General features: G+C 41.0%; 1 protein-coding gene across 1 annotated transcript; it reads right to left on the bottom strand.

Annotated features, from left to right (window-relative positions):
* Positions 1-15,036: 15,036 nt before the first annotated feature.
* LOC101516927 (alcohol dehydrogenase class-2 isozyme 1) lies at positions 15,037-37,577 on the bottom strand. Its single transcript, XM_058667016.1, has 9 exons — positions 37,481-37,577; positions 34,250-34,351; positions 32,501-32,642; positions 31,355-31,442; positions 26,894-27,125; positions 21,082-21,342; positions 16,792-16,927; positions 16,202-16,337; positions 15,037-15,107 (listed from the first exon to the last, which is right to left on the bottom strand). The coding sequence occupies exons 1-9, from the start codon at positions 37,496-37,498 to the stop codon at positions 15,083-15,085; spliced, it is 1,140 nt and encodes a 379-aa protein (XP_058522999.1). The 5' UTR covers positions 37,499-37,577; the 3' UTR covers positions 15,037-15,082.
* Positions 37,578-70,224: the final 32,647 nt, after the last annotated feature.

The following is a 70,224-nucleotide window of genomic DNA, read 5'->3' as shown; positions in this document are numbered from 1 at the left end:
GTAGATGTACCATAACTTCTTTAATTGTTCTTCTTTGGATGCGCATCTGGATTGTTTCCATGTCTTCGATATTGTAGATTGTGCTGCTGCAAATATCAGTGGTCCCAGCTAAAGACCATTATGCTCAGTGAAATGAGTCAATCACAAAAGAACAAAAGAACAATTCCACATGTTCTCCCTTATATAAGGAAACCAGCATGGAAAGTGTAACTTCAGTAACTCGATCCATACTGTTTTTGTTTTCCTTTGGCTGCATCCCATGTGTTTTGATGTTTTTTATTTCAGTTTGGTTCAATCCAAATAATCTCTTTTTTCTTGTCGAATTCATTGCCGGCTCATGGATTGCACGGTGGCATCATTTTTCCCAAGAGACTTTTGTGTTTCCTTTTTGTCACACATTTGTTGGTTACTTAGTGGTGCATTTTTTCATGGTGCTATTATCTGTTGTTATTGATGTTGTTGTTGTGGCTGTTGTTCTAATTTACATCAGTTGTTGGCCTTATTTCATGGCTTATCAGTTATGGAAATATATAGTGATGGAGTACTGGGGTCTACCCTATCCAGATGTGAGTGTATAGTGCAACGTGCTTCCCTGCTTCCAGACGAAGAATGAATTCCCAATGAAACTGTTGGAAATGTGTAAACAGTGGGGTGCTGGACTGTCTGACATTGTCTGTACTAGCAATGTCGGGGTACACTTAACTAAGAGACTGATGGAAATATGATTCCTTATGAAGGACTATACCATTGTAGTAAAATGGAGAAAATCTGTCGGGGTGGGAATTTGAGGGGGGGAGGTGAATCCCAGTCCATATGGAAAAAGAAAAACTAAATAAATAACTTTTTTTAAAAAGATTTTATTATTATTATTGGAAAGCCGGACATACAGAGAGGAGGAGAGACAGAGAGGAAGATCCTCCATCCAATGTTTCACTCCCCAAGTGAGCCGCAACCGGCCGGTACGCGCCAATCCGATGCCGGGACCAGGAACCCCTTCCGGGTCTCCCATGTGGGTGCAGGGTCCCAAAGCTTTGGGCCGTCCTCGACTGCCTTCCCAGGCCACAAGCAGGGAGCTGGATGGGAAGTGGAGCTGCTGGGATTAGAACCGGCGCCTACATGGGATATTGGGGCCCTCAAGGCGAGGACTTTAGCTGCTAGGCCACAGCTCCGGGCCCAATAAATAACTTTACAAAAAAGAGAAGATTCCAGAGGTCCAGGGTACAATTAATCCTGTCATGTCAGGAAACTGAAGTATTGCCTGATTATAGAATAAAACATGAAGCTAGTTTAAAAAAATTGAATAAGTAAATTAAAAAGTTTTTTTCCTAGACTTTTCAAATATTCTGGTGAAATACATTGATAACCATTCCTGTTTCCTGGCCTAAAATTTTTTACATCTTTAAGTCATAGTTTAGCAATGTCGTGGGCCCCGTTGGCCCATTAATTTCTCAGTTATTTTGCTTGGATGAAGTTTGAGTTAAAGATTACCACCCATCCCTCCTGAATCTGAAATCCAGGAATAGGATGCTGTTTCAAATAGAGCCATGGACTCTGAGATAATGCTCTTAATAAGCATGTAGTTTGGAATCTGCTTTGTGATTTGTAACTATGGCATATAAATAGGGATCTAGAAATGAAGGCAGGGTAGAATTGGGTAAGGTAAAATCTGTAATGTAAAGAAGGAAAACTCTAGCCAAGCTCTTCATTTTACTATGATTTCCAAATCTTTTGTTCTTCAAAACAGCCAGCATAATAGAAGGTTGGGGGTGTTTAACAGAAACATTGTTAAATGCAGATAATTAAAAATGTACTTGAGGGCCCGGTGTGATAGCATAATGGTTAAGGTCCTCTCCTTGAAAGTGACGGGATCCCATATGGGCGCCAATTCTAATCCCGGCAGCTCCAGTTCCCATCCAGCTCACTGCTTGTGGCCTGGGAAAGCAGTCAAGGATGGCGCAAAGCATTGGGACCCTGCACCCGTGTGGGAGACCCGAAAGAGGTTCCTGGCTCCTGGCTTCAGACTGGTACAGCACTGGCTGTTGAAGCCACTTGGGGAGTGAACCATCAGACAGAAGAACTCTGTCTCTCCTCCTCTCTGTACATCTGCCTTTCCAATAAAATAAAATAAAATCTTAAAAAAAATGTACTTGAGTGTCATTTCCCAGCCTTTCCATGTCCACCTTCTACCAAGAGAATGGCAAGGTGTATTTTTCAAAAGTCTATATTATTCACACAAACCAGTGGGAGCTGCAGCCTAGTCGGGGCGACCCACAATAACCCCCACCAGGCCCGCCCCCTACCCTGGTTTGTCAGTATGTGTAGCAGAAGACCAGTCTGTCCCCCATCCCATTTGGCTCTGGCACTTGTCAATGGGTATTAAAGCTTAGTTCTATCTAACCAACTCAACCATCCAGCCCTCACGGATGTTGTTGCAACACCCATTGGTTCCAGTGCAACTCGGGACTGAAAACAGAACCAACCCAGCAATTGCAACCACCAGCTGATCGGGGTGATGGACTGTGCCGGGCCCTGTGCTTGCTAGAACATACAAGAAACTAGTCTGGGAATACCTCAAAGTTTCTTTGGAGATCTCCCCAATCGAACTGCTGGACTCAAACTCTAATCAAGAAAAGGCAGAAGACAGAGCAGATCAATCATTCATCTCAGCTATATGTTGGCAGCGAAATATGGGGCAAACGGAGACTTTATGATGGACCATATCAATCAGTGGACGACCTCATCGAGCGCAACTGGCAGCGATTCATAAGTGGAGAACTATTAACACCACTTGAGCACATATCTCAGAGCATGCCCCACATCCGGGACTTGGGGTGGGTGGGAAACTGGGTGGGGCTTCTCCCTCAATATCCCCCTTTACCTCAGCTACATGATGGAAACAGTATGGACATAGTAGTATTACCCACTTCCCTATCCCCCTGAACCTTTTTTTTTTTCTTTTTCTTTCTTTAACTGTAATTAACTATGTAAAGATTGTCAACAACAACACAATAAAATAGATTAAAAAAGTCTATATTATTCATAATAGCTCAGATATACAAACATGTGTTGATGTAGGAGTGGAACAGACAATAAGAATATGAAATCTAATTTCTTAGAATGAAGTAAATATTGAAGACTAGTCTTTGGAAATGATAGAGTGATTATCATAGAAGAATTTTAAACTGCGTAAGTTTTTAACGTCTGAAGAGGTAGATACTTGATTTTGAAAGAGCTGGAACATTTGGTTGAAGTGAGTGGCAAGCTCAAGTTTCAGATTCTTGAATCATATGTGTTCTAAAATTTAAGAATGTTTTATGATAATAATAGTATATGTGTTAATTACCTGAAGACTAGTGATTAATCATGTGTGAGCCAAATTGAGAATTTGACCTGTAGGTTTCTAGTGATAAAATGGACTAAATTCAAATGATCAGAAGAACTCTGATGAAAGTTAGGGTATCGATTAGAAGGTAATAGGATCCCAAATATTGGACTGAGGATGTATTGTAAAATTCCACTAATTCAGGTTGCCATAGATCTCTAACCTCAGCTGATATCTCCTTGCCAACCACACCAGTTATTTTGTTTGTCTGTTGAAGATGTCACTACTTCATTTGAAGTTTGTAAAAGAATCTTGACTGAGTATCATCCTTATAAAGGAAATGCCAGTTTCCTCATGTCCTATTTATTACAGTCATTGTCTTTAGATCTATAATTATAATCATACTGCACAGTGAGGAGCAATTACTGTATTAAACATAGAAGATAAAGGGTATATGTAAGGTGAAGTGTTAAATACCCCCCAAATTTAATATATTTTAGACAATGCATATTGATACTCCACTAACCCATCTTGTAAGAATGACTTCTGTGTGCTAGGGCAAGAAAGGAATAACTTAATTTTAGATCTGCCTGACCTTATCACTTGTACTAGATTTAATAGACAAGAATGGCTGGAAATTCTCTATTTATATATAGAAACCCAAATTCAAATTTACATAAAGGAAAGAACATAAATATACAAATGGAAGAAAATGAAAGAAAATGTTTCATATTTCTGCTTAACTAAGCCATTGACTACATTCCTTGAGAGGTCTTCCTCCCCATCCTAAATTTCGACGCTTCAATAAGGTGATTGAGAAATATAGTGTTACTTTCTCTGCTAGGTGTAATGAGGTGCTGTATTTGTGATGAGCTTTCCGATTTCTAATGGGCCACTATGCTGAGGTGAGAGAGATCAAATAGTATGGCAGGAAATGCAGCGTAGAGCATGGTCAGTAGTAGGCACAGAATCACTTTGCTAAACAATGTTGTGTGATCTTCTGATTTTTGGAAATGACAGTGTGTGTAACATGCTTCAATTGGTTTTTAATAGCAGCTAGGAATATTTGTAGGCTTTCAGTTGTTGAGGATAGCAGATTGATATTCATGGAAGCTTTCTTATTTAACATGTTATTAAATCATGCTCTCTACGATAGATCATGTTGTAGAATTGCATTTCTTTTTTCATACCTGCCAGAAAGGACACTTTTGCATCTCTTCCTCAGGCGTTTTTGGTTCAGTCAGAAAAGCTTTCATTTTTAAGGCTAGATTCTAAAATTGTATCAACTGCCTTAGTTTTTGATATAATTTTGACATATATGGAGAAAGGATTAAACGGCATTTAATAGCAATTAAATAATAGGTTATGGTTTTTGTTATGTTTTTCTTAAAGATTTATTTATTTTATTACAAAGTCAGATATACAGAGAGGAGGAGAGACAGAGAGGAAGATCTTCTGTCCGATGGTTCACTCCCCAAGTGAGCACAACGGCCAGTGCTGCGCCAGTCCGAAGCTGGGAACCAGGATTAGAACTGGCGCCCATATGGGATCCTGGGGTGTTCAAGGTGAGAACTTTAGCCGCTAGGCCACGCCGCTGGGCTCTCTTATGTTATATTAAATGCCTGCTTATATTCAATTTTCTTTCAAAAACATCTTGGAAGTTGGGGGAAGGTTATGGTCTATATTTGGACTTAAAGTTATAGAAAAACCACAGTAAGATTTAATAGCATTCAGAGAGTAAATATTTAATCACTTATGCGTCTCAATATTTGTTTGCAATAGGATATAGCTTCAGAATACTATAGAAACATGCTGTTACTCATGAAAAATAGTGGAGAATCAGAAGAAATAATACATATGGAAGTATATATTAAGTAGGGTAGTAATTTTTCTTCTTTCTTTTGCTTTATTTTCCTTTCCTTTTTTCCCCTTCCCTTCTTCTTCTCCCTCTCCTTCCCTTGCCCCTTACCTTCGCTTCCCTTCCCTTTTCTAGGCAGAAAGAGAGAGCAAGGGAACGAGCAAGCACTTTTTAAAAAAGCTTTCTTTTAAAAAGGTTTTATTAATTTTTATTGGAAAAGCAGATATACGGAGAGAAGGAGATATAGAGAAAGATCTTCCATTCACTGGCTCACTCTCCAAGTGGTTGCAGTGGCCAGGGTTAAGTCATTCTGAAGCCAGGAGCCTGGAGCTTGTTCCAGGTCTCCCAGAAGGGTGCCAGGTCCCAAGGCTTTGGGCCATCCTCGACTGTTTTCCCAGGACACAAGCAGACAGCAGGATGGGAAGCTGGGCATCTGGGATACAAACTGGCACCCATATGGGATTCTGGAGTGTGCAAAATAAGGGCTTTATCCACTAGGTTATTGTGCTGGACTTTTGTTTGTTCCTGTTCCAAGTACCTGTGATGACCAGGACTGGGCTTGGAGTGAAGTTGCATGTTGAGGCCAGAAACCAGTTCTCCTAGGTGAGTGGCAGGAATCCAGTTACTTAAGCTGCCATTGCTGCCTCCCATAGCCCATACTCACAAGAAACGAGTCTGGAGCCCAAGCTGGGAATTGATCCCAGATATCAAGATGTGAGATGTGGGAAACCTAATGACATTGCTAGGTTAAATACTTGCTATTGAAAGAATGCTTTAAAAATTCAACTGTGATATAAATGAAAGTAGCATTATTCTCTCTTACTGTCCCCCCCACACCCCAGCCCATGGAAAATAGGACCTAAGAACTGGAAAAATGCAAGAACACCAGAGGGCAGTGTAGTACCATTTTGAAAGCAATGACAGCCTAAGTTAGTTCAAAGTATAGTGACTTGTTTCTTGAAATTGCATTTTCCTTGTCTACAGAATATATGGTATTATTGTTGTACTGTATAAAGTCATATGTAGAGAAGCTTAATGACTCTTTAAAAAGTCACAATCCAGACATGGAAGTTAGAAGATTGATCGAGCCAGGGACACTTACTATAGGAATAATTGGAGAAAGCAAAAGAGAAATGGAGGGAGGCCACTGGTTTACAACTTGGTATAAAAATAATGCTTGTTCGATTGGGGAGATCTCCAAAGAAACCTTGAGGTATTCCCAGACCAGATTCTTGTATGTTCTAGCAAGCACAGGGCCCGGCACAGTCCCTCGCCACGATCAGCTGGTGGTTGCAATTGCTGGGTTGGTTCTGCTTTCAGTCCCGAGTTGCACTGGAACCAATGGGTGTTGCAGTCCAGTCTGGTTCTGCCCAGCACATACTTGGCCCTTACATCAACCAGTGGGAGCTGCAGTCTAGTCGGGGCGACTCACAATAACCCCCATCAGGCCCACCCCCTACCCTGGTTTGCTAGTATGTGTAGCAGTAGACCAGTCTGTCCCCCATCCCACTTGGCTCTTGTACTTGTCAATGGGTATTAAAGCTTAGTTCCATCTAACCAACTCAACCATCCAGCCCTCACGGATGTTGTTGAGTGCCTCTCTGTCTAGCCACCTGAGCCCCCGTCCTAGTTTTCATGCCATTCCGCGGGACTAGTGACCCAAGAAGGGGGAACCCACTTTTTCCCTCCCAGGTCTCTCTCAGTCCTGGTTTATGCACTCTTTATGTGGTTCTGTGATTTGACTTGACAGAATTAGGCCCCAGCGCCAGCTTCTGCCAGCTAATGCTGTGACCAAGCCCAAACATCCCTCACCCGCTCTAATTGATGCTTGCACCAGTAGGAATAATCAGCCCAGCCTGGCTTTTCCCTGATCTAGTCCACATGCAGCGCACAGGTGTTGCAGCCTTGCTTAGTCTGGTCTGTCCCCATCACAGCCCAGTGGGAGTAGCTGTCTGGCGAGGGAACCAGCCCCTTAATCTCCCTGCTGGTTCTGGCCCCTCCCTTACTGGTTCTCACGTGTGCTGGTTGGGTGCTGCAGTCACATCCAGTACAGGCTAGCTCACCCTGGTATTCCATAATGTATATGGTTTTGTCGCAACCAAACCCGGCTCAACCCACACTCTGTTCTGGTGTTCGGGTTTGCCAGTGGATGACATGAACTGATTCAGCCTGGTCTGCCCCCAACCCATGCCAAATGTATGCCAGTGGGAAACTTTCCATGGCCTATTCTGGGCTGTTTCCTAGCATGCTTCTTGTGCTTACCTGCAGGGACTGTGTCCTGCCAGAGGAGTTGCCCAGGCTCCTCCATGAGAACCCCTCCCAATGCCAGATTTTGCGCAAACCAGGGGGTCCATGAGCCAGCACTACTCAGTTCACCTCCTGTCCTAGCAGGAACAGTGGCTTTTCCTGGCTGGCTTTCAACCCATTCTGGTTCTTGTTGTTGGATGTTTCAGCCCAGCCATGGCTCGTCCATACCCACATACAACTCACACATGGCTAAGTAGGTGGTTGAGACCCAGCCTAGTCAGTTCTGCTGGACTCAGAACTCTAACCAAGAAAAGACAGAAGACAGAACAGGTCAATCATTCATCTCAGCTATATGTTGGCAGCGAAATATGGGGCAAACGGAGACTTTATGATGGACCATATCAATCAGTGGACGACCTCATCGAGCGCAACTGGCAGCGATTCATAAGTGGAGAACTATTAAAACCACTTGAGCACATATCTCAGAGCATGCCCCACATCCGGGACTTGGGGTGGGTGGGAAACCGGGTGGGGCTTCTCCCTCAATATCCCCCTTTACCTCAGATACATGATGGAAACAATATGGACATAATAGTATTACCCACTTCCCTATACCCCCTGAACCTTTTTTTTTTAGCCACAATTAACTATGTAAAGATTGTCAACAACAATACAATAAAAAAAATTTAAAAAAATGCTTGTAACAGATATTCTAGTTGTTAATATATGGATTTAGATTCAGTATTTAGAAAAATAAAGAACTATTAAAGTTTTAAAATCCATTGCAGTAAATGAATATGAACTGTTTGGATCCTCTTAAGTATATTAGACTTCATACACAAGGGTACTTAAAGAGTTCATGGCATGCACATGCAGTCAGCTGATTTTTTTATGTTGCAGAAAGGATAATTTATGTAATAAGTGGTGCCTACATAAGTGAATGTGTATATGTAGATAGATAAAATTATCTATTTTAATTATCATATTAACATTATCATATTAAAGTCAACCCATGATTAGACTGTGAAATTACTGGAAGAAAATGTAGGGAAAAGACTTCAGTATATGGGTGATGGTGGTGATTTCCTGAAAAGACCCCAAAAAGCACAGGAAACAAAAGGAAAACTAGATAAATGGAATTATATCAAATTCAGAAGCTTCTACATATGAAAAGAAGCAACAGAGTGAAGAGACAGCCAACAGAATAGGAGAAATATTTACAAGCCACTTATTCAGTAACAGATTAATATGCAGCATATATCAGCAACTGAAAAGAGCTGAGCAATAAAAACCCAATGCAGTGAAGAACTGGAGTGAGTATCTCAACAGAGATTACTCAAAAGAAGAAATATAAATAATCAACAAATATATGAAAAATGCTTGACATCAGTAGTAATCAGGCAAATGCAAATCATAACCATAGTGAGGTTTCATCTTACCTCTATCAGAAAAGCAATTATCCAAAAGACAGAAAGTAACAAATACTATGAGGATGTGCAGAAAACAGAAACTGTTCTACACTGTTGGTGGGAATGTAAATTAGTATAACCAATGTGGAAAACAATATGGATATTTCTTTAAAAAGTACAGATAAGATTGCCATATGATCTAGCAATCTAACTTCTTGGTATATAACTGTTTCACTCACACTGGACAAAATATGGGATCAACTAAGTTGTCCGTTTTCAGATGAATAGATAAAGAAAATGTGGTATATATATTCGTGGAATATTGTTCAGCTATAAAAAGAATGGAATTCTACCACTTTTGCCAAAATAGATGCAACCTGAAGACATCTTGTTGAGTGAAATAATCTGGAAAAAGAAATCAGATACTGCATGCCTTCCCTTATATGTGGGAACTAAAATTAAAAAAAGAAAAATTAAAAAAAATGAAAAAACAGTAATGTGTGCCTGTATCAGTATTGCCACAAATATAGTGTTGTAAGACTTTGTTTTGTATTTTTGTTCAATAATGGTTAAGAATAATATAGGAATTTGGAAAGATCTCTTAGAAAAGTCACCAAAAGCACAGTCAAAGCCAAAATAAACAAATGGAACTGTATCAAACTAAGAAACTTCTGCACTGAAAAGGAAATGATCAACAAAGTTAAGAAGCAACCAACAGAATGGGAGAAAATCTTTGCACACTACACAACCAACAGAGGAATAATATCCAGGATTTACAAAGAGCTTCAGAAACTCAACAACAGCAAAGCAAACAACCCTGTGAAGTAATGGGCAAAGGAAATGAACAGACAATTTTCTTTCTTTTTAAAATTTTATTTTTGATGATGTTTATATAGTTAAGGTGGGAAGGGTCAAGGATTAGGGGAAAGTGGATGAGATCTTTGTTTCCAAGTTTTCCTTTATTTTCTTCCTGTATCTGAGGAAGGAGGAGGAGGAGAGAAGGCATGAAACCACACCCAGCCTCCCAACAGCTGCAGTACCCACGTATGGGGAATGAATGGCCACCCAATGTTATCCCACGGTCCCCAATGTGGAGCATGATCCAGGGGTTCTGCTCAAGTGGTTTAGATAGTTTTTTAAAAAGATTTATTTATTTTTATTACAAAATCAGATATACAGAGAGGAGGAGAGATAGAGAGCAAGATCTTCTGTCCGATGATTCACTCCCCAAGTGAGCCGCAACGGCTGGTGCTGTGCTGATCCGAAGCCAGGAACCAGGAGCTTCCTCCGGGTCTCCCACACGGGTGCAGGGTCCCAATGCTTTGGGCCGTCCTGGACTGCTTTCCCAGGCCACAAGCAGAGAGCTGGATGGGAAGTGGAGCTGCTGGGATTAGAACCAGTGCTCGTATGGGATCCCGGGGCATTCACTAGGCCACGCCGCCGGGCCCGGTATAGATAGTTTTGAACTGCTATTGATCTCTCTGCTCCAAGGATGAGGAAATCCTTCCTAGGTTAATTGGCTGACATAGTCTACCTTAGAATCTCTGTTTGCCCATATATTTGCTGTCAATGCTTGACGGAATAATTGACGATTTGTTCTGCCCTCCATCCTCTCCTATGGTACTGGATGTCCTCTGCAAGCCCCAATGGACTGCCATGTCCTCTGTGTGTATCTGGGCATGTTGTCCATTGCTCCATCTAATTCACTGAGGTGCCCAGTCCTTACACATGCATGCCGTGGATAGACCACAGATTCTGTGATTCTCCCCATGGTTGGAACTGTTCAGGTTGGGGGATACCAAAAGAAACTTTGAAGTGATTCCAGACCTGACTCTTGTATGTGTTGCCAGTATAGGGTCCAGCTCTGTCGGTCACTCACATCAGCCAACACTGGTAGTTGCTATTGCTTGGGTGGTTATGTCTCCACCTCTGCCTCTTCCATAATCCAATGGATACTGCGACCCAGACCAACACTACCCACCATACACTTGGCCCTAATGTGCACCAGCAGCTCTCGGCCTAGTCTGAGCAATCCCCAGTAATCCCCACTAGGCCTGCCTTCAACCCTGGTTTCTGTGCTTGCCATATGTGCAGCAGACTGGGTTAGTCTGTCACACGACCCATCAGCTCTCATACACATTAGTGGGCATTGAAGCCTAGCTCAACCAAAACAAAACCACTGCCCAACCTACACTCATGCTGGTGGATACCAGTGCCTGTCTAGTCAGGCCTGCCTCCAGCTCTGATTCTCATGCTCATCAGTGGGAGTTAAGCCCATCAGAGAGGTGCCTACCTTGTCCCTTCAGGCCCCCTCCCAATCCTGGGTCTTGCATTCTCCAGGTAATTCTGCAAACTAGCTTGACAAGACTTGCCCCAGTTCCCAGCACTTGCCAACTGATGCTGTGGCAAAGGCCAGTGAGCCTGCATTTACTTGCCTGGCTTATACATGCATCAGTGGATACGGTAGGTTAGCCAAGACTGGCTCTCCGTATTGCCCAGTGTTGTAGCCCTTCTTGGCCTGGTCTGCCCCTGGTCCTAGGTCTCATGCTCAGCAGTGAGGGCAGTGTCCTGGCAGAGGAGCCCTCTGCAACCTCCGTAACTGGCTTACACAGCTCCCTAATCCTGCTTCTCCCCCTGGGTCTTATGTGCTGGTGGGTGCTACAGCTCAGCCTGGCATGGCTTGTCTCACCTTGGCATTTGCAGCAGGTGTTATAGCCTTGCTCGGCTTGGTCTGCCTCCCAGTTCCAGCTCACTCTGGTGGATGCTGCAGTCTAGCCCAGCCCAGGCAGCCCCCAGTTCTGGCCCTAATGGGAAGTGGCTGGTGTTGTGTTCTGACCTGGCCTGAGCTGCACCCTGTCCTGGTTCTCAGATCTGCCAGTGTTATGAACTGGTTCAGCTTGACCTGCCATCAAACCTGACCCCTATGTGTATTGGCAGGTACCATAACCTGGTTGTTCTTCGTTGCTTTCAGCCTTGGTTTTTTAACTCACCTGCAGGGACTGTAACCTGACAAAGAAGTTCACCAAGCTCCTCTAACAGGTCTCCTCCCAGTAGCATATCTCATGCCCACCAGTTGATCCTTGTGCCAGACTGACTTAGCTCATCTCCTGTCCTGACAGGAACGGTGGCCTTGCCTAACTGGCCCACACCCTTCTGGTTCTTTCTGGTGGGTGCTACAGCAAAGCCACACCTGGTCCACACCCAGACACAGCTCTCGCATGTTATTCAGTGGGTGCCAAGACGTAGTCTATCACCACACACACACACACACACACACACACACACACACACACACACACACATCAACCTTTATACAAAATGCAAGATCAGTAGATATATAGGTAAACATGCATGTACATATATAGTCATCTAGAGGAGCTGTGTAATAGAGACTATCATATCATGATGTGAAGACACAATGCAGTAAGCATCTCTACTCCCAAATAAAAGATGAACTAACAATGAAAGTGATAAATATATCTCGATAATAGTATGCTGGATATTCGCCAAACCTACAATGTCAGGATACACTTAAATAATAGAATGATGGACTTACGACTGTTTTTAAAGGACTATGCTGTTGTAATAAAATAGGGGAAATCAGTGGGGGGAGTGGATCAGGATGGGAAATGAAGAGTCTTGAGGAAGGGGAGGGGAAATCTCAGAGCCTTTGGAATTATATCATAAAGGAGAAGAGAAGAAAAGAAAGGGGAAAAGAAAGAAAGAATAAATAATACCCTGTTGGTTCCTTCCCTAAATGCTGAGAGAAGAGAAGAAAAGAAAAAAAAGAAGAGAAAAGAGAAGAAAAAGGAAGAATGGATACTCTACTGATCCCTTCCCGAAATGCCCATAATAGCCAGGGTTGGATCAGGCTGAATAGTGAAGCTGTATACTCCATCCAGTGTGAGTGGCAGGAATCAAAGTAGCCATCTTCTGCTACTTTCAAAGTGCATTAGCAGGGAGCCAGATTAAAAGTGGAGTGTCTGGGCCCGGAGCTGTGGCCTAGCAGCTAAAGTCCTCGCCTTGAATGCCCCGGGATCCCATATGGGTGCCAGTTCTAATCCCAGCAGCTCCACTTCCCATCCAGCTCCCTGCTTGTGGCCTGGGAAGCAGTTGAGGACGGCCCAATGCTTTGGGACCCTGCACCTGCGTGGGAGGCCTGGAAGAGGTTCCAGGTTCCTGGCTTTGGATCAGCGCAGCACTGGCCGTTGTGGCTCACTTGGGGAGTGAATCATCGGACAGAAGATCTTGCTCTCTATCTCTCCTCCTCTCTGTATATCCAACTTTGTAATAAAAATAAATAAATCTTAAAAAAAAAAAGAAAATCAAATGGGTCTCAGGTGAGCCTGGGAAGGATGTTGGGAAGCAAAGGAAAGGAGAGAAAAAGATAATTGTTACAGAGAAAATCATAAGGAAGCTGCCACACTGCTGACGAAGAAGTGTTTCCAGACAGATTGCTTCCTGATTTCTCCTGTAAGATTAAAATAAGTATGAGTGTAAGTTTCTACCCTAAGATACTACTGTCCTCGTCAACCAAAGCTTCAGAATGGATCATCTTCTCTTGAAGATTTTGTTTTAAAGATTTATTTATTTGCGGGCCTGGTGCCATACTGTAGCAGTTGAAGTCCTCGCTTTGAACATGCCAGGAAACCATATGGGCGCCGGTTCTAATCCCGGTTGCCCCATTTGCCATCCAGCTCCCTGCTTGTGACCTATGAAAGCAGTCGAGAACGGCCCAAAGCACTGGGACTCTGCACTTGCATGGGAGACCCGGAAGAAGCTCCTGGGACCTTGTTCCAGATTGACTCAGCTCAAGCCATTGTGGCCCCTTGGGGAGTGAATCATCGGACAGAAGGTCTTCCTGTCTCTCCTCCTCTCTGTATATCTGCCTTTGCAATAAAAAAAAAAAAATCTCTAAAAAAAGATTTATTTTCTATGAAACATATATCTTTCTGACAGATATATCTTTAAAAAAGATTTATTTATTTTTATTGGAAAGGCAGATTTACAGAGTAAAGGAGATAACAGAGAGAAAGATCTTCCATCTGCTGGTTCACTCTCAAGTAGCCACAGCAGCTGGTGCTGAGCCGATTGGAAGCCAGGAGCCTCCTCTGGGTCTCCCACTTGGGTGCAGGGTACCAAGGTTTTGTGCCATCTTTCACTGCCTTCCCTGGGTGCAAGTAGGGGAGCTGGATGGGAACTGTAACAGCCATAACATGAACCAGCTTCCACGTGGGATCCCGGGGTTTGCAAGGTGAGGATTCAGCCACAGAGCCACTGCACTGGGCCCTTGAAGAATTTTTAAAGAACACTGATAGGTTTTAGAATTTATACAAAGTTGAGGGTTATTCTTTATTGCTGCGACGTAAATTGTTATCTATCTTCTTACCCTTTTAAAACATTTATTGTTATATCTATTCTACAATAGTTTGAAAACTATCATTTTGTTCCTTTTGGTATAAATCTTATTAAGTCTTCTAACAACAAATATTTTTACTTATATTATTGTAAGTACATTATGTTCATTATTTTTGGTTGACAATTGCATTTTGGCCTCAAACTCAACTAAAGACATTAAGCTATAAAGCACTAAATACAATACTAAACCTACTGCATTGTAAATATTCTAAAAAATGAAAATGTGGCCGTAATATGGAGGTAGAAATTTGATAGGGTTTTTTCTTTTCACATCTTTATAGATTTTTGAGATCTGATTACTTCTCATGATAAAACACTGTTAAAGTGATGCTAAAAGAATAGCAATTAAAAGGAATTTTTAGCAGTAAAAGAATAGCTTACAGGAATATAGAAATTACATACCATTTGATGTACATATAAAATATTTTCCAGTAAATATCTTTATTGTGGAATGTTTCAACATAGATAAAAGTGGGTAAATAGTATAATCAAGCATCATATATGTATTACCCAACCTAAATTATTATAGAATATGGTCAGTCTGTTTTTATTATCTCTTCATTCCCTGCTGTCACCTCTCAGAGCTAATTTTAAGCAATCTATAAACATAACATTCCATTCATAAGAACTGCATTGTCTATAGTCATTTATCATGCAAACCATTAAGATCATACTTATAAGTGCTATGTTAATTATAACATTTTATGGTAAGATATTAGCTGTAAATATTTATTTAAGTTTATAGGTTTCCTCGGTTCATCATTTTAGGCAATCAATCCAGTGGCTTCATATTCAGTCATATGGTGTTCCAAATTGCTCTTGGCATCTTCAAAAGATCAGGACCGTTCGTATGCTGTTAATAAGAAATAAACTATAAGTGTAATTTTCATGATAAATTTAACTGAAACACGATTATTTTTGAGACCTGGTTTAAGCTTTATAGACATCAAGTTTGTTAGAGCTAATTTTTTTTATCTTATCCTCCTTCTCTACTCATGCAGTATGTGAAATTTTATATATGGAGTTAGTAGGTGAAGGCAGGAAACAGAATTTTAGACCCTCATTCAGCCCAAACAGATCCTTGTTTCCCAGTGGAATTATATGGAAGTAAATTATATCTAAGGAGACTTTAGTCTTAGAATAATCACTGTTCTTGGCTTTTCCAGAACCAAGCTGGGCATCAAAGGAGTAGGTGACTGGTAGATTGGGTGGTATTTTCTGTGAATCCAAATGTTCTCACTTCTGAATAACTCCAACATGTACAAGAAAATAGGGGGATAAGCTAGTAATTCCTAACTTCTCTGGAGTTGGCATGGTAGGAAGTTTTGTCCTTTCTTGAGCTGCCTGTGCCAACATAGTGAACACACCTGGAAAATCCCTTCCAATGTGTTTACTTTGTACCTGTTTAGGCATCCAGGTAGTCTCATTGAGTTAGAGGGAAAGAAGTGATCCTACTAGGTATCTACCTAAAAGCATCTGTCTTCTTTCTGTTTACCAGGGAAACCTTCTTGGAGAATATGGGGGATTTATCTAATGACTAGTAAAGAAATAAAGTTTCCCATTTGTATGTCACTTTGCATGTATTCTTGTGTTATATTCCTTAACTGAGAACTTTAGAAGAAAGGTGATGTGGTAAAGGAGTTATGAGCACTAGAATCCAAGGCCCAAAAAGCCTCAACCTACTCAGAATTTGAGAGTTAGTTCTTAGGGGCCTCTTATGGAAGCCACCCTTTGTAGGGAGCAGCCCAGTACCAGTTACCAAAGTTGGCAGTGAAAGTGTGCGTTATAGACTTCGAAACTTCTCCTACCTTACACTCCAATGGTCTTTCTTTAATCTTTTAAGTACATCTAATATCTCTGATGCAGAAGACCAGGAAAGACAAACCGGTTATATCTTAACATTAAACAAAAATATAACAATCTTCAAGGGTTTCTAAATCCCTTTACCTTTTCCCTTGCTTCAGTAAATCCAGTGCCTCATTGATTTTGTCAAATGGCAGAGTATGGGTCACCAGTGTATCTAGATTGAATTTCCCATTCTTGTAGTCAGATACCAGCTTTGGGACAGTTTGTGCATCCCAACCTATAATTGGGTCAAAATGCCAAAAAAATGAAAGACATGGTCTATGGCATTAAGCAATTTCATCAGCATTTATGGAATGTGAAATTAAGTCAAATTCGAGTGACTTTAAATAGGTTAATCTCCTTTCTTTTAAATTTTCAGTATGTATATCTAAAGAATTTCTAATAGGAAAAATCAAGATGATTTTCTACATTAGAGAAAAAATTTATCAATTAAAATTTCACCATTTGTGCTTTTTATTGGCTTTAATCACTGCAAATTGGTTTTAAATTTACAAGTTACAGTTATGCTTCTGCATGAACTCTGTTTAATTTTACATGATTGGTGTTTGTGTTGTCTTTATATGTGATAGATATTCAATATTTAAATTATTTTCTTTGCCTGTCAATAGTGTTTATTCTAAAAGTTTCAGTGTTATCAAGGAAATTAAAAGCTATGAATAATAGAAACCTACCACCAAAGTTTGTTCCTTTCAAAGTACGGCCCATTATTAGTTCCATTGGAGAAAGAGTCAATCCTTTGTCAGCTAAATCGACTCCAACAGAAGTGTAGCATCCCCAGCCTACTGTTGTGCTTTCCAGTGCTGCTTTCTGGAAGGTACAATAAAGATGACCACTTGAGTATGTAGAAACGTAGAATATGAGCTTCAGTGTAGCCAGGAATACTTTAGAGATCCAGTGTAGTACATTAGAGAAAATTCATCCAATTCTGCATATGAGATGATGAGATTCAAGCACATGAGGTTGTAGAATCATTGTGTAGAACTTCAGTGCAATTTGAGGTTCAGTAGAAAAGAATGTAAAATAAACATCATATTTTATCCTGTATTAATAACAAAGATAGCCTGAATCTATGATGTGTTTGCTATATATCAAAAGAACAACTTGGGGCTGATCCTGTGGCACAGCAAATAAAGCTGCCATCTGCAGTGCAGCATCCCATACGAGTGCTGGTTCAAGTCCCAGATGCTCCAGTTCCAATCCAGCTCCCTGCTAATATAGCTGGGGAGTCAGTGGAAGATGATCCAAGTTCTTGGGTCCCTGCAGTTATGTGAGAGATGCAGAAGACGCTCCTGTATCCTAATTTTGGTCTGGTCCAGTCCTGGCTGTTGTGGCCTTTTAGGTACTAAATCAATAGATGGAAAGTCTCTGTCTCTTTTTCTTTTCTCTTTCTCTTATAGTTCTTTGAAATTTAAGTTTTTGTTGTAAGACATGTGCATAGATGGTGTTAGGAAAATAATATAAGCTATTCTGAACTTTAATCAGTAAGGTTTTGGTGATCCACCACGGATATGCACTAAGATCTTTACAATTTAGAGGTTTAGGAGCAAAATCTGAAGTTGTGAAGAAAGGTTGAATAAGTAGCTATTCACTATAGTCTGAGAAATAAGGCTCACTCTGATCCGTGATATACTGCTCAGTGGATTCAATCAATCAGAGATACAAAATATTCTAGGGGTGGACCTTTGGACTTGCTTTTAAGATTCCTATGTCACACATGTCACTTCCTGGGCTTAATGCCTGGTTTTGGTTTCACAGACCATATTCTTGCAAGTGCAGACTCTGGGAGCTAGTGGTGAGATTTCAAGTAGTTGATTTCCTGCGACCCATGTGACAGAGAGAGCTGTATTGAATTCTTAACTCTAAGCTTTGGGTATCGCTAAGGGATATCCCTAGGGAGTAACCTAGCAGATGAAAACTCTTTGTTTCTCAAGAAATTTTTTGGAAATAAAAAAAATGTTATCACATAGAAAAATAAAATAAAATAAAAATGAGAAAATGGCCACATAGAAAAATTTTCCCTTGTTTTAGTCCCTAGATAAAACAGCATGACAAATATTTGCATCATAATTGCATAGACTATAGTAGGTGCTAACTGTATAACATTTTAAGTATTATTAATAAAGATTAGCCTACTATGTAAGTATAGCCTATATAGTTCTACAAATGTTAACTTACAAATAAATGTAACTATATACATGTATGAGTTTTGTTTAATACATTCTCATATATTATATCTAGATTGTTTTAAATATTAACTTAATACAATACAGTTAAATTGAATAAGTTTATTTCTGTTTATTGTGCATTACAAGGAATTATTTTGTATGTTTTACAAAAGAGTTTTGTAATTTAAATAATGTGATTGCCCTTTTATTTAACATAATAGTTGAAGTGAGCATTAATTAAGGTTGTTAAACAACAAAATCAAATCAATTAAAATAGATCAATTAAATTAAAATAAATTGCTTTGTTAAGTCAAATCAAATAAAAATAATTAAAATTAGATCGTTGAGTAGGATGTGGGGTGGGCTGAGTTGCACTTTGAAGGGGGAGGACTGGGCAGGACCAAGCAAACCTCAACTCAGAAGGAAGAACAGAAATCAGGATAGAGCACAGGTCATGCTGAACTGGACTCTTACACTGACCGGTCTGCCTGAGCCAGGGATACTAGGCCTGGGAATAGGCTCGGCTGGGGAGCTGTGAGAGTATACCCTTGCTGGGTTGGGGTTCCCATTGGAGAATGCGAGGGCCACTGTGGGGGCTGCGTTAGGTTCTGGACATGGCTGCAATCTCCCTAGGCACAAGTGTGGACTGATACCGGGCGCACTAAGCCAGGCTAGACGCCAGCACCATCTGGTGCTCTGGAGAACCTGGGTAGATGTAGGCTGAACTAGGATAGGTCTCTGTCCCTACTGAGCTATGTGTGAGCAGTGCCTCGGTATGGACAAACCTTGGCTGGGCTGAAACATCCAACAGTAAGAACTGGAATGGATTGAAGGCCAGCAAGAAGGGCTGGCCCATGGACCCGCCAGTATACACAAGATCAGGCATAGGGAGAGGTTCTGATGGAAGAGCTTGGGAAACTCCTCTGTCGAGACACAATCCCTACAGGTGAGTGCAAGAACCATGATATGGAGCAACCCAGACCAGGCCAGAGAAAGATACCCACCGGCATACATTTGGCATAGGTGGGGGGCAGACCAGGCTGAACCAGTTCACATCACCCCCTGGTGAATCCAAGCACCAGAATAGAGTGTGGGTTGGGCCAGGTTCAGTCATGACACAAACCAGTACATGTTATGGAATGCCAAGGTGAGGTGAGCTGTACCAGATGTGACCGTATTGCCCAAACAGCACACATGAGAACCAGGGATGGGGGGAGCAAAGCTGGCAGGGGGAATGTGCGCTCCCCTGCTGGACAACCACTCCCACTACAGAGCGTGAGTTGGGATGGGGGCAGACCAGACCAGGCAGGGCTACAACACCTGTGGGCCTCATGTGAACTGGATCAGGGAAAAGCCAGGTTGGGCTGACTGTTCCTACTGGTGCAAGCATAAATCAGAGTGAGGGTTGATTGGGCTTTGCTGAAGCATCAGCCGGCAGAGGCTGGCACTAGGGACTAAGTCTGTCAAGTTAAACTCCAGAACCACCTGAAGAGTGCATAAACTGAAGTGGGAGTAGCCTCGTAGGGAAATAGTGGGCACTTCCCTCTTGGGTCACCACTCCCACTGGAGGGCATGAAAACCAGGACTGGGGCAGGGGTGGCTAGACAGAAAGACACCCGCCAGTATGTGTGTGGGCTGGATATTAGGGTTGGTTCGGTTGCACTAGGCTTCAGTGCCCATTGACAAGTACGAGAGCTAAATGGGATGTGGGACAGACTCAACAAGTCTGCGGTACATACTGGTAAGCATGGGAACCAGGGTAAGGGGCAGGCCTGGTGGGATTTATGAGGAATCGCCCCAACTAGGCTGCATCTCCCACTGGTTTGCATGAGGGCCAAGTAAGAAATGGGCAGGATTGGGCTGGACTGCAACACCCATCAATTCGTGTGGAAGACAGGGCTGGAAACAGAACTGACCCAGCAATTCTAACCACCAGCACATGCATAAGCTGACTGAGGCGACGAACTGTGCAAGCACACACAAAAATCAGGTCTGGGATCAGCTCAGATGAAATTTCTTTGGGGATCCTTCCAACTGAACTGCTGATCTCAGAATCCCAACCATGAAGAGACTGTCAGCCAGTGGATTCTGCTTGAGCAGGACCCTTGGAGCATGCTTTACATCGGGTACCTGAGATGGGTGGCAGGCTGGGTGGGGCTTCTTCCTTTGTTTCTCCCCTGACCGCAGATACAGGGAAAAATATTATGATATTACTGTGGAAACAATGGTCTTACCCACTTTCTTGTAGACCTTTGTACCCTAATCAACTAAGTAAGATTATAAAAATAAATAAATAAATATAGTAATAAAAAAGTAAATCAGTAAATTAAGTAGTTAAATTCAGCAGAACACTTAAATCAACTAATCAATCAAGTTATTTAATTATACTAATTGGAAATGAATAAACTTCCCAGAATATTGTTTCAAAATAGGAAAATGGGATACAAAATCAGAAAAAAACATTCTAGTTTAATAAAGCTGAGATTCTCAAAGTGATCTCAGATTTTTTTTGAAAATTGATAGGTAATATTGATATGACTTCTTAAATGTTGATATGGCTTTTTAACGTAATGCTAATATTGGCATTTGAGGGACACATCAGTGGGCATCAAGAAATGTATAGTTGAAGGAATAGAACATGATTTGCAGCAGACAGTTCAACCTCCTTGTTAACATGTTGACAGTATTAGAAAAAAATAATTGTAATTGCTTTGATGAACATGATCTATCCCTGTACCATTATTGGATGACCATAGAACAAATTAAAACTAAGATCCAAGAGAAAGATATACATACCATGACTTCTGATCCACCCGCACAGTCAATAGCAAAATCCACACCTCCATTGGTCATTTCAACAATGACATCCTGGACAGGCTTATTCAGTTCTTTAGGATTGAGGCAGTCAGTGGCTCCCAGGGCTTTGGCTTTTGCAAATTTGTCACTGTTGATATCAATGGCTATGATTCTGGAAGCTCCTGCTGTTTTACAACCTATTATAGCAGAAAGACCCACACCTCCTAAGCCAAAGACAGCACAGGTAGACCCAGGGGTGACCTGCAGGCAGGAAAATTATAAAGTAACTATTAAAACAGCTGGTATTGCTTTTTAAGAGGGATGATGATATGGGGGCATGGATATATGAATAAAAGGCTGGTGGTTATAAAACTATATCACAAATGGAGGAAATCAACCAACCTGAAATGACTGTTCTTCAGTTTGGTAAATTATTTCAGAGCTATGCTTCGTGGACAACAGCTGATCTCATACTGAATGGGAAAAAACTGAAAGCATTCCCTTTCAGTTCTGGAATAAGACAAGAATGTCCACTTTCACCTCTCATAGTATAGTACTGTGATTACTTTGTAATTTGCTGTATTTAGGTAAAATGGTTATTTTGTATTCAATTCTTGCTAATTATCCATTGGTTCTAGAGTATATTATCTCAAAAGCTGAAACAAAGTAGAGGGAAAGGGAGGATTTTAAGTTTTAAAAAAGAGAAAGCTGTGGTCAAATCTCTGGTGTTGATTGTACTACCTAAGAAGCACTGTAGAAGCACAGGAAATAGATAGCAAGGAGTTCAGAAGAGGAGAGTGAAAGTTCTTTCTTGAGTCATCAATGCTGTAAAGGGAAGAATGGTCAAATGTCTTGACTGTTTTATCAGCTGCTAATTCTATCATACAGCTAGTGCATACCCCCAAACAGCCTTCAGATTGATTTGCTTTCCCATAAAATTTTCATTTTCTTACTAATGAGTGATTCGAGGAACGAATAAATCATTTGAGGGAGAAAATATGCTGATAGCAAAGTGAAATATTTCTGTCTGCCTCACAGATGAAATTTTCAATGAAAAGTCATACTTCGATACCTTGGCTGCAACCAATGAAAACTCTGACACAACATTCCAAAATTTGTGGGACACTGCCAAAGCAGTGCTACGGGGTAAACTCATCGCAATTGGAGCTCATGTCAAGGCCCAAGCGAGGCGCCAAATACAGGAACTAACCACACACCTCCAGGAATTGGAAAAACAATAGCAGAAGAGCCCTACACACAATAGGAAACAAGAAATCATCAAAACAAGGGAGGAAATTAATCAGATAGAAATAAAAAAAAGATACACAAAATCAATGAATCAAAAAGCTGGTTTTTTGAGAAGATAAACAAGATAGACACCCCACTGGCCCAACTGACAAAGAAAAAACAAGAGAAGGCAAGAATTAACAGCATCAAAGATGAAAAAGGCAACATAACAACAGACACTGCATCCATTAAGGACATAATTAGAAATTACTACAAAGCACTGTACTCCAACAAATCAGAAAATCACCAAGAAATGGAAAAGCTCTTAGACTTCTACCACCTGCCAAAACTTAGCCCAGAGGCAACAAACGACCTGAACAAACCCATAACTGAAGCAGAGATTGAATCAGTAATTAAAGACCTCCCAACAAAGAAAAGCCCAGGCCCAGACGGCTTCACTACAGAATTCTACAAAACATTCCGAACAGAACTGACCCCAATCCTCTACAAACTCTTCAAAACAATAGAAGAAGCAACCCTTCCAAACTCATTCTATGAAGCGAACATCACCTTAATCCCAAAACCAGACAGAGAACTAACAGAGAAGGAAAACTACAGACCTATCTCTTTGATGAACATTGATGCTAAGATTCTCAACAAAATCCTAGCCAACAGAATTCAAAAACACATCAGACAGATCATTCATCCAGATCAAGTAGGATTCATCCCTGGAATGCAGGGATGGTTCAACATTCGGAAATCCATAAATGTGATACACCACATCCAAAAACTGAAAAACAAGAACCACATGATAGTATCAATAGATGCAGAAAAAGCTTTCGACAAAATCCAACACCACTTCCTGCTAAAAACCCTAACCAAAGTAGGCATAGATGGAAAAATCCACAACATAATTAAAGCCATATATGAAAAGCCCAACGCCAGCATCATACTGAATGGAGAAAAACTGGAACCCTTCCCACTGAGATCTGGAACAAGACAGGGATGTCCACTTTCTCCACTGCTATTCAACATAGTCCTAGAGGTACTCGCTGAGGCCATAAGACAAGAAAAAGAAATCAGAGGAATCCAAATGGGAAACGAAGAAGTCAAACTCTCACTATACGCAGATGATAGGATTCTTTATGTAGAAGAGCCAAGAGACTCAATACAGAGACTGCTAGAACTTGTACGAGAGTTTGGTAGAGTGGCAGGGTACAAAATTAATGAACAGAAATCAACAGCCATAGTGTATGCGAACAGCCCCAAGATGGAAAAAGATTTAACCAGCAAGATACCATTCAAAATAACAGAGAAAAGTATGAAATATCTAGGAATAAATCTAACCAAAAATGTAGGAGACTTATTTGAAGAAAACTACAAACTACTTAAAAAAGAAATTGAAGAAGACCTCAAAAGATGGAGTAACATCCCATGCTCCTGGATAGGTAAAATCAATATCATTAAAATGTCTATACTGCCAAAAGCAATATATACATTCAATGCAATCCCAATCAAATTGCCAAAAACATTCTTCATGGAACTGGAAACAATGATCCAAAGGTTCATCTGGAAACACAAAAAACCACAGATAGCTAGAACCATCCTGAAGAACAGGAAGTTAGCAGGGGGAATCACAGTTCCGGACCTCTGGACATATTATAGGGCAGTGGTTATCAAAACAGCGTGGTACTGGCACAAAGATAGAGAGGAAGATCAATGGAGCAGAATAGAAACACCAGATGGGAACCCAAACAGGTACAGCCAAATAATCTTTGACAAAAAGACAAACAACAATCCAGGCAAATGGGAAGGTCTGTTCAATAAATGCTGTTGGGACAACTGGTTAATAGCCTGCAGAAACAAAAAGATAGATCCACATCTCTCACCATACACTAAGATCAAATCTAAATGGATAACAGATCTAAACCTACATCCAGAAACCTTTAAACTTTTGGAAGAAAATGTTGGAAACACACTGCAACACTTAAGGGTAGGCCCTCACTTCCTAAAAAAGACTCCAAAAGCAGTAGAAATCGAGACCAAAATAAACAACTGGGACCTCATCAAACTAAGAAGCTTCTGTACAGCTAGAGAAACAATCAACAAGGTAAAAAGGCAACCCACAGAATGGGAGAAGATCTTCGCACACGACATAGGTGATAGAGGGCTAATCTCCAGAATATACAAAGAGCTACAAAACAACCAAAATGTCAAAACAAACAAGCCACTCAAGAAATGGGCACGGGAAATGGGCAGACACTTTACAAAGGAACAAACCCAAATGGCAAATAAACATATGAAAAAGTGCTCAAGTTCCCTGGCAATAAGGGAAATCCAAATTAAAACATCAATGAGGTACCACCTAACGCCAGTAAGACTGGCCCACATGAATAAAAGCACCAACAACACTTGTTGGCGAGGTTGCGGGGAAAAGGGAACCCTACTCCACTGCTGGTGGGGCTGCAGGCTGGTACAGCCTCTATGGAAATCAGTATGGAGAATATTCGAACAACTCAAAATCAACATACCGTATGATCCAGCAATAGCACTCCTAGGAATATATCCAGAACACTTGCTTTATGAGAAACCAACATGCACTCCTATGTTCATAGCAGCACAATCACTAATTGCAAAAACATGGAAGCAACCAAAATGCCCATCAACAGAGGATTGGATAAGAAAGCTATGGTTCATCTACTCCATGGAATACTACTCAGCTATTAAAAAACACAAAATGCAGTTCTTTGTGGCCAAATGGGCCAAACTGGAAACCATAATGCTAAGGGAAATGAGCCAATCCCAAAAGGTTAAATACCACATGTTTGCCTTAATTTAAGATGATATGATGTTATGTATAACATGTTATGTTATGAATGTTATATGTTGTATATAAACTAAAATTGAAATGTAAGTGAGGTGGTCACAGAAGGTGGCTAGGAACTCGCATTTACTTTTAACATATTGGTTACTCATTACTATGTCAATTAATTCCATAATGATGTAAATTTTTGCTGATGGTATGTTGGAGCTTTCAATTGACTGGGATGATACTCTGCTGGCTCTGTCTTCAGACCAGAGAGGGTATACCTAAGAAGCCGTTGAACTTGACTGGACAATAAGATGCTGGACTGTATGTTTGGTATACGCTTGCAATGGGGGAATCTCAACTGAACTTGAGCTGTGGTTATGCAACAAGGTGGAGGAATCCACCATGGTGGGAGGGTTTGGGGAGGGGTGGGGAGAACCCAAGTACCTATGAAACTGTGTCACATAATACAATGTAATTAATGAATTAAAAATAATAAATAATAATAAAAAAAAAGAAACCAAGCATAGTGTTAAATAAAAAATTCTTAGATATAAAAAAAAAAAAAGAAATCCACTGGATTGTAAAGCTGAGGACAGATCCTCAAGAAGATGCTTTAAGAATGTCAGATGTTTCTGGCTTTACCCAATCATTTGTTGAAAAATTTTGATGTTCCTGTTAAGTGCCACACGTGGTGATGAGCTCTGGGGATATCATAATGGGCAATAGATGGAACGAAAAGTAGCATAGAATGGAAATTATGAAGAATTTATTCACAGTGTGATGAAAATGAATACAGGAATGAATGCAGGTACACTGGAGAAAATGGGATGATGATCATTTCCTGTCTTAGTGGCTGAATGAAGCAGGATCCATCAGAAAGCTATATCCAATTAAAATCTTCTCTGCATTTTTGATGGAAGGCAGGGATGAAGCACTCACAGTTCACAGTGACAAGCTCTGGAAACACGCAGTGTGATACTGAGTGGTCTACAGTTCAGGGAGAAGCAGGGAGCAATGCAGCCTGCTATGGAAATGTATCTAGCCCCAAGGGAAAGTGACATAACCCAAGACGAATGAAATGTTAAAAAAATTTTAAACACAGTGCCTCTGCACTTTGCAGTTTTGAGTCAGGGCATAAAATTTGATGTCAGAGAGGTTGAAATAAGGCTGTTTGCCCATTCGGGAAATTCTTTTACATATGACCTAAAGGCCTTGTTAGAACTTTTAAATTCTAACCTGGGATTCTAGGGATACATCATGCTACCATTAGGATCCCCAGCAAATATCCTCTGTTGAAGCCAAGGGCTGGGAAAAGAAGCAGAGATGAGCTCCTGCTGAGGAAGAGGAATCCTTAGCATCTGTGAGAAAGCCTGGATGACTGTATGGAGATGGTGAGGATCTCTGTAGCTTCTGATGTCCTTTGACCAAGGGGCTGATCCAGGAGGAATAACCATATCTAGGGCTCATCATATTTGAGTTTAAATATGTATTTAAATTAGGAACAGTAAACCATCTAATAGCAATTAAGATTGCTGGCTGTCAACTACCTGCTGCTGCCTGTTGGGCCAGGTGTTATAAACATATGATTCCCTTATCTCCATTAGTATTTGTACTAGTTGCTATTCCACAGAGGTAAAATAACTTGCTTCAACTGGTAGAGGTAAAAAATTACATAGTCAGAATTTGAGTGAACAGAACAATGAAGTCTCAGTTCCTTTACATCACATTACTTTCTCATAACTTCTGCATAACCCTGTGTGTTTAACCATTTACCTTGGCAGTGTTGATTGCAGCTCCGTAGCCAGTAGAAAAACCACATCCAATCAGACAAACTCTTTCTAGATTTGCATCATCATCTATTTTGGCAACATTAACATCTTTTACTACAGTGTACTGAGAGAAGGCACTGACTCCAAAGAAATGGTAAATTGATTTTCCTTTGCAGGTAAACCTGCTGGTTTTGTCTTCCATTAGTTCTTGTTCGATTAAAGGATTTTTACCTTTACTAGAAAATTAAAAAAAAAAAGGAGAAATGAGGAAGTTGGTAACCTTTTTCTGGAGTGACGTGCTACCTTTTTTTTTATGTTACTGGCCCGTTTTATTTTCCCATTCCTGATGTCCTAATTATCTCTCTAGCTTTCTCTCTCCAAAATTACAGTTTTATGCTACAGTTCCAAAGGCTCTGAGATTTCCCATCCCATTCCCCGAATCTGCTCCCTCCTACTGATTTTCCCTCTAGTATTATAAGTCCATTATTCCACTATTGAAGTGTTTCCTGACATTGTAAGCATGAACAATGGGACATACTATCGAATTCTCTCCCTTTTCATGATATTAGAAAGCATTATGGTCATTATCTAAATCAGTCATTTCACTAAAGGTTTACAAATAAATGTTTCTTAATTCATTGAATACCTGTGACAACCTAATGAAGCAAGCATGATTTTTTTAACCTCATGTTGGAAATGTGGAAATTAAGGCACAGTAATAGATTTGAGTATTGTAGGTTCAGCCTTTTAAATAGTTTCAGATAGCTTTATTGACAAATTGGATTATAGTCTCAGTAAAGTTAAAACAAAGAGATTAAGACTTAGATTTTGGTGCTGTACTCACTGATTTCAAAGCTGACTCCTAAGTGTTCTGTCTATGAAGGCTCTGGGGAAATGACTGTTATTTGTTGTCTCCTCCTTGTGGAAGTAACTACTGTGAGCTCCAGGATGGGACATCCTGCTCGGATACCGACTCCAGCCACCATCAGCACGTGGTGAGCTGTACCTGGGCGGCCAGTGCGCCATTTGGCACCAAGCTCTGCCTGCTGGCCGCCTGGCCGGGGAGCTCTGGGTTACTGAATGTCTGAATCATTGCTTAGGTAGCTCCAGGTTGATTCCACTGTGCTTCTGGAATCTGATTCAATCCTAAAGATTCCCAATGGCAGTAACTCTTCCTTTGAAACTGAACAATGCTGAGCAGTGAACACCAGTTCTTGCAAAAGCTAAGGCTCTGGGCTGGTCCAACAAGATATCCTTTTACCTGACATGATGATGGATCAGGAGACTGGTCACATTAGGCAGGGCCATAACATTAACAAGCATTCGAGAACCATATCTGGGAGTAGATTCTGTGCGGGATGTGTGGGCCACACCCTACGGAAATTCTAGCCCCACTGGTAAGCCTAAGAGTTTGGGTGGTTTTGTACTAAGCTAGGTGTGACCAAGGAGCCTTCCATCAATCACGGGTAAAGGAACCTGCAACAGTCTGGACTGGTCAAGGCAGCAGCACCCGGATTTGCATCCTGAACATGGTGTGTGTTGGGCTGGGCTGCAACATTCACCAGCTCATATACAGCCAAATGGAAGGCCAGACTGTGCCAGGCACTGGCCTAAAACCCACTGGCATGTATGAGAACTGAGTCTGGGAGGATATCAAGTGGAGGAACTTGGCAAACTCCCCTGGTGAGTCATAGCTCCCGCTGGTGAACATGTAGTCCAGACCTGCGGGTCGGACAAGCTGGGCAAAGTAGCTCCAACAGTTGGCTAATGTGTAAATTGGTAATGGAATGGGATATACTGGGCAGGACTGAGCAAACCTTAGCCTTCAAGCGAAACGAGAAGCCAGAATGGAGCACAGGTCATGCTGAGCTAGGCTCTGGCACTTACTGGTCTGCGTGAGACAAGGACGCTAAGCCATAGTGTCTAAGGCAGAGGCCAGGACAGATGAGAGACTGAGCTAAGCGGAGTCAGAGCAACCACTGGCAGGCACGTGATCTGTTTCTGGGAACAGGCCCAGCTGGGGAGCTAAGGGAACACCCTAACTGGGTTTAGGTTCCCACCAAGGGGCATGTGTGCTGGAATGGGGGCTGTGTTCTAACTAGGAAACAGTTGTAGTCTCCCGTGGCACTAGTGTGGCTGGGATTGGATGCGCCAGGCCAGCCCAGACCCCAACACCATCTGGTGTGCTGGAGGACCCGGGTAGATGTGGGACGGACAAGGCTAGGTCTCAACCCCTACTGAGCCATGTGTGAGCTGTACATGGGTATGGACGAGCCATGGCTGGGCTGAAACATCCAACAACAAGAACCAGAATGGGTTGAAAGCCAGCCAAGAAAAGTCACTGTTCCTGCTAGCACAGAAGGTGAACTGAGAAGGGCTGGCTCATGGACCCCCTGGTTTGCGCAAAATCTGGCATTGGGAGGGGTTCTCATGGAGGAGCCTGGGCAACTCCTCTGGCAGGACACAGTCACTGCAGGAAAGCGCAAGAAGCATGACAGGAAACAGCCCATAACAGGCCATGGAAAGTTCCCCATTGGCATACATTTGGCATGGGTCAGGGGTGGACCAAGCTGAATCAGTTCATGTCATCCACTGGCAAACCCGAACACCAGAACAGAGTGTGGGTCAGGCTGGGTTTGGTCGCGACAAAAACCATTGCACAATATGGAATACCAGGGTGAGCTAGCCTGTACTGGATGTGACTGCAGCACCCAACCAGCACACGTGAGAACCAGTAAGGGAGAGGGCAGAGCCAGCGGGGGGATTGAGGGGCTGGTTCCCTCGCCAGACAGCTACTCCCACTGGATAGCATGGGCTGTGATAGGGACAGACAAGACTAAGCAGGGCTGCAACACCTGAGCGCTGCATGTGGACTAGATCAGGGAATAGCCAGGCTGGGCTGATATTTCCTGTGGGTGCAAGCATAAATTAGAGTGGGTGAGGGTTGTTTGGGCTTAGCCATAGCATCAGCTGGCAGAAGCTGGCACTGGGGCCTAATTCTGTCAAGTCAAACCACAGAATCACCCAAAGAGTGCATAAACCGGGATTGAGAGAGACCCGGGAGGGAAATAGCGGGTTCCCCTCCTCTTGCGTCTCTACTCCCGCGGGACGGCATGAAAACTAGGACGGGGGCTGGGGTGGCTAGACAGAGTGGCACTCAGCAACATCCGTGAGGGCTGGATAGTTGAGCTGGTTAGATGGAACTAAGCTTTAATGCCCATTGACTACTACAAGAGCCAAGTGGGATGTGGGACAGACTGGACTAGTCTGCTATGCATACTAGCAGGCCAGGGTAGGGGGCGGGCCTGGTGGGGGTTATTGTGGGTCGCCCTGACTAGGCTGCAGCTCCCACTGGTTGATGAAAGGGTCGAGTACGTTCTGGGCAGAACCAGGCTGGACTGCAACACCTATTGGTTCCAGTGGAAGTCGGGACTGAAAGCAGAACCAACCCAGCAATTGCAACCACCAGCTGATCGTGGCGAGGGACTGTGCTGGGCCCTGTGCTTGCTAGAACATACAAGAATCTGATCTTGATCTGGGAATACCTCAAAGTTTCTTTGGAGATCTCCCCAATCGAACTGCTGGACTCAGAACCCTAGCCAAGAAAAGACAGAAGAAAGAACAAGTCAATCAACCACCTCAGCTATATGTTGGCAGTGAAATACTGGGCAAATGAAGACTCTATGATGGACTGTGACAATCAGTGGATTCTTCAACGACCTCATCGAGCTGGGAGTGGTGTGACTGGCAGCGATCCATAACTGGTGAACTATGAAAACCACTTGAGCAAGTATCTCAGAGCATGCCCCACATCCGGGACTTGGGGTGGGTGGGAAACTGGGTGGGGCTTCTCCCTCAGTATCCCCCTTTACCTCAGATACACGAAGGAAACAATATGAACATAATAGTCTTACCCACTTCCTTATAGCCCTTGAACCTTTTTACCCTAATTAACTATGTAAAGATTGTCAAAAATACAGTAAAAAATATATATATAAAAGAAGTAACTACTATTTCAGTGATCTATTTATACTTTCTCTTCATATGTGTGTGCCATAAGAAAATTGCTGTATTGTTCTTATATATAAAACCTTAGTGAAAATGTTTATCAGCCACTTTCTTCTTTCTTCTTAACATTTTTATGTGAATTATTATGTGTTTGTATTTGTAGTTCAAGTTCAGTGATATTTGCTGTTTTGTTATGTTACCATGGCAATTTCTTATTCCACTTTAAAAATTTATATTCTTGCTATTTTGAAATACTGGTTATTACTAGCAGTGTTGCCATGAAACATTCTAGCATATATCTTTTGTATACATTTGCAACACGGTCTTATATACACATTGCAGTAGAATTGGTGGCTGAAAGGTTAGCATCTGTTCAAGTCCATTTATGTATTTGAAATGTGCTATCCAACATTATTTATGAATATGTAGCCTATTACTAACAATGCAAAGGGCTTACCAGAATTTTTCACAGAAGTTTGTGAGTGGACTCAGGCAGAACTTGCATTTTCCACAGTAAGGTATATAAAGTGGAATCACTTTGTCTCCTAGAAAGAAGGACTATTTATTAGATGATACCTAAGATGTTGCTCATAGTTGAACAACAGTGAATGTATGAGTGAATTAATAGTGCCATTGTTTATCATATATGTTTTATGATGAGAAGAAAGGAAACATGACTGTAATATCAAGTTTCTTTACAAGATATCAGATTCTCTGCCTACACAATACTGCATATTTTTGCACACAGTCATACACACATACACACAAACACACATATACACAGTTATAATGTTCAGCATTCAAGCAACTGTTTATCATTCAAGCAACAAATTGCTGCTCATAGCATTAGGTGCAGAGTCCTGAGACTCTGTTGTCTTTGAACCTCTGTGTTATAATTTTATTTATTTTATTTATGAACACCCAGTACAGACCAGAACATCCTTAGGTAAGGGATGAAAATTAATTGGATATAGGAAGTAAACTTTACACATGATTGTCTCGTTTAACCATTAGATTGACTTCTACATCCCACATTTGCCGCTGGTTAAATTCAAGTCCAAGTTTATAATGGTTTCTGTCCTTTGAAAATGAAGGTGATGACAATTTGTGTTTAGTGTTAATTTAACATTTTTTATGTGGCAGGCACCATCTTAACTGCTTCCATGTATTAACTTACATGGTTCTCAGAATCACACTCCAAGATAAGTACCATTATTATTCTGCTGTAGGAAACAGGAACTGATAGAAGTCATAGAAAAGTGATGTAACTGGCCAAGAACTCTTAGCCAGTAAACAGCAGAGCTGTGACTACAGGGTTACATTGATTAGATTGCTTTATGGATACAAAATTTTTAGGATCATTATTTAAAAAAATTACTCTGTATTTGAATATAGATTTAAATTAAATCATGATTTGATTTATCCTGTTTTTCAAGGAGGGCTACATTAATCACTGTGATAGACTGTGTATATTAGGTATTTTTTTTGGAAAGATGGTGATGCTATGTGAATAGTAATCAAGTATAGCATGCAGAACCAAAAGGGATATTATCACTGAAATAACCTGGCATATCCATTGATTTGGAATCAGATATTAAAGTACCTGGTTTGACGTTGGTCACTCCTGGCCCAACACTTTCAACAATTCCTGCACCTTCATGGCCCAGGATAACTGGAAGAAAAGCCCCTTCAAATGTGGGACTAATCACATGGGTATCAGAACGACATAGGCCAGCAGCAATTATCTAGAAAGCAATCACAAACTTGATTATGTTTCTGTTGTTATATTTTTGGACTGGATGTTATAAATTATCTTGTGGTCTGATATCATCTTGAACCACTTTGATGCTCCTATAATTCCATAAGAATTACATTATGGAAAAAATAGAATAAAGATGTTTAGATTCTTTTCCACTTGCAGTATGTCATTGCCTTCTGTCTTTCATCGTTGTTAGAAAATCATGAAAAGTGAGAAGATTGGCAATTATTGTCTCCTGGATAGGAAAAAGAAAGGGCAATTGGAAATTGTTTAATATTAGAAGAAGATGGAAAGAAATGGGTTTCTGCAGAATGTTTGTTAACTTTTGTTGAGGCTTCATGAAATGAAGAGGCAATAAACCTTTTATTGATGGTAGATATCAACTAAAATTACCTAAATTAATTACTAATGTATTTCTGTATTATTTTTTCTTTAAGATCCTGTTCATGATGATGTATCATTCATTTTCCTATATCAATCAAACCCTTAAAGTGGTCTTGAGGAAAATTAAGGCTGAGCAGTAATGGAGAAAATGAGACAGTTGAAGTCACTCTGCTTATTGCAGTCCCTTCTCCCTGTGGTTGCAGTCTCGTGCCTTTTCTGGGCATTCTGGACACTGGTGTCATCCAGGACAGCCCTTTGGCTTTCCTCTCTCCCTTGTTTTGAACCTAATTCTCTGTCATTTTTTAAGTGGCAGTCGGAGAACATAAGAAAACCTGACATCCTAATCCAAAGGAATTGCCTTGTCTGATTCTTGTGTTAGTGATTTATGTTTAACTAGTTCAACTAAATTTTATTTTTATCAGACAACATTACAGAAACAATTAATGATTTATCATTCCTGGGGAGAGTACCTGTTCTTACCTGAATATGAAACTATAAGTGTCTCAGAATGGAAACTCCAAGCAAAACTAAACACCCCCCTCAATATAAGAGCAGAATCCTCATTCCTGACTGTCTTTTTGCACAAGGTGTCCTTGCCTGCCTTTTATCAAAAGGACTTCACTGACTTAAGTGAGTGATCATCTGGCATTACAGGCTTCTAATCACAAGATTCTAGGAGTCATTTGCTTCTCCAGTAGATAAGAACCTACATGGCCATTATTGACTGGGGGACTTCATTCGGGGAAAGTTCTGGTGAAGATGTAACTAGCTTCATGCAACTGCCAGATGGGCTGGAGCCAACCATAAATTCCCTAAAAATCATAGCATTGCTGACCAATGAAAAGAAAGGTCACAAACTTCACTGACCAACCAGGACCCTTGCACACATGAAACTCTCAATCCTGATTTCTGACTATATGAACCTTCACCCCTAACTCAGGGAGCCTGGGAATTAAGCAATAACTGCCTGCCTCATTGCTTTGCGCTTTGCAATAAATGCCTACTTTCTTCTGCCATCCAATGTCAGTGATTGGTTTTCTGTGTGTTGGGCAGGCAGATCCTGTTTGGGGATTCCACAGTTCCTCTCACCAGTGTTGGGTATTATTCAGCAACACAAGGCCTCCCAGTCATTCCATACAGGATTGAATTTCCAGAAACTAATTTTGTATTTATGGTTCAATCTGTCCTAGCCAGATAGTCGCTACTCACCTGAATTCGAACTTCATGAGCCCTAGGAGGAGCTACCTCAACCTCTTCAATGGAAAGGGGCTTTCCTGCTTCCCAGGCGATGGCTGCTTTGCATTTAATAACCTGAATAAAAAGTAGAGGGTTGGGGGTGGAGGAAAGAGAGAGAATTAGAGAGTAGGTAGAGGATTAGAGAGAGAGAGAGAGATCATAGGAAAAAATTTTAAAATCCTGTAATATCATAATTTCATCAAACATATTTTGCTCCTGAATGTTGTATATTATTTTGAAGACAAATTATTTTAAAAACATTTATATATATACATATATATATATATTTAATATTGTTTACATAGTTTACATAGTTGAGAAGGTTGAGGAATGGGGGAAGGTGGGTGGAACAAATGTTTCAGTTCTTTTTTTTTTCTTCTATGTCAGTGGGGGTTGGAGGGAAGGGGAAGAAACCACTTCCTGATGCCAGACTACATCAGCACTCGACAATGGAGGCAAGGCTGATCATTTGATGACATCTAAGAGACCCCAGTGCAGAGAAGAATGTAATTTTCAGACATCATTGGCTCTGTTGCACCAGAGTTGAGAAACTCTTTGTAAGGTGTATTGGCTGACCAAGTCTACCTTGTATCTATAGCTCCAGACATTTGCTACAAAGTTTGGCCAGCGGAGTTTAACCTGTTATGCTTTCCAGAAGTGAGTATTTTAAAGGAAAACAAAACTTAACTGAAAAGGTATGTAATTCTACATTATGTTTTTTTTTTTAAAGATGAAAGGTATACTAAAGTTTATCCCTGATTTTTTTCATAGCAAATTTATTTTATTGTAGAGTTCACAGGGTTTGATTGAGAACCAAGAGTAGTTTCTTGACTCCGTCATTTGTAATTAACTCTGAATTACTCAGGATCTTATTGCCAAACTGAAGATTTATTAGCCACTAGAAGTACAGATTTTAGTCTAGCAGTTATTTCACTTGTCTGGTTTAGAGATGAAAGTTTGCCCAAAAGCCACTGAATAAAAATGTGACTTTTATTAAGATTCCTAAACTCCCCTTCTAGGCTACAGTTCCTGCTGATGAGCCTAAGAGTAGAAAGACACAAAAATTTCATCCAAGCTGATAGAGGACTTGTAATACGTCACCAAAAGTTGAAAAGCAGAACAAGTTAAACAACTCTCAAGGCCAGGCCTTGCAACGCATGATTAAGTCTGTGGGTATATTGAAATAGATCTGGTCAGGCAATAGACTTTAGAAGGATTTTCTTAACCCTGGTGCAATGAAGTTGACTATATATTAGAACTATCCAGACTACTCAAGTAGCACCCTTAGAACATTCTTCCCCATATTAGGGTTTCAATGGATTGCTCCTAGTCCAAACCCACATGTTTGCCTGTAGGTGTGGCAGCGCAACCAGGTCTGGCCCTCCTTCTGCCCCAGCTCTTTCACTCAGTAGCAGGATCTGAGGCCCACAGGGGGATTTCCCATGTTCCCCTACCTGGCCCTCTCCAAGTAGGGGGTGTTGCTACCTAGATTGACATAGCTGGCCCTATTCCTAACACTCACCAACAGGTTCTGCAGCCTAGCCCAACTGGTCTGCACTCATTTTGGCTCTCAGTAATGGTTACTCAGCCTAGTGCTGCTTGGCACACCCCAAGAACTCACCTCACCACCTCCAGCTCTCTGAATAAACTGATATATGTTGCAATATCACAGAAGCAAGCCTATGTGTCCCCTACTGAAAATGCCCCCAGATACATTTCTGTCATGTTCTGGTGGGTGCTGTTGTCCTGCCTGCTGTGACCCACTTTCTGCTTTGATACTTGTGGGCAGGTACTATGGCCTAACCCAACTGGGTATGGCCCCCAGCCCCAGCTTTGCATGCACCAGGAGACCTTGAGCAAGGCTATTTAGCCCAGCCCAGGTTTTCATTTGGGCAGGTGCCTTGGCCTGACCCAAAAATATTCTCTAGTTTTCCCTTTCTAAACCACTATGTTTTAGCTCAGTCTGTGGAAGTTCCCAGAAGTCATTTCTCCTCTGTCAAACATGCCCCCCACCATTCTTACTCCAATACATCCTCAGACCTCTTTTCCTGGGTAATCCCATTCCTTGTCTGGGAGCCAGTATGGTATGTTCTAACCTAACATTCCCTGCCTCACCCACATATTATTATTTTTAAAAAGCCATATGCTGGTTTTCTGAGACATTTAACACAAATTTGACATTAATCAAGCTGCTTTTCTCCCAGCAATGGAACACTTGCCTACAGCTGATTAATTTTTTGCTTTGATAAGAAATTTAGCACCCAATGAAACTGTCAGTAGAATGCTGGATTTTATGCCATTCTGTATACTTTTACAATGTTAGGATACACTTAAATAGAAGAATAATGGACTTGTGTTGAAGGACTAAACTATAGTTATAATATCAGGGAAAGCAGTGTGGGAGAGTTGAAGGGGAGATTCCTTTTAGCCTAATCAACTCTATAATAAAAAATGAAGAATTAAAAAAAAAGAAATTTAGCAGAAGAACATGAAAATAAATGAAACATGTAGGACTCTGTAATTTTTATATAAATTTTTTTCCAGCCTCAAGTTGTATTTTGTGTTCCCAAAAGAAATTAAAAATAACAAACCTGTGATCCTTCATTTTATAATAATTATTTTTACTTCTGGTATGATTTGCTATGAATTCTTGACCATGTGAACATATATTTTTCAGTAATTGTTATGAAATTTTGAATTGTATTTTTGGTTATTAATATTGTTACAAATGAAATATATGTATCAATTAGAGGTAATTTCTGAATCCAGTTAAAATGAAACAATATTTACCTATAATTTTATCACTCATTTCATGTTTTTGATTTAAGTCCTTGTAAGTGTCTCAAACTATATCATGAAGTATGAAGTAATTAACTTTGTAGTCCACATTTATATACTGCTTATAACACATAAACATTTCTATATTCTTCTCCAGTATTATTTCCAACAAACATGTTTTATTCGATATATTTTGCATAATTTCTTAAGCCTTCTTTTTTTCTGCTCATTTAAATAATTTTAATTGAATACTCTTGTAGTAAGCATTTTACAGATTCACAGTTATTTATTTCCTTCGAGCAAATTTCTAGCATTTGGGCCACTCATATGCTTTTGATCAATTTTCCTCAAAGTAAGCAACTTTCAACAAACATACAAAGAGATTAAGTTATACAAATAGAATGAAGATAGAACTTATTTCCTTACTTTGTCCTTGGTTCCCATTTTTTTTCCCTTTGGAAAACTTAGTAGTTTCTGATTTGAAGAGCCTTTTTTTTCCCTGCAAGGTGCTCTGTGTCCTGTAATGAGCTATCTGAATAAATACCATTCCTGCTGTCTTATTCTCCAATCACATAGCTCTGTCTATTTCCTGCCACTGAATTTGCAGTATCGTATTTCAGCAGCAAGCTCTTTGACCCAAGCCAGCCTCAAGTTTTTTTTTTTTAAACTGTTTGCCTTTTTTTAAATTGTAGTACACTAAATAACAGAGAGCAGTATTTTAATCATGTAAGAATGAGTGTATGAATAATTAAGGATCACATTTGGGTGACCATTTGTAAAAAGTAGAGTGTGCTGTACTGATTGTTAAATATTTGAGAAGTGGGATTGCCAGGTCGTTTGCTGTTAATACAGATGAGATTCACAATGTGACTGCACCTACCAACAGTGTTTATCTGAGTCCTCATTTCTCTTCTTCCTTACATGTGCTACAGTTGCCTTCCTGTTTTAAAAGTTTTAGTTTTGTTTTTAATTTGTATTTATCTTATTTTTAACATTGCTAAGCACCAGAGTATATTGATAACAATTCATATTATGCTAGTTTTGTTAAATACTTGCAGATGATTAAATTATGCTTACATATTTGCTACATTTTTAATAATATGTTTCTTTTAAAGATTTATTTATTTCTATTGGAAAGGCACATCAGATCCTTGGAGAGAGAGACAAATATCCTCTCTCTGCTGGTTCACCCCTCAAATGGCTGCAACAGTCTGAGTCTAGTAAATCTGACCCTAAGTCCAGAGTCAGGAGCTTCCCCTCAGTTTCCCACACGGGCAGTGGATCCCAAGGTGTTGGGCCATCTTCCACTGCCCTCCCAGGCCACAAGCAGGGAGATAGATGAGGAGTGGAGCAGCCGGGACACAAACCAGGGTCAACATGGGATCTTGGTGCCTGCAATGTGACGATTCAGTTACTGAACTATGATGCTGGGACTAGTATGTTTCTTAATGTTTGCTTTATATATTTTGAAGATTGATATTAGGTACATGCAGATATTTTCTATGTGTTTTTGATAGTTTAACATGATTTTACCACCTTTTCCCATCAGTTATTTTCTTTACCTGTCTTTTTTTTAATGACCCCATGGTTTTCCACTACATCCTCCAGATGTTAATACTACATTAATGAAAACTTAAGTTGTTTCACTAAAATTTATGAGAATATAAATCATAATATTTACTTCCACTTTCTGATTGCTTACATTTTTCTTAACTGGAATAGCTCTATCTTTTTATCAAAAATATTTTGTAGAAAGTTGTTAGTGGAATCATTAATTTATGAGGAAAAAGAAAAAAACATGATGTTTTGGAAGATTGCTGCATAGCATTGTTTTCTAGTTTATAATGCCTTTTTCCATTATATTTTTATACTTTCTTTCCCTTGAGTTCAAATTTCAGATAAAAGTTTCTAATTGCTTCTAAACATCTCTGCTTTAACAGAATTCATGTCTACAAAGCAATCTCATAATTTTCCTTACACCTCCAAAATGACTCCTTTTTGTAGTTCCTGTCTTGACACTAGCATCAGTATTCTTTTTTTTTTTTAAAGATTTATTTATTTTATTACAGTCAGATATACAGAGAGGAGGAGAGACAGAGAGGAAGATCTTCCATCCGATGATTCACTCCCCAAGTGAGCCACAATGGCCGGTGCACGCCCATCCGAAGCCAGGAACCAGGAACCTCTTCCGGGTCTCCCACGTGGGTGCAGGGTCCCAATGCATTGGGCCGTCCTCGACTGCCTTCCCAGGCCACAAGCAGGGAGCTGGATGGGAAGTGGAGCTGCTGGGATTAGAACCGGCGCCCATATGGGATCCCGGGGCTTTCAAGGCGAGGACTTTAGCCACTAGGCCATGCCGCTGGGCCCGCATCAGTATTCTTTTTTTTACAATTCCAGAACCTTCCTGACTATCCTTCCTGCATCATGGAAAAGCTTTTCTACTTTCAATGCTTTTATTTAATAAAGGAAACTTTATTTGATTGACAGAGTTGAGTGGCTGGAGGTCAAACTCCTTTCTTAAAGTCCACTCTCCCCAGAGTTTGCTTGACTAATACTAGGTTCCTAGATTTCAATTCAGATCTCCTCCATGGGTGGCAGAAACCCAGGCAACTGAATCATCAATCCTGCTCTCCAGGTTTTTGCAGTAGCAGGGAAGTGAAGACTGAGCTGAATATTGAGCCTGTGTACGCAGAGTGTTATCTAACATCTTAACTGTTACGTTGAATGCCAGTTTGTTGATTGTATTTTATTACTACACCATGGGTAATTTTTTTTTGTTATTTCTTGCTTGTACTGTCATGATAGTCTTTCAACTAAATCTCCTATGTACAGTGCTCTCTCAGTCCCTGTTCCAGAGTAATACTAGATCAATATTCCTGACACGGTAGTGCATTTCATTTTATTCTCAAAATATAAGAATGATGTATTTACCCAGTGAGTCAGCTCAAATCTTGCAGTCTGGAATTTAGTCTTTACCACAAAGTGTATTTTAAACCTTTCCTTCTAGACTTTCCTACTTGTATTCCTGTCTCCACACAAGGTAGACTTTCCCCCAGTGCTCTATTTACCTTCCTACCACCCTGCCTTTATTGAAACAGTTTGCCCTGATTAGAGGACTTGCTGGGCTACCTCTGCCTACTCAACTAATGTATTCTGCAGGTTCATGTCTAGGTAGCTTGACTTTCCAATCCTTCTGTTTCTGTGTAATCCTTCTCCTCTTTTATTTACTAATAGTTACACCATTCTTTTTGTGTACACATAAATGTCCATATGAAGGAAAGTAAGTTCCGTCTCATGTTCTAATATTAGTATTTGGAAACCTTTTCATCTTCACTCTCCTGAATTGTAAAGATTGTATTATATTTATACTTTGCAACCTGCAAAGTGTACTTTAGAGTCTCCCAAAATACCAAGTGATTTTAGTAAAAGTTGACAATATAACACCACATCACCCCAAATTACTTAGTATGTGTTTGATGCAAAGATATTTTCATAGCACAAATGTAAATATCAAAAATTTACTATAGTTTACCACCATCTAATCCTTAGACCTTATTCAAGTTGTGTTAACTGTCTCAGTAACATCTACAAGCACAAGAGTCCAATGTAGAATCACAAACTGTGATAGTTTATCATGTCCCTATAGTCTTTTTGACCTGTGAAACTCTTCCATTATGACTGCACCATTTAGGGAGGGGTTGGGAAAATCCCAGAGCCTATGAAACTGTGTTATGCAATCAAATGTAATAAAAAAAAAAGTTCTCATTGGAAGTACATGGAGCTTCTGTATACACGATATTCTTACCAACAGTTACTTCTTATGCTTCTCATTCTATCCATCTAAAGCGTGGAATCTGATACTTTAATCTGTTTTTAATATTTATTTGCTTATTTGAAAGGCATGATAGAGACAGGGAGAGAGAGAGAGAAAATCTTCAATATGTTGTTCACTCACCAAATGGCCTAAATTGCCAAGGCTGGGCCAAGCCAAAGCCAGCAGTCAGGACCTGCCTCTGTTTATCCCATGTAGGTGCAGGAGTCCATTTTCTTGCCTAAGTTCTTGAACCATCTTATGCTGCTGTTTTCAGCTGATTTGGAATTGGGCAGCCAGGACACAAACTGGCATGCACACAGGAGACTGGTATCCCAGGTGCCACAAAACCAGTCCCATTTTGCGTTTTAAAGGAATCCAACACTTTTTTTTAATTTATTTTTTTTATTATATTGTTGACAGTCTATACATAATTACGATATAAAGGTTCAGGGCTATAGGGAAGAGGGTAAGACTATTATGTTCATATTGTTTCCTTCTTGTATCTGAGGTAAAGGGGGATACTGAGGGAGAAGCCCCACCCAGTTTCCCACCCACCCCAAGTCCCGGATGTGGGGCATGCTCTGAGATACTTGCTCAAGTGGTTTTCATAGTTCACCAGTTATGGATCGCTGCCAGTCACACCACTCCCAGCTCGATGAGGTCGTTGAAGAATCCACTGATTGTCACAGTCCATCATAGAGTCTTCATTTGCCCAGTATTTCACTGCCAACATATAGCTGAGGTGGTTGATTGACTTGTTCTTTCTTCTGTCTTTTCTTGGCTAGGGTTCTGAGTCCAGCAGTTCGATTGGGGAGATCTCCAAAGAAACTTTGAGGTATTCCCAGATCAAGATCAGATTCTTGTATGTTCTAGCAAGCACAGGGCCCAGCACAGTCCCTCGCCACGATCAGCTGGTGGTTGCAATTGCTGGGTTGGTTCTGCTTTCAGTCCCGACTTCCACTGGAACCAATAGGTGTTGCAGTCCAGCCTGGTTCTGCCCAGAACGTACTCGACCCTTTCATCAACCAGTGGGAGCTGCAGTCTAGTCGGGGCGACCCACAATAACCCCCACCAGGCCCGCCCCCTACCCTGGCCTGCTAGTATGCATAGCAGACTAGTCCAGTCTGTCCCACATCCCACTTGGCTCTTGTAGTAGTCAATGGGCATTAAAGCTTAGTTCCATCAAACCAGCTCAACTATCCAGCCCTCACGGATGTTGCTGAGTGCCACTCTGTCTAGCCACCCCAGCCCCCGTCCTAGTTTTCATGCCGTCCCGCGGGAGTAGAGACGCAAGAGGAGGGGAACCCGCTATTTCCCTCCCGGGTCTCTCTCAATCCCGGTTTATGCACTCTTTGGGTGATTCTGTGGTTTGACTTGACAGAATTAGGCCCCAGTGCCAGCTTCTGCCAGCTGATGCTATTGCTAAGCCCAAACATCCCTCACCCACTCTAATTTATGCTTGTAAGGGCAGGAATAATCCTCCCAGCCTGGTTTTTCCCTTATCTAGTCCACATGCAGCGCTCAGGTGTTGCAGCCCTGCTTAGTCTGATCTGTCCCCATCACAGCCCATGCTATCCAGTGGGAGTAGCTGTCTGGCGAGGGAACCAGCCCCTCAATCCCCCCGCTGGCTCTGCCCTCTCCCTTACTGGTTCTCACGTGTGCTGGTTGGGTGCTGCAGTCACATCCAGTACAGGCTAGCTCACCCTGGTATTCCATATTGTGCAATGGTTTTTGTCGCAACCAAACCCAGCCTGACCCACACTCTGTTCTGGTGTTCGGGTTTGCCAGTGGATGACATGAACTGATTCAGCTTGGTCCACCCCTGACCCATGCCAAATGTATGCCAATGGGGAAACTTTCCATGGCCTATTCTGGGCTGTTTCCTATCGTACTTCTTGCGCTTATTTTGTGCAAGCCAGGGGGTCCATGAGCCAGCCCTTCTCAGTTCACCTTCTGTGCTAGCAGGAACAGTGGCTTTTCTTGGCTGGCTTTCAACCCATTCTGGTTCTTGTTGTTAGATGTTTCAGCCCAGCCATGGCTCGTCCATACCCATGTACAGCTCACACATGGCTCAGTAGGGGATTGAGACCTAGCCTTGTCCGTCCCACATCTACCCTGGTCCTCCAGCACACCAGATGGTGTTGGGGTCTGGGCTGGCCTGGCGCATCCAATCCCAGCCACACTAGTGCCATGGGAGACTACAACTGTTTCCTAGTTAGAACACAGCCCCCATTCCAGCACACATGCCCCTTGGTGGGAACCTAAACCCAGTTAGGGTGTTCCCTTAGCTCCCCAGCTGGGCCTGTTCCCAGAAACAGATCACGTGCCTGCCAGTGGTTGCTCTGACTCAGCTTGTCTCAGTCTCTCATCTGTCCTGGCCTCTGCCTTAGACACCGTGGCCCAGCATCCCTGACTAAAATAGCCCATTAGTTTTCAAGGGCAAAGTTACATGTCCCTATCACTGGCAATCACCAGGAATTCATCTTTCACCTATGCTAAAGTTGGCTTAATTCATTAGTGTCCCTCAACAGCTATTACAAATCATAAAAACCCCAGAGCTTGCCGCTGGGCAGCCAGCAGGTAGAGCCTGGCATCAATTGTTGCACTGGCCGCCTGAAGCCAAGGGCTCAGCCACCGCCTTGCGGGGTGTTTTTGGCTTGAGCCCCTAGCCGGATCCCACTTAGCAGAGATGCCTCCCCGCATCTGCCACCCTGCGGAGTGGTTCAGTCCGTCCCCAGCCCCAAGAATGGAATGCACCCTGACTTGTCCTGCCTCCATGGCGGCAGAAAGGAGCTCCATTAGTCCAGCTCCCAAATTGCGCTCATGCTTACGACCCAGGGGGTTGCGAACCGGAGGGATCATTGCTCCCGGGCGTGGAGAAGCGGAATCTAACACTTTTTAAAAATGATGTTGTTGCTAATTTTCTCGTTGCCCTTCTATCCTTAACTCATTTCATTTCTTCAAAACCCCACTGCAAGAACAGATTCCCAAAGTAAAGCTCTCTATATAGTTTCCTGTTCAAAAATACTGATTCAACAAAAATCCTGTTGAATAGGTTTGTTATCCTGGAACTCAGGACTTTAAATGTATATACCAGTATAGTTTTCATGTTTGTGTTTCACTATTTTTACTATGAGTACTTTGTCTTTTGGAAAATGTAAACTTCTCTATAGCTTGAATATCCTCTGTACTACCCAATTATCTGCCTTTGTTCGTTTTGTTTCTTATACTGCTACATCTAGAGGTGATATTCCTGCTTCTTTTGTAAGGCTGATCTTCAGATTATTCTTCAAAGTGAGATATTTTCTGATTTTATTCATATTTGCATCATTTTTCTATTTTGAAAATGTGAAGAAATCAGTATGTTTCTAATATAATAGATTTTACTCTGCCTTAGAGTCTGCAATAATGGGTTCTTCGACCTTTCTCCTCAAGTACAAAGATGAATTTTTTTGTGTTTCTGCCATGCTTGTAAATAAGATACATTTAGTAATTATTAACTAACTTCAGTTTGTAATTGTGCAATAGTTCTTGCCCTTTTCAGGTGAGTCTTTTTGAGGTTTAATGTGCTGAGTGGAGCTGTGTGCTTCTGTTATGTGTTAGAGAAAGACTGTGTATCTAGAGTCTAATGGGAGACACAGGATTGACAATGAGCAATCTACAGAAATGCATATCCATGAATAAGATGCTTTTCAACATGCTGAATAGGAAGAATCACTCTGATAAGTCAGGAAGCCAGGGCAAAATCAGAGATTGCCAGAGATTGATCTGGATCTTCAGTTTATACAATAGTAGTATTCTTTTGGAGAGCTAAAGCAAAATATAGGGAAGCTGAATTCAAAGAAATTGATTTATAAGCTGTGTTGATGGCTTAGTTGAAACTAACTCTATAATGGGAAACAAAAAGAATACAAGAAAGAATTAAAGGATGACTTTGACATATATGCTTATTTTTATTTTATGTTTTAAAGAATTTATTATTTATTTTTATTGGAAAGTCTGATTTATAGAGAGAAGGAAAGATAGAATAATCTTCCATCCTCTGGTTCACTCCTCAGGTGGCCGCAACGGCTAGAGCTGCGCCAATCTGAAGTCAAAACCAGGAACTTCTTTTGGGTCTCCCACGCAGGTGCAGGATCATATGGCTTTGGGCTGTCATAGACCGCTTTCCCAGGCCATAAGCAGGCAGCTGGATGGGAAGTGGAATAATCAGGATATGAACATGTAGGATTATGTTGCATGCAAGGTGAGAAGTTTAGCCACTAGGCTATTGCATCGGGCCCAATATATGCTGAATTTTAATGCTTTTCTTTTGAAAGAATATTTTTACGTTACAATTTGCAAAATATTAAGGCCATAGAAGTCAAGGATAATTTGAAGAGCCATTTCCGGTCAAAAGGACTACAGAGACATGCTAAACTATCATAGTTTGTGATTCTAAATTGGACTCTTTTGCTTGTAGATGTTACTGAGACAGTTAACACAACTTGAATAAGGTCTAAGGATTAGATGGTGGTAAACTATAATTGGTAAATTTTTAATATTTACATTTGTGCTATGAAAATGTCTGCATCAAACACATACTAAGTAATTTGGGGTGATGTGGTGTTACATTGTCAACTTTTACTCATATCATTCAGGAAGATAATTTCTTCATCATGGAACTGCTGATTTTTTTATGAGGTGATATTGTTTCAAAATATAATAATTTTTGGAAATATGGAGATAAACATCTACCATCCCCAAACAAGATATAGTCCAGAGTCATGTTTTGCATTTAGTTGCTGTGTAACCATTGTCTTTGTCTTCTGAAGAAATTGTGAAATTTCTCAGTTTATTTTTATTGATATTTACAACATGTACATGTCTGACGTGTTTATGCTACTAGTAATTAATTTCACTATAAATCTTAAGTAAAGAACTTAGTAATTTTCTTTCTTTTTTATTGCATTTCATTTTTTTTATTAATTATTTTGCATTATGTGACAGTTTCATAGGCTCTGGGAATCCCCCCACTCCTCCCCCTCCCCTCCCCCCTGGTGGATTCCTCCACCTTGGTGCAGTATTACAGTTCAAATTCAATCAAGATTCTTTCCTTGCAAACATATACCAAGCATAGAATCCAGCTACTTACTGTCCAGATGGGTTGAACAGTTTCTTGGGAAGACCATTTCTGGTCCGAAGTTAGAGCTGGTAGAGTATCATCCCAGTCAATTAAGAGTCCCAATATAACATCAACAGCAATTTGCAATATTATGGAATTGACATGGTTTTGAGTAACCAGTATCACATCATTTCATAGACTCTGAGGTTCCCTCAACCCCTCCCCGTACCCTCCCCCCCCATGGTGGATTACTCTACCTTATTGCAATATTACAGTTCAAATCCAGTTATGCTTCTTTCATTGCAAGCATGTACTATGCATAGAGTCCAGCATCTTATTGTCCAGATAAATTCAATAGTTTCTTGGGGAGACCATCTCTGGTCTAAAAGCAGAGCTGGCAGAATATCGTCCCAACCAATTAAAAGACATGACATAACATCAACAACAGGTTACAACATTATGGAGTTAATTGACATGATATTGAGAAACAGTTATGTTAGAAAATGCAAGTTCTTAACCACATCCTGTGACTACATCGACACTTCAATTTTAGTTTATACACAACTGGCAATGGCTATAGGATACTATTCAGCTGTCTCATGTCTATTTTCATTTTTGTATTTAGCAGTTTGTTGTATTGAAGCATGATTTTTAGTGAACTTAGCGACTTTTAGGATAGTCCAAACAGGCTTATAACTCTAACAAGGCATATATATGTTAATGATTGGGATGCAGAACAGTTTTAGGAGGGGTGTGGAGAGAAATCTTCAATACCCCACTGAGGAGTAACTTATTTTTGTGTCCTACCTAGTAAGGTATTATGTGAGCCCCCGCTGACTGTTTCCTATCTGGTTCTAAGCTTTCCTTGTTGTTCTCTGTCTATCTAGTCTAATTTTGTTGTTGTTTTTTGTTTTGTTTTGTTTTTAGGGGGGGACTCTGGGGTGACCCTGATGGTCATTGCAAGAGAGGGTGGGGATCCAAAGCTGGAACTAAGTAAGGATCAGAGAAAGCTCCACTCCCTAGTCCTGAAGGGAGCTTACTGTTCTGTTTCTGCAGACTGCTCAGGAGTCCTGGCTGTTGTTCCAATAACATTGGATCCTGTGAGGAAGGATTTGGGCTTCTTCCATCCCATGTTGAAGAACTTAATAATTTTCATGTTTTTAAGAACTGACATTGTATTTTTAGATGTATATTAATGTAAGAAGAGATTTTATGTATTTCACAGGTATAGTTCTAATTTGATAACCATTATTTTCTTCATTCATTCCTCCTTCCTTTCTAGCTTTAAAAATATTTTTTGCAAAGGTATAGTTTTAATCACCTCTAAGATTACAGGTTTAATCCACCACTAATCAATAATAATCATAACATAAAATGTAGGAACACCATGGTTCCACAGGAATGTAATCAAGAGCTTTTGAAACACTGATATTATGTGTCCATTTCTTTCTAGCATACCATTTTGTCTTCTCTGCTAACTCAGATATTGGAGAAATGAAATGATATTTGCATTTATAAAGTTTTTTTGTTTATTTTTATTAGAAAGGCAGATGTACAGTGAGGAAGAGAGACAGAGAGGAAGGTCTTATGTCAATTGACTCACTCTCCAAGTGGCTGCAGTGGCCAGTGCTGAGCCGATCTGAAGCCAGGAGTCCAGAGCTTCTTTCAAGTCTTTCATGTGGGTGCAGAGTTCCAAAGGTTTTGGCTTTGACTGCTTTCCCAGGCCACAGGAAGGGAGCTGAATGGGAAGTGGGGCAGCTGGGATATGAACCAGCACACGTATGGGATCCTGGTGTGTGCAAGGCAAGGACTTTAGCTGCTAGGTTACTGTACTGGGCCTGATATTTGTATTTTTGAGACTAGTATATTTAAACAAAATGGTTTCTGGTTGCATCCATTTATGTTGCAAATGTCAAGGTTTTATTATTTTTTATGACTGCATAGTATTCCACAGTGTATACAAAGCACAATTTCTTTATGCTGCCATCCATCATTGGACATCTGGGTTGGTTCCCTATAGTAGCTATTGTGAATTAAGTTGCAGCATATAAGGAGGTAAGGATAAGTCTTATATGCTGAGTTCCTTTTCTTTGGGTAATTTATCTGGAGTAGGATTGCTGGATCTTTTTCTTTGAAAATACATTTACTTATACAAAGTGAAAAAATTGCCCATATTTCATCATACGTATCTTGGAACATAATAATATATCCCATCCAGATCTCCCTCTTGGCCACATTCCGCAAATACTTTTTTCCTTCCCTTCCCTCCCCTTCCCTTTTTTCTTTTTTTTTTTTTTCCCTAGTTTGTACTATGGCATGCTTTCATTTCATTTCACAATCACAGGATTAACACTCCCTAAGGTAAAGGTACCAACAGATAGGAAGTAGAAAATTAAACACTGAAATAACATCTCTACTCCTCAGTTGCCTAAACAAAACTATAAACAGTGACCAAATTACAAAATAGCAGTCTGGCTCATAAACATTACATTTTTGGTATTCTGAGTATCTATTATCACAGACCAGAGAATACATGCGATATTTGTCTTTTTTGGACTGGCTTATTTCATTAGGTGTAATGGTTTCCAATTGCCTCCATTTTGTTGTTGATAAGATTGTGTGTGTGTGTGTGTGTGTTTGATGTCTAACAACTATTCCATAATGATCTAGAGATCAAGTGGTGGACATGTAGGAAGATTCCATATCTTAGCTCCTGAATTCAGTTGCTATAAACACAGAGGTAAAGGTAACTCCCATATGCTGATTTTTATTTGGATAAACCCCAGGATTAGAATGGCTGGGACAAATGGTAGATTTACTTTTCAGATTTCCAAGGACTCCTCATAGATCTTCAAAGTGGTTGGATTAATTTACATTTCCATGAACAATAGATAAGGGAATCTTTTTCCACACTTCTTTGCCAGTATTGTGTTGTTCTCTGACTTCTGTATGATAGCCAGTCTAACTGGGATAAGGTGAAATCTCGTTGTGATTTTTATTCACATTTCCCTGATAGCTGCTGAACCTGAGCATTTTGTTTTTATGTCTTCATCATTTGAATTTCAGCTTTTTAAGAAGGCCTGTTGCTTACGCAGACCAGTAGGTGCAAGAACCTAGCTGGGCATGTCTTGTGCTCCATCCTGGTTTCTAGTTTTACATTTGGGCTAAGGTTTGCTCAGTTCTGCCCAGTATGCCCATTCCATTGCCATTTCATACATTGACCAGCCATTGGATCTACTTTGCCCAGCTTGTCCGATCCCCAGGTCTGGACCATGTGTTCACCAGTGGGTACTATGGCCCACCAGGGGAGTTTCGCAAGTTCCTCCACTAGATTCCCCCCCCCCCCCCAGACCTAGTTTTCATACATGCTAATGGGTTTTAGGCCAGTGCCCAGCATAATCTGGCCTTCCTTTTGGCCTTGCATGAGCTGGTGAACTTTGCAGCCTGGCCCTTCCCACACCCTATTAAGGATGCACATTCAGGTGCTGCTGCCTTGACCAGTCCAGACTGTTGCAGGTTCTTTAATCTGTGATTGATGGCAGGCTCCTTGGTCACACCTAGTTTAGTCCATCACCACTCCATCTCTTGAACTAACTAATGGGGTTAGAATTTCCATATGGTTTGGCCCGCACATCCCCCACAGAATCTTCCCCCTGATATGGTTCTCAAGCGTGCTTGTTAATGTCAATGGCCCTGCCTAGTGTGACCCATCTCTGCTGGGTCAGTTCTGTTTCCAGCCCTGTCATCCACTTGAACCAATGGGTGTTGCATTCCCGCTCGATTCTACCTACTTCATACTTGTCCTCATGCAAACCAGTGGTAGCTACAGGCTAGTTGAGGTGACTCCCCATACCCCCACCAGGTCTGCTCCCTTCCTTAGTTCCCAATCATGCCAGTATGTACCGCAGACTTGTTGCGTCTGTCCCACATCCCATTTAGCTCTCGTGCATGCCAGTGGGCATTGAAGCCTGGTTCAACCCAACCAACCTACTATCCAGCCCGCACACATACTGGCAGGTGACTTTCTGTCTAGCTACCCCTGCCCCTGTTCTGGTTTTCATGCTCTCCAGTGGGAGTGATTACCCACGAAGGAGGTGCCCACTATCTCTCTACTAGGCCACTCCAGCTTCTGTATTATGCACTTTCCAGGTGGTTCTGGCATTTGATTTAACAGAATTGGCCTCCAGTGCCAGCCTCTGCCATCTGATGTGGCAAAGCCCAACCAACCCTTATCCACTCTAATTTCCTGATTTCTGTTCTTTTCTGTGAGTTGAAGATTGCTTGACCCTACCCAGTCTGCTCCCTTCTGGTTGCATCTCGGCCCACCATATATTATTTTAGGATGCACCTTCGGGTGGTGCTGCCTTGACCTGCCAGATTGCCATCGGTTTCTTTACCCGTAAGTGATGGCAGGTGCCATGGTCACTCCTAGCTTAGCACATCGCCACCGCAGCTCGTGACTTTTGTGTGTTGATTTCTTTATCTGACAACTTTACCAAACTCTATTATGAGTTCCAGTAGTTGCTTGGTAGAGTGTTTTGGTTCTTCTATATATGGAGAATAGTGTCAGTTACAAAGAGGAATAGCTTGACCACCTCCTTTCCAATTTTTATCTCCTTGATTTGTTTTTCTTGCCTAATGGGTTTGTCTAAAGTGACTCGAAATGGATTGAGTAACAGGGGTGAGAGTAAGCATCCTTGTCTGCTTCTTTATGTTAATGGAAATATTAGGATATTAGGATTTTTGAATATGTTCATCAGGAATATTGGCTTATAGTTCCTTTTCTTGGTTGTGTATCTTGCTGATTTTGCAATTAAGGTGATGCTGGCCTTATAGAAGGAGTGTGCAAAGACTAGTTTTGTCTAGTTTGAAAAGAATCAGATTAAGTTCTTCAAAAGCTTGATAGAATTCAGTGTGAAACCATCTGGTCCTGAGTTTTTCTTGATTGGTAAGGGTTTTTTTGTGATTCAATCTCCATATTAGTAATTGGTCTACTTAAGTTTTCTGTTATTGTGACTCAATATAGATAATTTATGTCCAGAAATCTGTCCATTGCTTCTAGATTTTCCCATGTATTGGCATGCAGCTACCTGTAGTAATTTCTGATGATTTTTCTTTAAAAAAAGATTTATTTTTAATTTTTATGGGAAAGTCTGATATACAGAGAGGAGGAGAGACACAGAGGAACATCTTCCATCCGTTGATTCATTCCCCAAGTGGTCACAATAGCCGGAGCTGTGCTGATCCAAAGCCAGGAGCCCAGAGACTCTTCTGTGGGTCTCTCATGTGGGTGCAGGGTCCTGAAACTTTGGGCCATCCTTGACTGCTTTCCCAGACCACAAGCAGGGAGCGGGCTGGGAAGCAGGACTTATATGGGATGCTGGTGCATGTAAGGCGACGACTTTAGCTGCTAAGCTACCTCATTGGGGCCCTATGATTCTTTTTTATATGCTTGATGTCCATTATATTTCCCTTTTCATCTCTGATTTTACTGATTCGGGTCTTCTGACTTCTTTTTTTTTTTTTAATTGGGTCAGTGATGTAGTAATTTTGTTTATTTTTTCTCACAAAACCATATCTTCAGTTCATGGATCTTCTGCTCTGCTGTGCTTCCATATTAAACATAATGGATGTGAGATGTAAGAGTGGTCAGGAGTGAGAAAATCTGACCTTTCCCAGAAATGTTTTGCTGTACACAGTGCTCATAGCTCATAATTTCTCTTTTTTTGCTTCAACAAACACAATATCTTTAAGCTTTTGTGAATGTGTGTTTGCATTGTAAATCATTGAAAAACTTATCAAATTTGATCACAAATGCATGATTTACTTTTTATTTGTACATGATAAAAGCCTCACATAAATATTGGTGATTGCATACATACTCTATACCCTTCCAATGTGATTGGTAGCTTCAAAATTGGTTTCACTTTTCTTTATTCTCTAGTTTTATTTTTCATTTTACTAACATCGGATTTCCTTTACTTTTTTTTTTTTATAGGTTCTTGGGCTGCGTTGATAGGTCATTTATTTGGTGCCTTTCTGTTTTCTTTTTTCATTTCATTTTATTTATTTATTTATTTATTAATTTCATTGCATTATGTGACACATTTTTTTTTTATGCACTGGAATTCCCCCCACCCCTCCCCAAACCCTCCCCCCCCCCATGGTGGATTGCTCCACCTTGTTGCATTTCCATAGTTCAAATTCAGTTGAGATTCTTTCATTGGAGGTTTTGACCAATCATAAAGTCCAGCATCTTATTGTCCTGGTAAGTTCAATGGCTTCTTGGTGAGAGCATCTCTGGTCTGAAGGTAGAACCAGCAGAGTATCATCCCAATCAAGTAAAAAACCCAAGATAATATTTACAACCATTTACAACATTATGGTATTAATTGACATGGTATTGATTAACCAATATGTTACTAGTGAAATGCAGGTTCTCGACCACAACCTGTGACTTCCTCATAGACATTTCAATTTTGGTTTATATTCAACCATGTTCTATATACCTTAAAATGGCTATAGATTGCTATTCAGCTGTCTCTTGTCTATTTTAATGTTAGTATTTAGCATTTTATAGCATTGAAGCATGATTTTGCTGAACCTGGTTGTTTTTTGGGTAGTCTAGCTTTATAACTTTAACAGGACAAATGTCAACAGTTTAGGTGAACGTTTTTGGGAGGGGTGTGCAGAGAAATCTTCAACACCCCAGAGAGGAGTAACTGATCTTTGTGTCCCACCCAGTGAGTTATAAGTGCATCCCGGCTGGCCGCTTCCTGTCTGTTTCTAAGCTTTCCTAGTTGTTCTCTGTCTATCTATTCTAGTTTGTTTGTTCATATGTTTGTTTGTTATGAGGGGTTTCTGGAGCAATCCTGATGGTCCTTACAAAAGAGGGTGGGGACCCAAAGTTGGAAGCAGGGAAGGGCCAGAGAAAGCTCCTCTCCCTAGTTCCGAAGGAAGTTTACTGTTCTGTTTCTGCGGACTGCTCAGGGATCCTGGTTGTCGTTCCGATGACCCTGGATCCTGCAAGGCAGGAATTGGGCTGCTTCTATCCCACATTGTAGGTCCAAATGGGGTTGGGTGACCTCAGAGTTCTTAGCCTCTGAAGGCACTCCTTCTCCCCCTCCCCCGTGGTCTCCTTGGCAGTAGGCATGTAGTCCTCGGTGCTCATACTGATAGTCCTTGGTGAGGCTCTGGGAGTCTTCAGGGTTGGGATACAAGCCTCCTCCTGTCCCCCTGCTCCACTCTGGGGTTGTTTTCTTGATAAAAGAAAAATTGGTATGAACTTCCTTTTAAACACAGCTTTTGGTGTATACCATGTCATCGCCATTCATTCCTGGAAATTTGCTGATTTCAATTTTATTTTTTTTTCTGTGACCCACTGTTCACTCAAGAGTGTATTTTGTTGTCTCCATGTATTTGTATATTTTATAGAATTTCTCAAATTACTGATTTCCAGCTTCATTCCATTGCAGTCAGGAAAGATGTTTGGTATGGTTTCAATATTTTTGAATTTACTGAGGCTTATTTTATGGACTAGCATGTGGTCTATCCTAGAGTAGGCTCCATGCATTGATGAAAAGAATGTGTATTTTGCAACTGTGGAATGAAATGTTCTGTAAATATTTATTAAGTCTGGTACATAGTATGGATTAGTTCTGTGGTTACTTTGTTGACTGTTAAATCTGAACATAGAATAATGTGAGGTGTTGAAGTCTCGTGATTTTTACATTAAAGTCTATGTCTTCTTTAAATTCATTAAGAAATATTTAAAATAGTGAGGTGCCCTGGTAGTGGGTGCATATACATTTATTATGGTCAGTCCATCTTGCTGAATTGATGCCTCAATCATTATGCAGTGTCTTTATTCATCTCTTTTAATGGTTTGTGCGTTACAGTCTATTTTGTGTGATATTAGAATTTCTATTACTACTCATTTTTCCTTTCCTTTTTTATTTCAATGTTTTTACTTTATTACTTTTTAAAGATTTATTTATTTTTATTGGAAAGGCTGATTACAGAGAGAAGGAGAGACAGAGAGGAATGTCTTCCATTCACTAGTTTACTCCCCAAGTGGCTGCAGTGGCCAAGGCTGAGCCAATCCGAAGCTGGGAGCCATGAGCTTCTTTCAGGTCTCCTGCGTGGGTGCAGGATCCTAAGGACTTGGGCCATTCTCTATTGCTTTTCCAGACCACAGGCTGGGAGCTGGATGGGATAGGACATGAACTGGTCCCCTTATGGGATCCCAGTGTGTGCAGAGTGAGGATTTACTTGCTGATCCATCATGCCAGGCCTAATTTTTTCACTTTCATGCTGTATGTATTTTTATTGTCAAAAATGTGCTTCTTGTAGGCAGGAAAAAAATGGATTTTATTTCTTAATCCATTCTGGTAGCCTGTATTTTTGATTTGAGAGATTTAGATCATTTGCATTCAAAATTAATATTGAAATGTAATAAGTTCTTCCTACCTTTTTGCCACAAATATTCCTATTATTTGCTCTGGGTTTCTTTGTATCTTTTCTAGGATCTTTTCTATCTTTGCATTTTCATTATGGTGATTATGATTTTGTATTTCTGAATAGGGCTGGGCACCTGGTGAAAGATTCTTTATACTTCTTTCTTCCCTAGAAGTTTTTTTTTTTTTTTTCCTTTGTATAAATGACAGTTTGGCTGGGTGTAGTATTCTTGATTGGAAGTGTATTTCTTTTCGGACCTGTAGTATGTTTTTCCATTCTCTCCTAACATATAGAGGTTTGATGAGAATTCAAGTGTTAATGTTATTGGGATCCTCTGAAGGTAACCTGGTATTTCCCTGTGCACATTTTATAATATTTTCTTCATGTTTTGTTTTTTGTTTGGTTGAAAGTTTGACTATAATGTGTCATTAGGAAGATTATTTCTGATTATGCCTATTATACATTCTGTGTGCTTTCTATGCTTGGATGTCCTTTTATTTCTCCACATTAGGAAAGCTTTTGGCTATTATGTCATGAATTAATCTTTTGAATCCATTTTTTTCCCTCCCCTTGATGAATTCCTATGATATATATGTGTGGTCACTTTATGTTGCTCCAAAAACTCTTGAAAATTGTTTTGAGTTTTTGAATTTTTTTTTTGTCTTGTGCTGTTTTTTGGGCTGAGATGTTTCCACTGCTTTGTCTTCTATCTCAGATATTCCTTGAGTCTATTGTTGAGGTTTTCCACTATATTTTCTGTTGGACATTTTATTCTTCGTTTCTAATATTTCTGTTTAATTTCTGTCCAATGTTTCAATCTTTTGTAAACCTTTCATCTGTATTATGTATAGTGTATAGATTTATTTGCTTAGTTTATTTCTGTATGCCTTCAAATAATCCTGTGATCATTTTCCTCATTCGTTCAGGCACTTTATCAGTCTCTTTATCTTAACTTTGTACTATTGAATAATTGTTGTGTTCCTTTCCGAAAGTCCTCATGTCATCTTTGTTTTTGTCTTTTGTATTTCTGCATTTAGTTTTTTAGGCATTTGTACATACACTTGTTGTTTTTCTCCCATCATTTTTTTCATCTTTGTACTAAGCTTCTGTGACTTGGTGGAGTGATTATTCCTCATTGGATAGTTGGAAGTGTGTGCTGCTGTGGGCAGCATGCCAGCAGACTCTGTTCAGTGCTCTTATATGGGATTAGAGTCCAAGGTGACACCTAAGTTTGATGTATTGGATATTCTCATTTGTCAGGATGGGGGTGTCATTGATTGTGGAAACACAGCCTTACCTCCTCTCTTTTATTTTGGTCAATGCCTGTGGTTAGTTTGGTGTTCACTACCCCAGCCATACATACACATGTAACACATGTACATGTCTGTACAGTTCTCTGTGTACCCAGGACTTGGAACTATACACCACATCCTGCAATGAAGACACAGAATTCCTATGGTGTTGCTTGAAGACTACCATAGTCACAGAGTGCTGCAGAGAGCAGAGGCATTCCCTACACCAGCAACCTCTCAGTGCTCTGTATTAGCAGCTTGCCCTTACATGCCTCCGCTCAGGGCATGTTAGAAGGGTTGGGGTGTGTACTTGCCTACCAGTCTCAGATACATGTGTCATTAACTGCAATGCCATCATCCTTGTCTCAGAGTCAGTGGTGTACATACGTTTATCCTTTCAGCAGAACCACCTAATCGCATGTTCCTGTGCAGAACCAGATGCACTTACTGCCAAAGCCAGGAAACCTTCCCTTATCTTACACCAGCAGTTGCTGCTTGCAGGTCGAGGTTTCCTTCAAAATGGCAGCATTTTCCTTTTTTGTTTGGTGGACACTTTATGGGACAATAGGAGAAAGGAGTCTGCTGTTCTCTCATGGCTACCTGCCAGAGCCCTTGCTTCACTCTGGCTTGAGTCAGGATCTAGAGTCAGTGTAGCCTCAAGATTCTACAGCTGACAGTATCACCAGTGATTATGGTGACTCTGGTCTGCTCCCACCTCTGACTTGGTTCTGTGTTTTTCTCCAGTCACCAATGCGTTGTCTCCTATTTGAGTTGGAAGTGGACTGATGGCTCACCGTCAGCTGCTGGCTGCCACACATGGCTCATTGTATGCAGTGTACTGATTTCTGTGCTCACGTGCCAGAGCTTCCATTGTTTTTGTTTTTTGTTTCACTTCTCTACTGAGAATTTATGTCAGACAAATTCTGAAAATGAAGTCTTTCATTATTTTCAATTCTAGATTAGCTCAAGTTAGTGTGGCTACTCCCTATTCAGACATGATGGATCTCAAAATCCACGTTCTTTATTAATGATACTATCTTTCTTTGGTTCTGTGTGTAGCAAATCCCTAAGTATCAATTCTAAGGCTGGACAAGTGGAGACAGATTCTTTTTTGTTTGTTTTGGAGTGGTCTTTTACCTTAATTTTAAGTGAGAGCTTTGCTAGATATGGTTTCTGGGTTAAATTTTTTTTTCTTCTAACACTTGGTCTATGTCTCTCCATTCTATTTTAGCCTTGTAGATTTTTTGATGAAACTTCAGTTGTCAAATTGGAGATTCCTTGAAGGTAGCCTAGCCTAGCATCCTCCCTCCCCTTCTCTCTCTGTAAAAAAATTATTTATTGTTATTGGAAGGACAGATCAGATTTACTGAGAGATAGAAAGATCTTCCATTTACTGATTCACTTCCCAAGTTTTCTGGGTCTCCCACACGAGTACAGAATCTCAAGGTCTTGGGCCATAAGCAGGGATATAGATGAGAAGTGAAGCAGCTGGGACACAAACTGGCACTCATATTGGATTACCAGCACTTGCAATGTATGGATTTAGCCAATGAGTCATCGTGCAAGGCATTTCTCTTATGTATAGTTTGTAGTCATCTATTTTTGTTTTACTTTTAAAAGTTTCTATAATGTTTCATGGTGAAGATTTTTTATGATTAAGTCTATTTGAAGTTGTATGTACTTCCTGTCCTTCAATGTTCCTATCTTATTTTATACTAGGCAAGTTTATGTTTTTATTTCCACTATTATTTTGCTGAATAGATCTTTCCGCAACTTCAGAACCTCTTGAGATAATGGTTTCGCATAAATGCCTAACACTGTTTTCAATGTGGCTAGTTTCTTCTTTTTTCTTTTTTTTTCTAAAATAATTTTCTTCTAAATATGATATATTTTTTCTGTGTCACCAGTGTGTTGTTAAGGCTTTTAATTGTCCATCTTTTATGACATATTGAATTCTTCATTTGTATTTTTAATTTATTTATTCTCATTTCATTCATATTGTGTATAGATTTCTTTAACTTATGTATTCACTTAGTTCTGTTTTTGAGTGGTCTTATGATCATTCTTTTAAATTTTCTTCCATTTTCTGACTTCCATAATAAAGACTTTGAAATGCTCCTTCTATTGCGGACTCAAGTTTCTAGCCAAGGAATCTGTTTCTGCAGTCTTGTTTTGGGGAAGGAAAGTGAGACATCATATTATCCTTCATAGTTTGATTTTTCTAGAAGAGCATATTTTCATTACAATTAATTACTCTGCTTGATATCCTTTATGTTTCTGAGGGATCAGAAGTTTGACTTGAATTCTACTTGGTCTAAAAGTTCATGTGTTACAAAGCACAAAGTTCAAGATGCTACTTTTCAAACTTCTAAGTTGTTTGATAAGATTGGGGCTGCGCCTCTCTTATCTTGAATTCTTATGTAAGTGGAATTTTGTCCTTGGAAAATTATTACATAGTAATATAGCTTTTATTATATAGTAAATAATTATTGTATGGAATTACTACTATAGTTCTTTATCTTAAATAGATTTCAGAAAAAATTTTAAAAATCTTTAGATAAGGGCATAAAAAGAATATCCATGATAACATGTATTTATTTTAACATTGGGTTATTCAGCAAATATAACTTTTCCTTGTAATTCAGATTTCAGGTAAAATATTGCTGCTTTTTGTGATCTCTCAGATGGGATCAGGAACTCTTTATTAAAGGTCGTCCTTCATACTATCTTTGTGTTTCATTTTCAAATGTATGTGCTCTGCTAAATCTCTGTTTATTCATTTTTGTAGAGAGCCTAAGTATGGATTGAAAAGGACTCACAAGAATTCTTGATCATTGGCTTGCAATGGAAGCCCCTGGCATACCACATGTTATAGTAGGATAATATTCATAGAATTGACCTGAGATGCATTGCAACAGGACAAAATTAAAAGGGGTTTAATCAGGAGACAATGAAGGCCAGAGACCAAAAGAGACCATCAAATGATGTACCGAGTGGCTAAGTGCATTTCATTGAGTTAAAGAAGAACATAATGAATGCTTATTGCTTACTTCGACATCATCCTGTGTTAGAAGCAAAGCAGCTTGCCTAATTCAATATTAAAAGTAGAAATACAAAAGAAATTATACCCAGAAGAGTTCTTCAAAATGTTTTATTAGAATTCAAATTTAAGAAAGGGAAGATAGGGTAAGAACTGGTTAAGATAAACAGAGAAGGATTAGTGGGGAAGAAGCAGAAAGGGACTGATCCCAGGTGACAAGAGTGGGCAGGTCAGCAGCAGAGGAGCAGGGCAGCAGTGTCCAGTTGTTCCACTGGTGTCTGGAGATTCAGGAGGTGATTTAAGTCATAAAATCTCACTATCTGCTGGTCTTTGATTTGATTGTGAGTTGGGACAGAGCAACAGAGTCCCTGTGAATGGTAACAAGAGTTGGGGTGGAATGTGCAACCCAGCCCTCTACCCCCCACAATGGGTGGCACATCAGGTGCAGGTGTCCAAGGACTCTCCAAGAGACTTCTACACATTGTGATACTATGAATGCGTTTCACTGCTCCATGAAGCAAAGTAATACCACAAGTGAAAGTACCTAGTCAGATATTTTCACCTGGAAAAGGAACTAAGTAGTATTGGGAAAACCTTCAAGAATTAATTGACACCATCAGAAAGGCAAATATACAGATTATATGGCTGCTTGACAGCATGGAAAGAGCAGCTGTATTGATAGGTATGTTCAATTAAATCATAAGTGAGAACTTCCCTAATAAGGAGAAAGTAAGGGGAAACTGAGAACAGGAAGGGAATAGAACATTGAAGAGACTAAACCAGAGGTGATCATAACCACTGCACATTATAACTAAACTGTTTGGCTTAACATAAAGAAGAGATACTTAAATATGTACATCAAAGAAATACAGTCAAACTTACAGCTGAATTCTCAGAGGAAATTCTACAGGCCAGAGGAGAATGGAGTGACATGTTTCCGATCTTAAAAGAAAGAAACTTATCCCAAAATAACACACCCAGTAAAGGTTTCATTCATATTTGTAAATGAAACAAAATCCTTCAAAGTAAGCAAAAAGTTCATCTTTTCTTCTACCAGACCAGCCCTACAAATGTGTAAAGATTTGATACAGATAGGAAAAAGAATGTCACCTATTAAATACGAAGATGAAAGTAGAGATGACCTCAGTAAAACCAGAAAAGAAACATAAATCAAACAATGATAAAGCCAATGCTAAAACGACAGGACCTAAACTACCTGTCTATATTAAGATTGAATGCAAATGGCTTAAATTCATCAATCAAAAGATACGGATTAGCAGAAAGGGTCATAAAACAGGACCCATTTATCTGTTGCCTATAAAAAACATCTCATCACCAAAGAGAGGGAGAAACAGAAAGTTAAATGATGGAAAAGGATATTCCAGGCTAATGGAAAGGAAAAACAATATGGTTCAGCCATTCTTTTGTTTGTTTTTGTTTGTTCTTTTTGTTGTATTATTATAACAATTATTATTATTTTACTTTGATAATCTTTACATGGTTGATTAGTGCGCAAAGGTTCAAGGGCTACAAGAAAGTGGGCAAGACCATTGTTTCCACATTTTCTCTCTCTTTTTTTTTTTCTGTATCTAGGGTAATGGAGGAGATAAAGGGAGAAGTCCCACCCAGCCTTCCACCCCATCCCAGGTCCCTGACTTGGGGCATGCTCCGAGTGCACTACTTAACTGGTTTCAATAGTTCAGCAGTTCTGACATGCTGCTAATCTTGCCATTCCAAGCACGATGAAATCTCTCCAGAATCCACTGGCTGACATGGTCCACATTAGTCTCATTTTCCCAGGTGTTCACTGCCAACTCTTGTCTGGGGTAGTTGATTGTTCTGTCCTCTATCCTCTGTGTGGTACCGGGTGTCCTCTGCAGGTTCTGATGCACTGCCATATCCTCCATGTGCACCTGGTTATGCTATCCACTGCTCCATCTGAGCCACTGATGGAACTCAGTTTTGACACACATGCACTCCATGGTCAGACCATGGAACCTGCACTTCTCTTCATGGTTGGGGTTCTGAGAACAGCAGTTCAGTTGGAGGATCCTGAAATAAACTTCATCTGAGATGATCCCAGACCTGATTTTTGTATGTGCATGCCAGTACTGGGTCTGGTACAGTCCATTGCCTCAGCTTATGCACGCGCTGGTGGTTGCAATTGCTGGGTCAATTCTGTTTCCAGCCCTGTCTTCTAAATGAACCAGTGGGTATTGCAGTCCAGTCTGATCCTGTCCACCACACACTCCACCCTCACGCAAACCAGTGGGAGCTGCAGTCTAGTTGGAGTGACCAACAATAACCCCCACCAGTCCCACCGCCCTGGTTTCCATGCGATGCGTGCCAGTATGTACTGCAGACTTGTTCAATCTGTCCCACATTCCATTCAGCTCTCCTGCATGTCAATGGGCACTGAAGCCTAGTTCAACCCAACCAGCCCCACTATTAGCCCACACACATGCTGGTAGGTGCCGTTCTGTCTAGCCACCCCTGCCCCAGTCCTGATTTTCATGCTCTCCAGTGGGAGTGGTAACCCAAGAGGGAGGTGCTCATTATTTTGCTACTTGGCCCACTCTCATTCCCAGATTATGCACTCTCCAGGTGTTTCTGTAGTTTAACTTGACAGCATTAGTCTCCAGTTCCAGCCTCTGCCAGCCGATGCTGCAGCAAAGCCCAACCAACCCTTATCTACTCTGATTTATGCTTGTACCAGTTGGAACAGTTAGCCCAACCTGGCTTTTCCCTGATCCAGCTCGCATGAGACCCACAGGTGTTGTAACCCTGCCTGGTCTGGTCTGCCTCCATTCCAATTCACCCTCTCCAGTGGGAGTGGTTGTCCAGCAGGGGAGCCCTCCAATTCCCCCTACCAGTAGGGATAAAGCCAGGGATGGAGGCAGTATGACAGGGCTAGGCTGTAGCACCCACCAGCGAAAGTTGGGTCTTGTGGCAGGTTGGGCCATGTCAGGCTTCAGCATTTGATGGCAAAGGCAAAGACTAGGGATGGACTATACTAGGCTGGATTGGAGAACCACTGTCACATGCAAGATCTGTGGTTGGGAGCAGGTCTGGTTGGACAGCTAAGGGGACACTGCGACAGGGTTGTGGGTCCTACTGGTGAGCACAAGAGCCTGAACAGGGGCAGCGATTTGGGTTGGACATGACTGCAGTATACCTTGGCATGGATGTGGACTGGGTCTGGGGTGTGCCAGACTTGGTGGACTCTGGCACCTGCTGGTGCTTGCAAGAGCCAGGGTGGATATAGGACAGGCTGGGCTAGGTTTTGGCAATCACTGTACTACGTGAGTGCCAGGTCTGGGGGTGGACCTGGCATGGCTGGGCTGTAAAATCCAACAGTAAGAGCTGGAATGCGTGGGCTGGTTGGGAAAGAGTGCTGTTCCTACCAGGACAGGAGGTACCAAGGCAGGCTGAGTCAAGGACCCACTGGTGCGTGTGCGTGTGTGTGTGTGAGTATGTGTGTGTGTGATTTGCCACTGGGAGGTGACTTGGTGGGGGGCTTGGGAAACTCCTTTGTCAGAATGTAGTCCCTACAGGTGTTCACAAGAATCAAGGCTGAGAGCAGCCCAGACCTAGCCAAGTTACCCACAGGCATAGATGTGGGTCAGGTCTGGGGTGAGCCATGCTAGGCCAGTTCATGACACTCACTGGAAGATCTGAGAACCAGGACAGGGTGCAGGATAGGCCAGGTGGGACCTGAACAAAAACCAGTTTACATTAGGGCTATGACTGGGGGCTGGATGGGCGGGGCTGGGTTGCAGCACCCACCAGCATGAGCTGGAACTGGGGGCAGGCTGGGCCAGACCAGGCTTCAGCACTTGCCTGCAAATGCTGAGGTGAGGCCGACCATGCCAAACTGGGCCACAATACCCACCATAACACTTAAGACTGGGAAAGGCAGGGGGCAAGCCTGATAGGACAGTGGATGCTCCCTTACTGGACCACTGCTTCTGCTGGTGAGCATGAGAGCTGAGACTAGCGGCAGACCAGGCTAGTCAGGGCTACAGCACCTCTTGGTCTGCATGTGAGCTGGGTTGTTTTGAGGGTTTGGCTGGGCTAAATGACTGTATCTACTGGTGCATGCAAAAGCCATAATAAATACAGGCTGGTTAGGCTTTGTTGTAGCCAGCTGGCAGGTGCTGGGACTGAAGGCAAGTTCTGTCAGGCTAACTGAAGAATCACCGCTGCAACTCCCACTGGTGAGCATGGGAACCAGGGCTGGAGGCAGGCCTGCTAGACAGGCAGTGGCACCTGCTTGCATGAGTGTGGGCTTTGTAATAGGTTGGTTGGGCTGACCCTGGCCTCAATACCCATTGTTGTGCACCAAAGCCAAGTGAGCTGTGGGACAAACTGGACCAGTCTGCTTCACACTGTCAAGCACAGGAGCCAGGGCTAGGGTGGGCCTTGTGGGAGTTATTGGGGGTCACTCTTGACTGGGCTGCAGTTTCCACTGGTGCATATGAAGGCTGAATGTGTGGTGGGCAGGGTTGTGCTGGATTACAACATCCATTGCTTTGAATTAGAGTTGGGGCTGGAGACAGAACTGACCCAACAGCTGCAGCCACCAATGTAGGTGTAGGCTGATGGACTGAGCCAGACCCTGTACTGGTTGACACACAAGAATAGGGTCTGGGGTCACCTTTGGTGAGGTTTCTGTGGGGATTCCCCCAACTAGATTGCTGTACTCAGAAGTCCAACCATGGGGAGAATCACAGGATCTGTGGTCCGACCGTGGAGTGCATGTGTCAGAACTGGGCCTCCTCAGTTGTTAAAGGTGATGCAGTGGATGACAGACCTGATGCACATGGGGGAATATGGCAGTTCATTTGGGCCCTAAGAGAACATCTAGTACCACAGCAGAGAGTGGAAGGCAGAACAAATTGGACAGTTCTCCTAGCTAGGCTTTAACAGCAAGTATCTGGGTAAATGGAGACTCTAAGATTCACTGTGTTAGCCAGTGGATCTGGAAGGATTTCCTCATCCTTGGAACAACTAAATCAACAGCATTTTAGAATTATCAAAACCACTTGAGTGGTACTCTCAGTGCATGCTCCACATTGGGGATACAGGGATAACACTGGGTGTCCACTCCCCATTCTGGGTACTGATTCGGTTGGGATGCTTGATGTGGCTTCTCTCCTTCTCTACCCCTCCACCCAAATGCAGGAAGAAGAAAAAGAAAATTGGAAACAATGGTCTCATCTACTTTACCTTATTCCTTGACCCTTTCCACTATGGTTGGTGGTCCACATGGGCATGTATCCTTCTTGGCTATGTAAACATCATCAAAAACAAAATAAAAAACCTCCACAATCTGGTACGGTACAAAAACTGAAATTAAAGGAGCAAAATAGAAACCCCAGAGGGGAGCCCACACATGTACAGCTAACTAATCTTTGACAAAACTGAAAATAGCGCAGGGGAAAATGTTCTCTTTAACAAATGCTGTTGGGACAATTGGATTTCACTTTCTGAAGTAAGAAACAAGACACCCACCTTTAACATAAAGATCAAGGACCTAAATTGTCACTCAGAAATCATCAAGCTATTAGAAAAAAACGGTGCCAGGTATGGTGGCCTGGTGGGTAAATCCTCACCTTGCAACTGCTGGGATCCCATATGGGCACCAGTTTGTGTCCTGGCTACTCCATTTCCATTCCAGCTCTCTGCTTGTAGACTGGGAAAGCATTAGAGGGTGGCCCAAAGCCTTGAGACCCGACACCCATATGGGAGACCCAGAGGAAGCTCCTGGCTTTGGATTGGCTTAGCTCTGGTCATTGCAGCCACTTGGGGAGTGAACCAGTAGATGGAAGATCTTTGTCTTTGTAAATCTGCCTTTCCGATAAAAATAAGTAAGTCTTATAAGAGAAGGAAATATAGGAAGCACTCTGCAAGTTGTAGGCAAAGGCAAAGACTTCTTAGAAAATTCACCAAAACCTTAGGCAGTTATAGCAAAAGTAAACAAAGGGGATTGGGTCAAACTAAGATGCTTCTGTACAGCCTAGGAACCAGTCAACAAAGCGGCCACCAACAGCGTAGGAGAAAATCTCTGCAGAAACTCAACAGCAAAACAGCCAACACTTCAGAAATGGGTGAAGGATATAAGCAGACATTTTTCAAAAGAAGAAATTCAGGTGGTTAATAGACACATGGAAAAATGCTCAGAATCACTAAGAATTGGCAAAATGCAAATAAAAACTAAATTGAGGTTCCACCTAACTCCAGTGAAATGGTTTACATACAGAAATTAACTAGCCACAACTGCTGGCAAGGATGTGGAGAAAAAGGAATCCTACTCCAAATGATGGGGGTGTATACTAGTGCAGCCAATATGGAAGTCAGTATGGAGAGTTCTCAGACAACTGAAAATTGATCTGCCATATGACCAAGCTGCTCCAGTCCTGGGAATATATCCAAAGGAAATAAGATCTACATGTAAGAAATCAGCCTTTAACAATATATTTATAGTAGTTTAAATCACAGTAGTGACAATATTGAAATGATCTAGATGCCCATGAACAAATGAGTAGATAAAGAAACTGTGATTATGTAATTTATGGAATATTACACAGCCATAAAAAGAATGAAATCCTACCATTCACAGCAAAATGGTCCAAAGTGGAGACTGGTATGCTTAGCAAAACAAGCCAGTCCCCAAAGGATAAATATTACATGTTCTCTCTGATATAAGACAGCATAGCACAGTAAAATAAATAGACAATCAAATGTATACATATATTCTTATGGATGAACAATATAGTGGAGGCTAGCATACCAGACAATGAAGATATGTTGCAATATACATCTCTATTCCAAAATAAAGGAGTTCTCCCAATGCAATAATTAAGTACATTTTGGCAGTATGATGCTGTAGTATGTGCAATAGCCTAGTGGCTAAAGTCCTCGCCTTGTATATGCCAGGGTCCCATCTGAGCTCTGGTGCGTATCCTGGCTCCCCCACTTCCCATCCGGCTTCCTGCTTGTGGCTTGGAAAAGCAGTAGAGGATGATCCAAAGGTTTGGGATTCTGTACCTGCATGGTAGACCCTGATAAAGCCTTTGGCTCCTGACTCCTGGCTTTGGATCGACTCCACTCCAGCCATTGTGACCACTTGGGGAGCGAACCAGTGGATGAAAGATTTTTTTCTGTCTGTATCTCTTTCTCTCTTTTTGCCTTTCCAATAAAAATAAATAAATCTTAAAAAAAAAGAATGTCATATTTGGGCTGGAAATGTGGCATAGCAATTTGTGCTGATACTATAATGCCAGTAAGCAGTATGGGTACTGGTTTGAGTCCCAGTTGCTTTACTTCTGACCCAGCTCACTGCTATGTGCCTGTGAAAGCCATAGAACATGGCCCACATAGTTGGGACTCTGTACACACAGAGGTCACAGACACAGTTCTAGGGTCCTGGTATAGGCCTGACCCAGTCCTGGAAAAGGGCATCTGTTTGCAGAGTGTTCGGAAGACCTCTGTCTCTCTGTCTTACTCTGCTTTTAAAATAATGACATAAATATTACAAAATGTAAAAAAAATAGTATGATGGCATAGCTTTAAATATGTAACTTTAGGTACATTTCCTCCTAAAATTATAAAGCTAACATGTGATTGAGAAATGTAGTTTTGGGTGGTTGCAATCTATCTTTCACCAGGTAAGTTTTAATGTTTGATTTGTGTTTTGAAAATGCCCAAAAAGCCTTTACAAGTTTCAATTCCTTTATTGGTGATAACATAGTTTATTTTTTAGTCTGTGTTAAGCTCTTTTGTTAATGAATACCATGATATCAGGTGGGTATCTGCTGTGCTGTAAAGGGCAACTTACTGACGCAAATGTCCCTAGCTGTGGAGGTCATAGGAAGCTCACAGCAAACATGGCTGAATGCTTGAAGATGTGAAGTAGCTCTTTAGAGATTTCCCAATGAAGAGTTAAGTGACCCCACATCCTGTCAGTTGTCTTGGGGCCTTTGATGTTCACTCCTCAGTTTCACCTTCTTCTTTTGCCTGACCAGAGATGCCACTGTTTCCTAGTCTTCCAGTCAGCCCACTGGCCCCATCCTGTAGGTTTGTGATCCCTGGGAGGATGTTCCCTGTGCCAACAGGCAAATAGACAGCAGCCACCCCTCCTCCAGAGTGAAGCCATGCTAATTCATGTAACTTAGACGCAGATTTCAGCATGTTTCTGGCTTACTATGATGTTTCTAAACCTACGTATTATGAAGAATGACTCTGTATTCAACCTTACAGGGTCTGATATTTTTGTGAAAATGCAGTAAAAATCCTGTGATGTTTTCAAGTAGAATTATAGGAGTTCTCCACATTTCTGTTGTGTGCCAGAGTTCTATTATTTGGTGACTTGTTACTACAGTTTCATTTCACATTAAAATATTAGTAGCAGGGTTAAGAAAATGTGAAGAAACACAAATTTTTTTCCTAAAGAATGAAAGAATAGTTCTTCATTTCTCTTATTGTCTTTCTTTCTGTCTCTCTGAAGCCACATAGATGTTTGTGCCTCCTCCTTCTCAAACAGTAGCTATCACAATATAATAAATTCCTGAGAAACTCAACCTGGATCTGCTTTCCCTAAACAATCATTCCCCAACTTTTGTGTCACTGGTTGGGAATACTGTGACCCCTGACGTCTTTATCTGACATCACCAACATTTTAGAAATAAGGCAAAAGACTATCAAAATAAATTATATTCATTTATTTCCCACAGAATATTTGTAGGGTTTCTGCTTTTGGATCTCAGATCAAGGTCCACCTGGATCCTACCTACTGTTTCTTCCATGTGTTATTTTTCTAGTTTGAACATTTTCACTAATTTATGCTGTTTGGTCAGTTTTCTCATTCTTAGACTATTTTGATAAAAGGTATATTTATTTTATGTATTGTAAAGACAGTTACATAGATGGTGTGTGTGTGTGTGTGGGAGAGAGAGAGAGAGAGAGAGAGAGAGAGAGAGAGAGAGAGAGAAAGAGAAAGAGAGAATGAGAATGAGAATGAGAAAGAATGAGAATGTGAATGTTTCCATTTGTAGGTTCACTTCCTAAATGACTAATGTCTAGGACTAGGTCAGACTAAAGCCAGGAGCCTAGAACTCCATCCAGGTGTCCTACATGTACTTGAGCAAAGTACTTGGGCCATCTTATTCTGCTTTCCCAGGTACATTATTAGGGAGCTTAATTTTGGTAGAAGAACTGGAAGTCAAACTGGAGCTCAAATAGGATGCCAGTTTCTCATGTGGCAGTTTAACTTGCTGTGCCATATCATCCCTTCTTAGACTATATTATCAGGTACAGACCACATGTACATGCTTGTATCACAAATATACACATTAATTCTCTAAGAATATTTGCTATAAAACTTAGGAGAGAAAAAGTACTGCAATGGCCACCATACAGCTTCCACAAGTGTGTAAGTCATGATATCTATGCTGTGTGAAGTTCTCCCTGGGACAGCAGCATGGTCTTAGTGGAACCACTTGACATAGCAGCAATTTTCTGACATCCGGAAAAGAGACTTTGAAACATCCATTCTATTAAGGATTCAACTAAATTTGTAGCCAAACAACTTATGTTTATGAAGTCTGCCCTTCCAGAAGGGAAATATGAGAAAGCTTATTATCCTGATGGACAGATTTTTTTTTATAGCAGAGTTTCTTCCCATTATAATTAATTACTTTTTGATAGCATTCAGTCATTTATGAGTGATCAGAGATTTAATTTGAATTTTGTTTGGTTACAAAGTTCGTATGTGTTATCAAGCTGCTGCTTTTCAAAGGGGATACTTAAAAAGAATTGCCTCAGTGTTGCAGGAGCATGAGGCTTACTCCCAAGTGCAGGTAGTAGTGGCAGAGGTACATGTGGAAACTTCTGGAGCACCAAGAGAGCTTCACCATGGACATGTAGCTTGAGTCCATATTCTGCAGGTTCATGTTGTTTGAACTCATGTTGTATTAAAAGCATCATTATTGAGATCTTCATGTGTCTCCTTCCAGTACATTTTTCAGAACGCATCCCTGGTACCAGGTGTGCTTTGAACATTGTGGCATTCTCAGTGTGTGTGGCTGATGACAGGGGGGAGGAGGGATTTCATTTTATTATATTGATATTTCTTTTTAAAATTGTATACATTTTATTTTTGATACTTTTTGCATATTTGGTTAGGCTGCAAAGGGTTAAGGGCTAGAGGAAAGTGGGTGAGACTATTGTTTTCAAATTCTCTTTTTTTCTTCCTGTATGTGGGGGCAGGGGAGAGATAAGAGGAGAAGCCACACCTAGCCTCCCAACCAACGTATGGAGCAAGTGGTACCATAATCTGTCCCAGCTGCAGGCGCACTGTGATCTACATGGGCACCGATCCCTGTAAGAGTACAGCACCATTGTCACTATACAGCCTCTGTTGCCTATTGGATAATTGTAGCCATTTTGTTCTGATGGTTAAGTGGTACCTTCTGATCTCTGCTATTTCAGAACCCAGTCATCTCAGGATCCTAGAGTAATTCACTACTGTTACACCTGCTAGATAGAGCACAGGCACTTCTGAGTTTCTCTCTGATGTTGGTGTCCACCTCCTACCCCCCATTGTCTGCACTGCTTGAGGTACAGTTATTATTGCTTTAGTGCAAGGAGTGTTTGGATTGGATTATCCTGAAGAATACAGTTATCTGCTGGGTTTTTACATCTTTTCTGAGAAACACATTCTACAATGATCACCTTTCTGAACCTCTTGACTTCTTCCTTGTTACTCTGCCAAAACAGTTCTGAAACTCCATGTTTTATCATAGGCCCGCATCTCTGCTTCCTTCTCCCATGGCCACACACACACACACACACACACACACATGGAGAGAAAGAAAGAGAGAGAAGAAAAGGGAGGAGAAGAGAGTACAGGAGAGCAGAGCAGAGCAGAGCTTTAAGGGATTATTATCCTGGTAGCACTGAATGAAGTTCACATATTTTTCTCAGAGTGTTGAATCTCTGTTGCAGGCCATTTGTTTTTTCCTCTGTTATATTGTGCTGTCTCAGTCCAGCATGCTTGTAACTTTCTAGTTCACAGATTAGCTGAGTCCTGAAGTTTTTTTGGTGAATTGTCTGTTGTCTAGGCTTGACTTTTCTTTTCCTAATACATCAATCTAGAACCCATTAAGAGATGTACAGTCACACCTTACAAAGTAGAAACATTATCTTTTGAGGGATTCACCTTAACAAGTTTCCTCATGGACTCTATGCAAGAAGAAACTGCTGTTTTATCAAAAGTGTTATCACTATTTTAGGCCTAGTGGGATCAGGACAATCTGAGATTTACATTCCCAGGATATTTCTCTGTTCAATCTCAAGATCTGATCTCTGGAAATCAGGGCCCTGCATTGGTTTTGGAGATCTTAGGGGACCATATGTTTAGACTTTTATGTTATTTGATTAATATATGACTAATCAGTCATC

Source organism: Ochotona princeps, chromosome 7, assembly GCF_030435755.1.
Source record: "Ochotona princeps isolate mOchPri1 chromosome 7, mOchPri1.hap1, whole genome shotgun sequence".
Classification (NCBI taxonomy): Eukaryota; Metazoa; Chordata; class Mammalia; order Lagomorpha; family Ochotonidae; genus Ochotona; species Ochotona princeps.
Note: the sequence above shows the minus strand (reverse complement) of the source record. Positions and strands in the feature narration are given on the sequence as shown.

Bases quoted from the DNA above. Each gene is read 5' to 3' on its own strand.
- LOC101516927 (XM_058667016.1), bottom strand. The intron at 31,443-32,500 runs GTACTTTAATAT...CCTTCTTTCTAG, and splicing joins AGTGACCAACGTCAAACCAG to GAGACAAAGTGATTCCACTT. The intron at 15,108-16,201 runs GTAAAGGGATTT...TCTTATTAACAG, and splicing joins TTACTGAAGCAAGGGAAAAG to CATACGAACGGTCCTGATCT.